Raw genomic sequence first — 60,030 nt, forward strand, 5'->3', positions numbered from 1 at the left:
AATTTTGGAAGATGACCAGCAATGCATCTACTATTTCAAGGGCCACTTCCTTAAGTACCCTAGGATGTAGATTATCAGGCCCTGGGGATTTATCGGCCTTCAATCCCGTCAATTTCCCTAACACCATTTCCCTACAAACACTGATTTCTTTCAGTTCCTCCCTTTCATTAGACCCTATGTTCCCCGACATCTCTGGGAGGTTATTTGTGTCCTCCTTTGTGAAGACAGAATCAAAGTATGTATTTAATTGGTCAGTCATTTCTTTGTTCCCCATTATAAATTCCCCTGATTCTGACTGCAAGGGTTACTCTTGACTTCACCAATCTTTTTCTCTTCACATATCAAAAAAGCTTTTACAGTCAGTTTTTATGTTCCCTGCAAGCTTACTCTCATACTCTATTTTCCCCCTCTTAATTAATCCCTTTGTCCTCCTTTGTTGAATCCTAAACTGCTCCCAATCCTCAGGTTTACTGCTTTTTCTGGCCAATTTATATGACATTTCCTTGGATCTTGTGCTATCCCTAATTTCCCTTGTTAGCCACGGTTGAATCACCTTTTTTGTTTTATTTTTATGCCAAACTGGGATGAACAAATTCTGTAGTTCATCCATGCGATCTTTGAATGTTTGCCATTGCCTATCCACCGTCAACCCTTTGAGTGACATTCCCCAAACAATCCTACCCAACTCGCGCCTCATACCATCGTAGTTTCCTTTATTTAAATTCAGGACCCTAGTCTCTGAGTCAACTACTTCACTCTCCATCTTAATGAAGAATTCTATCATACTATGATCGCTCGACCCAAGGGGCCTCGCACAACAAGATTGCTAATTAATCCTTTCTCATTACATAATACCCAGTCTCAGATGGCCTGATTTCTAGTTGGTTCCTTGACATATTGGTCCAGGAAACCATCCCATATACACTCCAGGAATTCCTCCTCCACAGTATTGTTACTAATTTGGTTAGCCCAATCTATATGTAGATTAAAGTCACCCATGATAACTGTTGTGCCCTTATTGCACGCTTCTCTAATATCCCTTTAAATGCCATCCCCAACCTCCGCATTACTGTTTGGTGGTCTATATACCATTCCCACTAACGTTTTCTGCCCCTTGGTATTTCTCAGTTCTACCCATACAGATTCCACATCATCAGAGCTAATATCCTTCCTTACAATTGTGTTAATCCCCTCTTTAACCAGCAATGCTACCCCACCTCCTTTTCGCCTATCTTTCCTTAATATTGAATACCCCTGGATGTTGAGTTCCCAGCCTTGGCCACCCTGGAGCCATGTTTCCGTAATCCCAATCATATCATATTCGTTTACCTCTATTTGCGCAGCTAATTCATCCACCTTATTACGAATGCTCCTCGCATTAAGACACAAAGGGCTAGAAATTCGGTTGGTAGCGCCACCGATTAGTGCCTAAAGAGGCCAAAAAGTGGGGCGCTAACCAATTTCCGGGCGGGCGCAGGGCGCCTAGTGCCTCGCCCCATATTGAGCATGCATTTAGCGCCGGCGCTAAATCTTAGCGCCCGCTCATGGGCGCAGGCAGATTATGATGTCATTTGAGTGTTCAATGCCTTTTGGGCGCCCCGGACCGGAAATCCAGTGGCGCCCCCCTCCGTAGCGCCTGGTGCTAATAGTGACAGCTTACCTGGAGCCTTACCAAGTCACTCTCGGGCTGGAGGAGCGTTATTTAAAGGGGACTGGTGTGGTTTAAAAGCGACAGCCATATTTGGAGCACAACTTCCTCGAGAGCTACAAAGAGTTGCTGAGCTGCACACTGAGAGCCATTTGACCACTGAGCCAGCGCAGGCAGATGAACTTCAGCCTTCTGACCATCACCTTGCTGTTGGTGAGCCTTAACAACGGGGAACCTTCCTGTGGGCACTTATTATGGGGGCTGCATTGGAGGGGAACATCCTGCTGCTGAATCATCTGGAAAGGGCACTGAGACGCTGGGAGAGGGGGGCGGGCCAACAGACGTCGCCACAGCAGACTTTACGCTGGCAGGGTTTTCCGACAGCAGCTTTCCGACATGAACATGTCGGAGGAGCAGTGTGTCAGAAGGCTGCGATTTAGAAAGGAGGTGGTGACTGAGCTGTGCCAGCTGCTTCAGCCAGATCTGCAGCCTCAGATAAGGTGCAGGACATCTCTGTCGGTGGCTGAGAAGATGCCTGCTGGCCTGAACTTCTACGCGAGCGGCTCTTCTCAGGCTGCGCGTCAGAGGCTGATCAGAAGTAGCTTCTGGGCCCCTCTCACGGAATGCTTGCTGCCATTCCAAGAACAGGAATGGAACCGGTCTGATACCCCCAAGCCTGTGAAGGGCAAGATGCATGTAAATAGCAGACATGGCCATTGTAAATGAAGAAAGTGTTTCATTACACAAAATGTGGTTCCTTCAAACATGAGAAAGCTATGGCAACAGAAAGCAAAACTAATACACTGACAAATAACTGCCTCTCACACCCGGGAGACTGTCCAAAACATAAATCACATTCCGACCATCTTCCTTGGCCTTGATTCCACTGCGCCAATCAAAGCATCCAATGCCCCATCAGTGAGGCGTTCCGCCCTCTGCCTCACCCTTTCCATGTCTTGCTAGGCTGGTGCGCCACAGGTAGGCTCCCACCGATTTGAAGGCCTACAAGGCAGTGAGTGTGTCTGGTGATGCCAATTGACCTGCCCCTTTAAGAGCTGGCCGGCGCCAGTGTGTCTCAGGGAAAGTGATTATTGACAGCACCTGTGCTGCGCCACGCCGCCGTGAAATTGGGTTGCGCCGCCGGGTTAGCGCCTTAGGAGTCCTGTGCAGCGCCTGATTTAGCGCTGCAATCACCTTCAGGGGCGCTGCAACCCAATATCGCGCCAGGTGGCGCTAAATTGCGCCTGGCGCTAAACTTTGCGCTTCGCCAGGACTAGCGCCCCGAACGGGGCGATACCGAATTTCTAGCCCAAAGCCTTCAGGCTTGTTTTTTTAACGCTCTTAGACCTTTTAGAATGTTTACTTACTGTGGCCATGTTTGATTTAAACCCTTGATTTCTCTGACTGCCACTTTTGTTTTTCTCCTTCCTGTCATTTGCTTTTGTCCTCGTTTCCCTTTCCTCTGTCTCCCTGCTCAGGTTCCCATCCCCCTGCCATTTTAGTTTAAACCCTCCCCCAGAGCACTAGCAAACACTCCCCCTAGGACATCGGTCCCGGCCCTGCCCAGGTGCAAACCATCCGGATTTTACTCATCCCACCTCCCCCAGAACCGGTTCCAATGTCCCAGGAACTTGAATCCCTCCCCCTTGCACCATTCCTCTAGCCACGTATGCATCTGAAATATCCTTCTATTTCTACTCTGACTAGCACGTGGCACTGGTAGCAATCCTGAGATTACTACCTTTGAGGTCCTATTTTTTAATTTACCTCCTAACTCCCTATATTCAGCTTTTAGGACCTCATCCCATTTTTTACCTATATCGTTGGTACCTATATGCACCACGACAACTGGCTGCTCACCCTCCCCTTCCAAAATGTTCTGCAGCCGCTGTGAGACATCCTCGACCCTTGCACCAGGGAGGCAACACACCATCCTGGAGTCTCATTTGCGGCCGCAGAAACGCCTATCTATTCCCCTTACAATAGAATCACCTATCACTATAGCTCTCCCACTCTTTTTCCTCCCGTCCTGTGCGGCAGAACCACCCCTGGTGCCAGGAAGTTGGCTGCTGCTGCTTTCCCCTGATAAGCCATCCCCCTCAACGGTATCCAAAGTGGTATATCTGTTTGAAAGGGGGATGGCCACAGGGGACTCCTGCTCTACCTGCCTGCGCCTACTACTCTGCCTGGCGGTCACCCATTCCCTTCCTGCCTGTGCTACCTTCACCTGCGGTGTGACCAACTCATTAAACGTGCTTGCCACAATGTCCTCAGCATTGCGAATGCTCCAGTATGTATCCAATCGCAGCTCCAGCGCCGCAATGTGGTCTGCCAGTAGCTGCAGCTGGATACACTTCCGGCATACATGGTCGTCAGGGACACAGTAAGTGTCCCTGATTTCCCACATATCGCAGGAGGAGCATACCATGGGGCCGGGCTCTCCTGCCATGACTTACCCTTTAATTAATTCAAATGAAATTAAATCAAATCAATCCGACCAATTACACTGCAGTTAAATGATATACTTAAGAGCCCTTGTTTAACAGCAGTCCCCGCTACACCACAGAGACCTTAGAAACGATAAACCACAGAAATTAAGTTTGGAAAAAAGGGAGAGAGAAATACTCACCAACCAATCACTTACCTGCTTTCTGGTGACATCACACTTCGATTACTTTTTAATTCTCTCTGTCCTGTTGAGATTGGTAAACCTACCGGCTCCTTGCCGCCTCTTAAACTCACCTCGCTCCACCCAGGTCCGCCACCGCTGTGGGACCTACCGGCTCCTCGCCGCCGCCTCACTCCACCCAGGTCCGCCACCGCTGTGGGACCCACCGGCTCCTGCCGCCTCTTAAACTCACCGCCTCACTCCACCCAGGTCCGCCGTCGCTGTGGGACCTACCGGCTCCTTGCCGCCTCTTAAACTCACCTCGCTCCACCCAGGTCCGCCACCGCTGTGGGACCTACTGGCTCCTCGCCGCCTCTTAAACTCACCGCTGCCTCACTCCACCCAGGTCCACCACCGCTGTGGGACCTACTGGCTCCTGCTGCCTATTAAACTCACCACCTCACTCCACCCAGGTCCGCCGTCGCTGTGGGACCTACCGGCTCCTCGCCACCTCTTAAACTCACCGCTGCTCCACCCAGGTCCGCCGCCGCGGTGGGGCCTACCTGCTGCTGCCGCCTCGGTTTTCTTAGCTCCGCCGCCTCACTCCACCCAGGTCCGCCACCGCTGTGGGGCCTACCTGCTGCCGCCTCGGTTTTCTTAGCACTGCCGCTCCTTCGGCAGCACCTCCCAAACCGGCGACCTCTCCCACCTAGCAGGACAAGGGTAGCAGGAGCATGGGAACACCACCACCTCCAAGTTACGCCCCCAGTCACACACCATCCTGACTTGGAAATACATCGGCCGATCCTTCATCGTCGCTGGGTCAAAATCCTGGATCTCCCTCCCTAACAGCGCTGTGGGAGCACCTTCACCACACGGGCTGCAGCGGTTCAAGAATGCAGCTCACAACCTTCTCAAGGGTAGTTAGGGATGGGCAATAAATGCCGGCGTCGCCAGCGACCCTCACATCCCATAAACCAAAACAAAATGTGCTTCTGCTGCAGTGGCACTCGGAGAGGGCCGCGCATGCGCCCTGACTACGCCCTGTCCAAGATGGCGGCGCGGGGGCAAGTCCCGCCTTCCTTCACCAAGATGGCGGCGCGGGGACGAGTCCCGCCTTCCTTCACCAAGATGGCGGCGCGGGGACGAGTCCCGCCGTCCTTCACCAAGATGGCGGCGCGGGGACGAGTCCCGCCGTCCTTCACCAAGATGGCGGCGCGGGGACGAGTCCCGCCGTCCTTCACCAAGATGGCGGCGCGGGGACGAGTCCCGCCGTCCTTCACCAAGATGGCGGCGCGGGGACGAGTCCCGCCTTCCTTCACCAAGATGGCGGCGCGGGGACGAGTCCCGCCGTCCTTCACCAAGATGGCGGCGCGGGGACGAGTCCCGCCTTCCTTCACCAAGATGGCGGCGCGGGGACGAGTCCCGTCTTCCTTCACCAAGATGGCACCGCAGTGGGGGGGGTCAAGCCCCGCATTCCTTCACCAAGATGGCGGCGTGGGGGGTAAGTCCCGCCTTCCTTCACTAAGATGGCGGCCGGTTGCTGGGGAAACCGGGGCCTGTCGCCGGGGAGAAATCCTTCAGCAAGATGGCGGACAGTCGCCCCGCTCACCCGGGCGGTCGAGCCGGGCCGGGCGCTGCGACGCAAACACGAGGCCCCGCGGGGTCTTATTCCCGCCCTTTGTCTTTGGGCCTTGGTTCAAAGGGCGCGCGCTCGGCCTCCCTGGGCGCGTGAGGTGGGCTGTCTCCTCACGCCGGCGCTCGCGCCCTGCTCAACCCTTGGCCGCAGCGCTCTGATTGGCCGCAGCGCCGCTCACGTGTCGCCCTTCTGTCGGCCCCGCCCCCGGGGGGAGGCGGGGCTATAAATAGAGGCGGCGTCGCCGGGCAACCGGCAGAAAGCGGGAGGCTGCAGGTGGTGGTGGCGGCTGCGCCAGCAAAGGAAAACCCAGGAGCTGGCAGGGCTACGTTTAGTCAGAAAGAGACTCAGGTCGTGTTAGTCTGAGGGAAAGTTAGAAGAAAAGACCGCTTCAGATATTAGTGCCACATAAACTAAACACTGCCGCTGACAGAAAAGTCTTTCACTCAGATTGGGCTTCATTTTAGCCCCGTGAGGGGACAGAAAAAAGGAAGAAATAATCGTCCCGGGGGCAAAACCATTGAAAAGACTGAGGGATCGAGAAGGGCACAAAAATCCGAGGGAAAAGTTGAGTAAATAAGGTGGCCAACCTCAGGAAGGGATGGGCAAAACTCAGAGTGACAGGGAAGATACTGAAGAGGGCAAGGCCATGTCTGAGAAGAGCAAATCGGAGGTGAGATGAGGGCAGATTTCAAATGGAAAGCAGAAAGAAAATGCTGGAGAAATGTGTTGTTTGCAACTTGAGATGGGGAAGATTCAGCTGCTCAGTCCCAAAAGATACCAATCACATTAATACTGTCAGTAGGGAGTGGCTGAGTTCCCCAGTGTTTAGATTGGATCACTAACATTAATATTGAGCAGTGAGACCATTTGGCCCATCGAACTTATCCTTCCAGTAGAAACTTAAGATTCCCTTATCACAATATCTAACTCTAATAATATTCATTTTAGTGTTTTTGCCTCTACTACCCTCCCCAGGTGACCATTTCAGGTACTGATAATTCCTGCTGTGACCTGAGTTCTCAACTTCTCTTTTACCAGGTTTATCTTAGTCTTGTCGTTACAATTTAACTGAAAGTACTGCTGTGAATTTGCCTTTTCTATTCCATTTAGTACCTTGGGTCTGATCAGAGACTGAGCAAACCTCCCAAAACATGAGGAGTGATCTGATCGAGGTGTTTAAAAAGAAGGTCCACCACCATCTTCTCAAGGCAACTGGGGATGGGCATTAAAGATGGCCTTGTTAGCACAGACCACATCCTGAGTAAAAATAAAAAAGGGAATTGTCAAGATAGCTGATTTCCAAGTGTCATTTTTCCAATTGTCAAATCTGTAATAAAGGGACATCTATTTAAAACTAAAACTAAGCTATTGAAAAGTTAATCCAGGAGAAAATTATTAATAGAAAATATTGTGGGAATGTGAAGTGCACGACAACAGGAGGCCATTGATGCAGAATTTATTCAGGTATTTAAAAGGGGATAGATACTTGGGTTGTATGGATATTAATTGAATGGAGAATTATGGGGAAAATGAGGTTAAAAGAGTAGATCTGCCATAGTTAACAACATGGCGAAGCTTGCTGAATGGTCTTTTGCTGTGTACCTTGAAGTTACCAGACTGATCTCGACTATGCTGTTCGGGTGAGTGTGGATAAAGTCACACTGAGGGGGAGGAATCTGAGGCATTCACTATGGGCGTCCTTGAACAACTGGCTCAAAAACAGCAGTACCAAAAAACCTGTTGTAAGGTTTTTGTCTACAATTGGCTCTGGAATGTTGCATGTGAGCATAAAGGTGAGGAAGAATAATTTAGAAAAGGGGATGGTGTGTGGGAGCAGTTTTTGCCATTTTGTTTTGCCTTTCCAGACATCCTCTGGAGCATGGTAGCACCAACACTGATTGTAGAAGGTCTTGAGACAACTTTCCTTCAAGACATTTCAACATCATGCTGCCACGATATTGATGGCTTCCAATAAAGGCTGGCTGTGCCGGCACATTCAAGTGGTGTGGAGGATATTCTTTTAAAGATTGGCAGATCTGACAGGGTAGCTAATCTTACAATTGTAATTTGTGAAGATTACAGATAAAATACCTAGATGTATCAGAAATTACATTCATTTTATGTCTCCAGATTCTAGAGAAGCTGAAAGACATTGCCGTTTATCTTTCCAAAGACGATTGGGCAGTGCTAAGTGAATGGGCCGACATCCGTTATAAGAAAGTGCAGCAGAACTATGAAACCATGCTTGCAATAGGTTTGTACAAGATAAATTATTATCTTGCTTTCAACATTTCTCTCTTCCTCTTGTAAGATTCGAAATTTTCCGTAATTTAATCGCGCAACAAAACAGGGTTAATAAGACAGTTTATTGACCAAGAGAAAGCTTGTACAGAAAACCCTTTGATAAAAAGGGGCATACAAAATGGCCGCCGGACCTCGTGATCAGTTTCTGGGACCATTTGATTTCTGTTACTGCAAGCCAGACAGGCTTATGGATTGAGGACAGTAAGCCCGCGAAAGCCAGTATCGGGAAACCGAAACTCAGGGAACTGAGCATACATATTAATTGGATTCTAAGTACAAGACAGTTTCAGGTAACAGGATGGGGCCCATCAAGATATGGGCAGACATTTGAATGAACACTTAAACCCATTTACTGTACAAAGGAAAGACCGTTTAACAGCCATCAAGGGCAATCTCCAGACCGATCAATATGCGAACCGAGTTACGGTGACAAAGTAAAAGACATTATCGGCCAGGAAGGCCAGTTAAGCTATCACCGGCTCCCGTTACAAGACAAAGCACCCCTGCAGAGAATTCTGCCCGCCAAAAATATTACAAAGACCGGACTACGATCTGGCGGGAGATAAGACTGTCCCAAAAGAGTATAACTATGGATTTGAAAAGTCCATCAGAAAATTGCGAATTTTCGTAAGGACACAGGCTGGACGCCATTTTCTGTAAGGGGTTTTCCTCGAGAGGTTTCCCTGAGGTTTCTCTCTCTAGAGGCCTCTCTCTCTTGCACAGTAAAACTTTGAGTGGTTCGACCCCTTAGATTCTATAATCTGTACTTAGGTGCAGGAACTGCAATGCAGAGAAGACTCTTGTAGACCAAGTTTGATGAATAAAAATGAAATTTTATTGCAAATGGAAAAATATCAAATCAAATGCAACAAAGACAAGAGTACGGTACATGGGAGGGAAAAACAAAAATCATAACGACATTATACTAACTAAGGCAAATATAGGCATCTTATACTCTACAAAGATCATCATGAAATAAAGAAACACATGGAACATCGAGGGACAACAACTCATGTTAATTGTACCCTTAAATCCACCCCCTTATTAAACCTAACTAGATCTGATTGTGAAGGGCCAGAAACATGCTCACCAATCCCACTAGGAAGTGCAAGGTTTTGAAAACGAGGCTTGGGGCTGCAACAACTGTCCGATTTTAAACTGTCCTTTTTCTCCGCTCTCTTTGTGACTGTCCGAGCTTGTTGATTCAAGCTTCCTCCAACGTCTTCTCCCAAGCTGTGTCTTCCTCCTCAAGCTGCGTTCCGGGGTGCTGCATCCTGGTCCTGTGTCTCAACTCGTCCAAGTTGTCCCTGGGGTCGTTGCCCCTGTCGAGTCGTGTCCCACTGCCGTGTCCTCCAAGCTGCTTGTTCAGCTTGCCTCGAGTGTCGCTTCCAACCCGGTGCTTCTGCTTGTCTCAACTGCTGAAAAGTCTCTTCAGTTATACCTTTCTTCCTGAGGCTTCACTTCCCGCCCAAAATCAGGTGAGTCTTTGTTTTAACTTTTGGTGGCTTTGAGCACAGCGGGGCAGTTATTATATTTTAAATCATTTTAAGCGGCTGGTAACAGGCCCATCTCTGGTTTGAAATGGCTTTCATTGTTTTTAATTTCGTGCGAATCCTGTTACCGAGCCCTTGGTGTTGTCCTCATGAATAAGTTATTGTCTCTTTCATCTGGGTCAACATTTAGATGGCCTCTGTCTCCAGCCAGATCTTGAGTGGATCTGCATCTAATCCATATGCATGCCTGTGGGTCTGGCTTTGTTCTCTCAGAAACAGCTTCCAGAACTTGCTATGGGTTCAATCCACATAGTTGTCTGAGGTTGTGCAGGAACCATTTTAAAGTGTCCCAATAAGCTGGTCACATGATACAGTGGCCATTTTGTATGCCCCTTTTTCTGGGCTTCTTTTAAAACAGTCTTTAAAATCATGGCCTCTTCTGCCCATTGATCCTTATTAATATGAAATCCAATTTTGCGAATCCTAGTGCAGTATCAAAGAAGGGAATCTGATGTGTGTGGCTTAGCACTACACTGGGGAGCAACTGCATTTCCCCAGTTGGGTAATTGGGAAGCTCTATTTATTAAATATCCTACAATAACTAATGGAGAGGAACAACAGACAACTGCTTTGACTTGTAATACAGGGAGTCCTGAGGCAGCTATTGTCTACTTTAGGTGCTGTGAGGTACATTTTCACTCTCACATTCTGCATTTCAGAACCAAAAAACCCCGTCACAGATTGTGTCCCATTTCGAAGTGGCTGAAGATGAAGTTTTCCGAGGCTTCACTGAGGAAACTGCTTCAGCTAAGGAAGAGACTGTTTCAGTTCAAAAGATCAGAATAGAAACGAGCACCTTGGTTTGTGAAAGTGAAGCTCGTAGTGAATCCAGTGAAGGTATGTGTCCTGGAATAAAGGATTTCAGTAAAGTATTTCTATTTTGAATAATTGAGGGTATTTTAATGAGCAAGAGATGTTCTATGTTAATAATGCCACCACAACAGTAGTCATTCAAATCAGATTAACGCAATATCTTGCTTATTTATATAAAGAAAGAAAGACTTGCATTTATATAGCGCCTTTCACGACCACTGGACGTCTCAAAGTGCTTCACAGCCAATGAAGTACTTTTTGAAGTGTAGTCACTGTTGTAATGTAGGAAACGTGGCAGCCAATTTGCGTACAGCAAGCTCCCACAAATAGCAATGTGATAATGACCTGATAGTCTGTTTTTTTTATGTTGATTAAGGGATAAATATTGGGCAGGGACACCGGGGATTTCTCCCCTGCTCTTCTTCGAAATAGTGCCATGGGATCTTTTATGTCCACCTGAGAGAGCAGACGAGGCCTCGAATTAACATCTCATCTGAAAGACGGCACCTCCGACAGTGCGGCACTGCCTCAGTACTGCACTGGAGTGTCTGCCTTGATTTTTGTGCTTAAGTCCCTGATGTGGTACTTGAACCCACAACCTTGTGACTCAGAGTGAGAGTACAACCCACGGAGCCACATATCTTCAGCATATCCTGTTCAACAAAAAACAAGCTTTACATGCAAGAATATTAATAATAATAATTCAATAATTCAACTTTATTGTCATTGCACAAGTACATGAACAACGAAATGTGATCTTGCAAGCTCCCATGACTGGGAGAAGCAAAGCCGCTGCGTCAGTGCGCACCGCCATTCCATTGGTTCAATTTTTGATCATGTTTTTCTGGATTTATTCCACAGTTGTCTATACTGGAAAGATCTTGGGGTCAGCAAATGAGGAAACCACCAAAGAGACTGAAAGCAGAAGATACTGTTTGAGAAACAGAGAGAGAAAAGTTTACACTGAAGAAAGGGAACTTTGTGATGATGATTACCTGTGTATGTGCAAAGTAACCTATCCATTTCCTCAGGGCAGGAATAATTATTGGGCATTTTGGTGTGATGACACAGGGGCCTTGGTAGGCCAGGGGATTGGTGGAGCAATACAGCATGTCAGAGTGGTGGGACAGGAGTGCAGGCCTGTGTTTGCCCACAAACAGGCACCGATTGTTCTTTATCATTGAGGAAAAACAATCACAAATATGATCCCCAAACTATTGATAATAATTCTGGAATTCTCTCATGAAATATTATATGAATTTCAATAACCATAAACTAATGGCCCCTGATTACAGGGAATAGCAGCCCTTTGTCTAAGATATTGAAGCATCCTATACCAGCCTACAGCAGGACCTGGACAACATCCAGGCTTGGGCTGATAAGCGGCAGCTAACATTCAAACTTATGAATGGCAAGCAGTGACCATCTCCAAAGAATTGATGATGCAGCCAGAATTAAGTTGGGTGTCAACATGGTTTGAAAAGAGGTGTGGGGCTAAGATGCTGGCATAACTGAAAGGGCAAATTTGAGAAGTGGCACTGTCCCCAAGCGTGATTTGCCTGATGGTTTAGAGGGACTTTTGTTACTGGATATGCAGGTTGAAACTCATTCAAAGAATGAGGAAGCTATAACCTATAGGAAGTAATTCAGCCTCCTTGTGCAAAATTCCCTTCCTGCCCACTCCTAATCTTATCTGGTGCGGCACAGCCTGGAGATACTGTTGACAGTTTTTGCATTGCTGTTGTGAATTGAGGTCAGTACTGCCTTCTTGGAGTAAAGAACCGAACATGTCGCCCAGAACAAGCCCTTGTATACAACAGTGGGGGAAGATCTGACTGGCACTGGGTGTAATTTTCATAGAGAGAAGATGCCCCAAGTGTTTTTCCCAGCTGATAGATCACAGAAATATCATACTTGTGTGTGCAGACTGAATAGCAATCAAACAATGAGGAAGATCAAATCTACGATAGGTAATCTATCCTTTCTCAGTACTATCCCCCTTCACCTTCATGAACACTGAATAATGAACTGAGATCCTGATCCATCTTTAATTTGTATTTTATGTTTTAGTTTGTGAAGACTGCGAGACATTTTTTATTGAAGAATGCCCTGTGCATGGTCCTCCAGTGTTCATAAAGGACACGGTGGTCGAATTCAGTCAGCCAGACAGAGCACGTTTAACCCTTCCGGAGGGTCTCAGCATAGCGACTTCAAAAATTCGAAAAGCTGGTCTTGGTGTATGGAATGAAGGGCAGGTTATTCCCAAAGGCGTTCACTTTGGACCCTATGAAGGAGTAGTATCAAATGAAGAAGCAGAGGCTGTCAGTGGGTATTCATGGGCGGTAAGTGACTACTGTCGTTATCAAGTTCCTTATTTTTAAATTTTTTTTAAATTCAGGACTTATTTGAATTTATTTTCTATAACTTATCTAAGGTTCCCATTCCTAGTTGCTACTCAGTGAGTCCTATTGGTAAGTGGACAGCGAGTGAAGACAGAATTAGTCTTTGCTGTGATCAAGAAGGCCAATGGAATGTTGGCTTTTATTGCCAGGGGGATAGAATATAAAAACAGGGAGGTATTGCTGCAGTTGTACAAGGTATTGGTGAGACCGCACCTGGAATACTGCGTACAGTTTTGGTGTCCATACTTAAGAAAAGACGTACTTGCTCTCGAGTCAGTACAAAGAAGGTTCACTCGGTTAATCCCGGGGATGAGGGGGTGGTCATATGAGGAGAGATTGAGTAGATTGGGACTCTACTCATTGGAGTTCAGAAGAATGAGAGGCGATCTTATTGAAACATATAAGATTGTGAAGGGGCTTGATCGGGTGGATGCGGGGAGGATGTTCCCAATGATGGGTGAAACTAGAACTAGGGGGCATAATCTTAGAATAAGGGGCTGCTCTTTCAAAACTGAGATGAGGAGAAACTTCTTCACTCAGAGGGTGGTAGGTTTGTGGAATTTGATGCCCCAGAAAGCTGTGGAAGCTACATCATTAAATAAATTTAAAACAGAACTAGATAGTTTCCTAGAAGTAAAGGGAATTAAGGGTTACGGGGAGCGGGCAGGAAATTGGACATGAGTCTAGGTTCGGAATGGTCATGGCCCTGTGGGTAGGGGAGCGGGCCCAGGGGCCGTGTAGCCTGGTTCTGCTCCTACTGTGTTCTAATTCTGTGTTAGATTTCAGGAGATGGTTTTATTCCTGTTCCTGGCTGGGGTGGAGATCGCCTTTACAGAAGGTAAGTACTGTAGAAAATATAGGGACAGAGTGATCTCCTGGATGAGTTTCGATCGCCTAGATGGGTCGGAGAGGAATTTCCCAGATTTGTTTCTCCCAAATTGGCCATTGGGTTTTTTATCTGGTTCTTCGCCTCTCCCGGGAGATCACATGGGTTCGGATGGATGGAGAGTGATAGAAGATTTGAGGTTAAGATCAGATCAGCCATGATCTTATTGAATGGTGGAGCAGGCTCGAGGGGCCGATTGGCCTACTCCTGCTCCTATTTCTTATGTTCTTATGAGGCCTCTTGTGTTCAACTAGCCTGTCAACACATGGAAATGTTCACAAATGAAGAATGGATTACTGGGTGTGTTTATTGTAGGGCTGGGAGCAGCCATGGAACTACCCGAACATGACTCACCACCATCAGGAAGTGAGAAAGCAAACATGCCTCTATCTGACTGAAACCCACCAAACACCACCACAGAGGAAACAGTTGTAATTCACCCCACTGAGACCAAAGGTGTATCAAAGTTCACAGCACCTTCCCCACAGCTGATAGTGTCAGTGCTGAGAGAAAAATCACTCTCTCCACACAGACAAAAATCCTCTCACGGCACTGAGGCAAAGTCAGACTCACAACTATTTATAAAACTCTGCCACCTGCCCCGCCTCCAGCTGAGGCAGCATTCTTACACTCGGAAACGAAATCCCTCGCTAGAATTCCTCCCCCCCGCCGCCCGCCAGCTGAGGCAATTATTGAATTCCGTGGCCGCGAATTTTGAAGTTTTAGTGCTCGCCGTTCAGGCCGGTTTTGCTTAAAAATGGTGGCCGCCTTGCTTTTGGCGGGTCGTGCGATGGCCGCCATTTTGGGAGGTCGGAAGTGCTGCCGATGCCTGCGCGCGCCCCAGGTAGTTAGATGAGGCAGATCATGATGTCAATGAGTGTGGAATGCTGGTTGGACGCAATATCTGCCATTTTCGACATTGCTGCTCCATTTTGCATCCTCTCCCAATCGCGACCAGCTGACCATACATTCAGCAGCAGGAAGGACCTCCCAGCACCACTATTTAAAGGGATCATCAACAACATACAGCTGACTTGCTTTTTGATCTGTCCTGGCTCTGTCACAGTTTGTGCGACTGTTTGGAGCTTTCTACAGTTATTTAATGTTGCTGAGGTGACAGAAAGCCTTGCTACTCATTTAAAGGCTTCTGCTCACACCACTTGCTCCCAGTCATGGAGTCTCTACTTGCAGTTCCCCTCGCACTCAAGTATGACGGAGATGGAGTGGAGGCAGCGAAGAAGAAGACAAGGTGCTCGCAGAGGGAGGACGAGGAGGGACAGGAGATCTTGCCCACCCAGGGTCTTCCAAGAGCACTTCTACCTGCGCTTAAGCCAGGAGCAGTGTATTAGGAGGCTCCGATTCACCAAGGAGGCAGTCATAGAACTCTGCCACCTCCTGCAGCCAAACATGCAGCCTCAGAGCAGAGTGGCTCTCCCAGTGGCCCTGAAGTCACCGTGGCCCTGAATTTTTTCGCCAGTCTAGACCGGGAGATATAGCTAACATCTCCCAGTTTGCTGGGTCATTGACATAAGAACATAAGAAAATAAGAAATAGGAGCAGGAGTAGGCCAATCGGGCCCTCGAGCCTGCTCCGCCATTCAATAAGATCATGGCTGATCTAATCCTAACCGCCAATCCACTATCACAGAACCATCTCCTGAATCTAACAGAATTAGACACACGAAATAGGAGCAGGATCAGGCTACACGGCCCCTGGGCCCGCTCCGCTACCCACAGGGCCATGACCGATCCGAACCTAGACTCATGTCCAAATTCCTGCCCGCTCCCCGTAACCCTTAATTCCCTTTACTTCTAGGAAACTGTCTATTTCTGTTTTAAATTTATGTATTGATGTAGCTTCTACAGCTTTTTGGGGCAGCATATTCCATGGACCTACCACCCTCTGAGTGAAGTAGTTCCTCCTCATCTCAGTTTTGAACGAGCAGCCCCTTATTCTAAGACTATGCCCCCTAGTTCTAGTTTCACCCATCATCGGGAACATCTTCCCCGCATCCACCCGATCCAACCCCTTCACAATCTTATATGTTTCAATAAGATCGCCTCTCATTCTTCTGAACTCCAATGAGTAGAGTCCCAATCTACTCAACCTCTCCTCATATGTCCATCCCCTCATCCCCGGGATTAACCGAGTGAACCTTCTTTGTACTGACTCGAGAGCAAGTATGTCCTTTCTTAAGTATGGACACCAAAACTGTACGCAGTATTCCAGGTGCGGTCTCACCAATACCTTGTACAACTGAAGCAATACCTCCCTATTTTTATATTCTATCCCCCTAGCAATGAAAGCCAACATTCCATTGGCCTTCTTAATCACTTGCTGCACCTGCATACTAACCTTTTGAGTTTCGTGCACCAGGACCCCCAGATCCCTTTGTACTTCAGTACTTTCCAGTTTCTTGCCATTAAGATAATAACTTGCTCCACGATTTTTCCTGCCAAAGTGCATAACCTCACACTTTCCAGTATTGTATTCCATCTGCCAAATCTCTGCCCACTTACTTAGCCTGTCGATGTCCCCTTGCTGGTTTTTTATGTCCTCCTCACTCACTACTTTCCCTCCCATCTTAGTATCATCTGCAAACTTTGATATATTACACTCGGTCCCCTCCTCCAAATCGTTAATATAGATTGTAAAGAGTTGGGGACCCAGCACTGACCCCTGCAGAACACCACTAGTTACTGATTGCCAGTCTGAGAATGAACCATTTATCCCAACTCTCTGCCTCCTGTTAGATAGCCAATCCTCTATCCATGCCAGAATATTACCCCCAATCCTGTGATTTTTTATCTTAAGCAATAATCTTTTGTGTGGCACCTTGTCAAATGCCTTTTGGAAGTCTAAATACACTACGTCCACTGGTTCCCCTTTATCCACCCTATACGTTACTTCCTCAAAGAACTCCAGCAAATTTGTCAAACATGACTTCCCCTTCATAAAACCATGCTGACTTTGTCCTATTAAATTATGATTATCCAAATGTCCTGTTACTGTCTCCTTAATAATGGACTCCAAAATTTTACCTACCACAACTGTTAGGCTAACCGGTCTATAGTTTCCAGCCTTCTGTCTACTGCCCTTTTTAAATAAGGGTGTTACATTAGCAGTTTTCCAGTCTACCGGGACCTTTGCCGAGTCCAGAGAGTTTTGGAAAATTATTACCAATGCATCCACAATCCCTACCGCCACTTCCCTCAAGACCCTAGGATGTAAGCCATCAGGTCCAGGTGATTTATCCGCCTTGAGTCCCATTATTTTACCGAGTACCATTTCCTTAGTGATTTTGATCGTGTTTAGCTCCTCCCCCCCCCTTCAGCCCCCTGTTTGTCCAGTGTTGGGATATTCTTAGTGTCTTCTACTGTAAAGACTGATGTAAAATATTCATTCAGTGTTTTTGCCATCTCCATATTTCCCACCATTAATTTCCCGGTCTCATCCTCTAAGGGACCAACATTTACTTTAGCCACCCTTTTTCTTTTTATATAACTATAAAAACTCTTACTATCTGTTTTTATATTTTTTGCTAATTTACTTTCATAATCTATCTTCCCTTTCTTAATCAATCTTTTTGTTATTTTTTGCTGTCTTTTAAAGTTTTCCCAATCCTCTATCCTCCCACTAGATTTGGCTACCTTATATGCCCTTGTTTTTAGTCAAATACTATCCTTAATTTCTTTACTTAGCCACGGATGGCTGTCTTTTCTTTTACAACCTTTTCTTCTCAGTGGAATATATTTTTTTTGGAAGTTGTAAAATAACTCCTTAAATGTACACCACTGATCATGTATCGTCTTACCCTTTAATCTATTTTCCCAATCCACTCTACTCAATTCCGCTCTCATACCTTCATAGTCTCCTTTATTCAAGCTTAGCACGCTTGTTTGAGATCCAACCTTCTCACCCTCTAATTGAATATGGAATTCAACCATGTTATGGTCACTCATTCCAAGGGGATCCTTTACTAGGACATTTTTAATTAATCCCATCTCGTTACACAGGACCAGATCTAAGGTTGCTTGCCCCCTGGTCGGTTCAGTTACATACTGCTCAAGAAACCCATCCCTAATACACTCAATGAACTCATCCTCAAGGCTGCCCTGCCCAATTTGATTTGTCCAATTAATATGATAGTTAAAATCCCCCATAATTATAGATGTTCCCTTATTACAAGCCTCAACTATTTCCTGATTGATACTCCGTCCAACAGAGTTGCCACTGTTCGGAGGCCTATAGATTACGCCCACTAGTGTTTTTTTCCCCTTATTATTCCTTACCTCCACCCAAACTGTTTCATTATCCTGATCTTTTGACCCAATATCATTTCTCTGTATTACAGTGATTCCTTCCTTTATTAATATAGCCACCCCACCTCCCCTTCCTTCCTGCCTGTCCTTCCTGATCGTTAAATAACCTGGTATGTTTAATTCCCAGGCATTGTCACCCTGCAGCCATGTTTCTGTAATGGCCACAAGATCATACCCATATGTAGTTATTTGTGCCATTAACTCGTCTATTTTGTTACGAATGCTACGTGCATTCAGATAGAGAACTTTCAAAGATGTTTTGTGACACTTAGTTCCTGCTTTTGCCCTTTTTATTACTTTACCTTTTACTCCATACCTTCTGCCCCTTCCTGACACGCTCTGGTTTTTAATTTCCCCGCTGCTACCTAAGTCTATGACCTTCTCTGTTGTCATTTTTATTATTAGCTCTCTAGGAACCTCCCCCCCACTAGTTAGTTTAAAGCCCTCTCTACAGCCCTAGTTATATGATCCGCCAGGACTCTAGTCCCAGCACTGGCCAAGTGAAGCCCGTCCCAACGGAACAACTCCCTTCTGCCCCAGTACTGGTGCCAGTGTCCCAGGAAGCAAAACCCATTTCTCCCACACCAGTCTTTGAGCCACGCATTTAACTCTCTAATTTTATTTGTCCCAGCCAAATTCGCTCGTGGCTCAGGTAATAATCCAGACCCTTGTGGTTCTGCTTTTTAATTTGGCCCCTAGCTGCTCAAACTCCCTCAGCAGAACCTCCTTCCTTGTCCTATCTATGTTGTTGGTACCAACATGGACCACGACAACTGGATCCTCCCCCTCCCACTCCAAGTTTCTCTCCAGTCCAGAGGAGATGTCCTTAACCCTGGCACCGGGCAGGCAACACAGCCTTCGGGACTCTCGCTCTCGGCTGCAAAGAACTCTATCTATCCCCCTAACGATACTATCCCCTACCACTACAACATTTCTTTCAACTCCCCCCAGTTGAATGGCCCCCTGCTCCACGGTGCTGTGGCCAGGTTGCTCATCCTCCCTGCAGTCCCTGCTCTTGTCCCCACAGGGAGTAAGAGCCTCGAACCTGTTGGACAAGTGCAAGGGCTGCGGCTCCTCCAACACTACCTCCTGGATCCCCGTACCTGCCTCACTTCTAGTCACACCATCCTGACCCTGGCCACGGACTACATCTGAATTAATTAATCTAATTGGTGTGACTACCTCGTGATACACAGAGTCCAGGTAACTCTCCCCCTCCCTGATGTGTCTCAGTGTTTGAAGCTCGGACGCCAGCTCTTCAACACGGAGCCGGAGTTCCTCGAGCAGCCAACACTTACTGCAAATGTGATCACCGTGAGCATCAATGGTGTTCACCAGCTCCCACATATTGCAGCAGCAACACATCACCTGATCTCCCATTCTATGTAATTAATTCAATTTATTAATATTATTCTTAAATATCCTCTGCCCCGATTCTAGATGGTGAATATCACACCTTAGAACTATAAACCAAAGAGATTTAAGCTTAAAAGGGAGAAATACTCACCAACCAATCACTTACCCGCTTTCTGGTGACGTCACACTTGGATTACTTTTTACCTCTCTCCTTCCAGACTGGAGACTGGTACGCCTTACCTGGTCTCTGGGGACTTTTATACCCCGCTCTGCCGCTCAGGTTTCCCACCGACGCTGTGAGGCCTTACCTGGGTCTCTGGGGACTTTTATACCCCGCACTGCCGCTCAGGTTTCCCGCCGACGCTGTGAGGCCTTACCTGCTCTCAGGGGACTTTTATACCCCGCTCTGCCGCTCAGGTTTCCCGCCAACGTTTGACCTGAAACGTTAACTCTGTTTCTCTACAGATGCTGCTTGACCTGCTGAGATATGAGACTCCCAAAACAAGCGCTCTACTCGGAGCTCCGACACAGCAAGAGAGCCCCAGGTGGGCAGCGGAAACACTTCAAGGACACCCTCAAAGCCTCCTTGAATAAGTGCAACAACCCCACCAACACATGGGAAATCCTGGCCCAAGACCGCACAAAATGGAGGAGAAGCATCCGGGAAGGCGCCGAACACCTGGAGCAAGCAGAAGCCAAGTGCAAGGAGCGCACGTCAACCCAAGCACACCACCCACCCACCCCTTCAACCACCGTCTGCCCCACCTGTGACAGAGACTGTAGGTCCCGCATTGGACTCATCAGTTACCTGAGAACTCATATATAATGTGGAAGCAAATCATCCTCGATTCCTAGGGACTGCCTAAGAAGAAGAAGAATTTCCAGCATTTTCTGTTTTTATCCCAGTTTGCTGCCCATCACTGCAACCAGGAAGTCACAGAGGCTCCCTATTCCAGGAGAAGGGACTTCATTGTCTTCTCTCTGAACAGAGAGAAGTAGGAGGAGCACGCATGTGGCTAGAGGGCTTCCTCATGGTGCAGTGTGCCATCGACTGCACACGTGGCTTTGCGGGCACCGCATACCAATCCTGAGATGTTCTGTAACTGCACAGGCTACCACTCACTTAATGTGCACTTCTTGTGCGACCACGCCCGGTGCATCATGATGGTGAATGCCCGGTATCCTGGCAGCAGTCATGATGCCTTCAACCTGCACCAGTCCGGTGTGCCAGCAGTCTTTGAACCACCACGTCAAACCCGAGGGTGGCTGCTTGGAAACGAGGGCTGTCCACTCTGCCCCTGGCTGATGAGTTCCCTCCACAATCACACCACTCATGGCAAGCACTCATATAACGACAGCCATGCTGCCATGAGGAGTCTCATCGAGCAGACCATTGAGGTTCTCAAGCAAAAGTTCCACTGCCTTGACCGCTCAGGAGGAGCCCTCCAGTATAGGCCGGAGCGGGTTTCCCATTTCGTGGTGGTGTGCTGCACGTTCCACAACTTGGCCACATGAGGGCACAGCCCATGCCACCATGGGTCCATCAAGCCTGTCCCAAAACAATTGTGATACCTTGTGTATCAGAATATACACACTCCACCCCACCCAAAACCATAAAATACCAAGGCCAATTTGGGAAAGAAAAATCTGGGAAATTCCTTTCTGACCTAATTAGGCGATCGAAACTACTCCAGGAGATCACTCTGGTCCTGAATTCCCTGCAGTATCTACCTTCTGTAAGAGGTGATCTCTGCCCCAGCCAGAAACAGGTCCAGCTCTCGCTTGAAAGAATTCAGCGAGTCCGTGTCCACCACACGAGACGGCAGCCTGTTCCCGAGATCCACTATTCTATGGGAAAAGAACCTCGTCCTGACAGCTAACCTAGATCTAGACTTGTACAACTTAAATTTGTGACCCCTAGTCCTTCCTAACCTATTTAATTGAAACAAACTATCAGCTGGAACACAATCATTCCCTTCACCCCTTCATTATCTTCTGAACCTCAATCAAATCCCCCTTAAGTCTACGCCTCCCTAAAGTGTAGAGTCCCAACTCTTTTAGCCTATCTTGATAACAAAGATGCTATCCTGATAAATAAGAGAGGAGGAGGAGGAAGTGAGCAGGCAGGCAGCACATCCCCGATCCAGATGGGCTGTCCATGAGCGCCTCAACAGACTCTGGTTGCAGTGAGTGAAACCCCAGATCCCCGTTGCCCACCACTTCCCCATCTTACCATCCCTCTGTCACAGAACATCACAGCGTCCTCCTGGGCACAAAGCTGAAATGAGAGCCACCACAAAACACATTTCAAACATAATTTATAAATTTATCAAATTCAAATCAAAAGAACAAAGTCAGCTAATCACCCTTGTGCATTCCCATAGTGTCTGTCTTAAGTGTGCCTTTTCCTACTCTAGTGCTCCTACGAAGTGCTCCCCCAGTGGCTGCAGCATAGCTGGTGGAAAGCTGCTGACTTTCAGTGGGGAGACTATAGATGGGCCTGCAGGATGACCTCGAGCAGCTCTGGCCCTAGAAAGCCCGGCTGTAGACTGCGCCACCTTGGTATGTGCGGCAGAAGTCTGGGCTGGCTGGTGCAAGTGCACTGGCAGAGTGGCAGTGGTGGGAGTACGAATGCTGTCTTCTTGAGAGAGGACAGCAGGTTCTTGCTCCACGGGGCCACTGCCACTCCCTCGGGATGGGGCCTCAGCACTATTAGCCACCTGTTGGAGCACAGATTGCTGGACTGCTGTGAAAACCAGCAAGCATTTTTCCACACTCGTAAACCCAGCCACAATGGCATCAGTCTGAGCTTGCGGGGCAACAAGTTGAGATTGCAGGAGAGCAGTCTGCGCTTCCACTGCAGCAGTGAGACATTAGGTCGCTTCCGTTGTGTTGCAATGGAAATGCGAGTTTGCCCATCACACCCAGCATCATGGTTGGGTCCACCAGTTCTCTAATGGAGTTGCCCATTATTTCCACCCTGGAAATCATGGGCTCCAAGCCCAGCGCAAAACCCCATAATATTGGAGCCAGACTCCTCCATGCTGCTTGACACTGACCAGAGGCTCTCTGGCAGGCTTGCCATTACACCAAGCATTTCTGTGTGCATGCCCATCACCCTTCTTCTGAAGGCTACCCCATCGAGAACAACATCTGAGTCCTGTGCAGCAGAACTCGTGCGTAATCTCGCCCTGCGGTGAGCTGGCACCCGAGCTACACTTTCCCCCTGGCTTGGCTGCAGCTCACTCATGCCTGGTGATTCACCACGTGCAGATCCTGCCTCTATACTACCCTCTAAAGTACGGGCAGTGCCATTTGCTGAGCTGGTGTCTGCGAGTGTCAGTTCCAGTGCCGCTGTGTCTTCTTCTCCTCTATCACTGTCCCCCTCCAGAACTTCAGAGACAGGCTGGGCTGCTGGCAGTGCTTGGGTATCTGAAAGGAGAAATGCACAAGTGTCGGGTTGTGTTGAGGTAGGAGGGAAAGCCAGATATCCATGCATACACCATCAACAGCGTGCAAGTGAAAAGGGATTGTGGGATGAGGGATAGTGGGCTATGAGAAGAAGGATTAGGTATAAGCATACCGTCAACATCAGCAATGTTTTTCACTTCCCCGCTCACCACGGACTCTGTCACTGCCCCAACAATTATTGCGAGCACTATTTCCTTCAAGTCCATGAGGTTCTCAATTCTGACTTACCCTTCTTCTTACTTCTTAGGCAGTCCCTCGGAACCGAGGATGACTTGCTTCTACATTAAACATGAGTTCTCAGGTGACTGATGATTCCAATGCAGGACCTACAGTCTCTGTCACAGGTTGGGTAGACGGTGCTTGCAGGGGCGGGTGGGTGGGGCGCTTGGGTTGACGTGCGCTCCTTGTGCTGTTTGCGCTTAGCTTCTGCTTGCTCCCGGCGAAGAGACTATGTGTTCAGTGCCTTACCGGATGCTTCTCCTCCATTTTGTGTGGGCTTGGGCCAGGGATACCCAGGTGTCGGTGGGGATGTTGCACTTTTTCAAGGAGGCTTTGAGGGTGTCCTTGAAACATTTCCTCTGCCCACCTGGGGCTCTCTTGCCATGTCGGAGCTCCGAATAGAGTGCATGTTTTGGGTGTCTTGTATCGGGCATTTGGACGATGTGACCTGTCCATCGGAGCTAATCGAGCGTGGTCAAAGCTTCGATGCTGGGGATGTTGGCCTGAGCGAGAACACTGATGCTGGTGCGCCTATCCTGCCAATGGATTTGCAGGATCTTGCGGAGGCAGCGTTGGTGGTACCTCTCCAGTGCTTTGAGGTGCCTGCTGTAAATGGTCCACGTCTCTGAGGCATACAGGAGGGCGGGTATCACTACTGCTCTGTAGACCATGAGCTTGGTGCCGGGTTTGAGGTCCTGGTCTTCAAACACTCTCTTCCTGAGGCGACCGAAGGCTGCAGTGGACACTGAAGGCGGTGCTGGACTTCGTCATCGCCGTTTGCCCTTGTTGACAGTACTGCCACCCGATGACCCTTCACTCATCTGCTGGTGCTCCCGGAGGTTGTGCAACAACTTGGCCTGCAAGAGAAAGGGAAGTGTCAGTGAGTGTGGTACAATATGTTTGGGTGATGTGCCTGCCATGGTTGAATAGCTGGCAATTTGTGCAAGGTGTGAGATGTGGGTGTACGTCTTGCAGCAGTGGTAAGTGTGAGGTATGCGTGGTGCTGGCTGGAGATTGTTGGTAGGTGACTGATGGGGTGTGGTGCATTGAACAGTGTTTGCGATTCATGGCACAGATAGTGGGATATGGTATTTGAAGATGCATTTACTCACCGTGACCAGTCGTGTGAGGTCACTAAACATTTTGCAGCACTGGATCCAGGTTCTGCGGACAACACTCATCGTACTGACGGCTTCAGCAGTCTCCACCCACAGCCTTCTTGTGTCCGCGGGCCTCCTGCCCCCTGTTGGTAGAGGACCTGAGGATGTCATAGAACCTCCAGGATCAAGGCCTCCAGTGCCACATCAGAAAATCTCCTTGCCCTTTTTCTTGGCTATTGGGCCATGGTTTTCTCCACAATGACAATGAGGTGTTTGTGCAAAAAAGCACTTCCCCTGTATTAGAGCCTTGAACAAACTTTATTGGCCACTAGACTCCACCCAATATTGGCCCCCCGAATCAGCACTAAGACAATCAGCAGCACATTTCAGCGCTACAATCATTATAATGAGCAGGCAGCATGAATTTTATGTGCTGCCTGCACTACTTTGAACGGGTGTGGGCACATCGTGCTGCCCGCGCCTGTTTTTGGGACTTATCCAATTTCTAGGCCTCTGTCTATTGCATTCTTAGCTTGATTCCCCACTCCTGTGTTTGAGGAATAGAGCCTGTTGGTATTGGATGGCCTTGTAGCTGTTATCATTTTAATCCAATGGCTTTGTGCTGAGCCAAGGTCAACTGAGAATGAGCCTACATTCCAGTCCCTTGTACTTTGTTCATCTTCTGATTAATTTAGTGCTGCTGCTCTAATTCAGGTATTATCCTATTAAAGCAGTTCCAGGAGATTCCCAGAGCCTGCTGTCATTGTATTTATGAACAAAGGTGAGTCAGGCATCACCTCAACCAACTCTCATCATTCCTAGTTTCAGAATGCATTGAACAGCAGTTGCCAAATCCTGGGCGCTCTGACAATACAGTAATTCAGGGACCTTTCCTGACTTTACAAAGCTTCCTGAAACTGTTCAGCACCATTATACTATTTTTCGAGCTCCTATGCTACATCATTTCAGTCCCAGCCATCGTGTTGAACTGGGCACTTGGATGAAAATGTATAATCACAGAACACAGGTAAGAGGAAGGTCAATTTTTACTCAAAGACGTGAGAGGCGATGTAATAGAATCTTGCAATACGTGTTAAGCCTTATGACAGTATAATATAAAGATAAAGTTGCTTTTAACATTTTTATTAATCTATTATCAAAATACCTTTCTGCAGATCAGCAAATCCAACAAGGATTTTGAATACATTGATGTGAAGGATGAATCTACATCAAATTGGATGAGGTGAGGGAAGACTGATACCATATTGTGAGGATCACAAGATAGTAATGGATGAAGAAGATCATTTGTCCCATTTCATTTGATCCATCCAGTACAATATCCCACCCAACAGCCAGTCAGCCTTTCATTCTGGGTGGCTGTGGCTGGAAAAACGAGCCAATTTTTTTAATCAGCTCTCGGCATTAAATTCAGCAGGAACTCCGGGAAACCTGTATTTCTGGATCGCTGCACCTCTCCCACCCCCCGTCAGACACTCCCTCCTTAGAAATATTGGGGCCATTATCTTTCGTATCTACACTGAAGTGATTGGTCCCCACTGAGTGTCCTCTCCTGACAGTATGTTTGAAATTGAAATTTGTCCATGGCTGGGGGCATGTTCTCTCATTCTAACTCGCGAAACATTCTGTATTCATTTAACAATATTAACTTATTTTTGGACACTTAAATATTTGTATGTTATGTTCCAGGTTTGTTAACTGTGCCAGAAAGGAGGAGGAGCAGAACCTGGTAGCCTTTCAGCACTGTGGCAAAATTTATTACAGGACCTGCAAGCCTGTTCCTCCTCGGTGCGAGCTGCTGGTCTGGTATGGTGATGAATATGCCAAGGAACTCGGTATCAAATGGACCACAATGTCGGTGTCAAAACAAGAACCAAAATGTAAGGATTCTGACCAAAATTGGGACTGTAGCCAAAGTATCATTTGTTTTCTGTTAGTCTCAAAGGTGTTTGATAAAGTGTGACGCAATAAACTTGTTAGCAAAATTGAAGCCCATGGGATCAAAGGGGGAATGTTAGCGTTGATTCAAAAATGGCCATGAGACAGAAATCAAAGATTAGTGCTGAATGGTTGTTTATGAGACTGGAGGGAAGTATACAGTGGTATCCCCCAGGGGTCAGTATTAGGACACCTGCTCTTTCTGATCCATATTTATGATCTGGACTTTGACTATTGATGGCATAATTTCAATGTTTGCAGATGACATAAAGCTTGGAAACGTAGTAAACAGTGAAAGGGATAGTAGAAGTTTTCAGGAAGATGTAGATAGACTAAAGAAATGGGAAGTCACATGGCAGATGAAATTTAAGCAGAACAGTGTGAAGTGATGCATTTTGGAAGGAAAACTGAGGAGAGGCAACATAAATTAAATGATAACATTTTAAAGTGGGTGCAGGAACAGACACCTTGGTATTAACATACTCAAATCTTTGAAGGTGGCAGGGCACATTGTTAAGGCTATTAATAAATCATTTGGGACCCTAGGCTTTATCAATAGCGGCATGGAGTACCAACGCAAGGAAATTATGGTAAACCTTTATAAATCACTGTTTAGGCCTCAGTTAGAGTATTTTGTCCAAATCTGTGCACTACATTTTAGAAGGAATGTCAAAGCCTTAGAGAAGTTGCAAAGGAGATTTACCAGAATCATACCAGGGATGGGAGACTTCAGTTATCTCATAGTAAAGGATCCTCTGGGAAAGAGTGATCATAATGTGATAGAATATCACATTGGGCTTGAGAGTGCAATACTTATGTCTGAACTAGAGCCTTAAACTTAAATAAAGCCAATTACACAGATATGAGTGGTGTGTTGGCTATGGTAGATTGGGAAATTAGATTAGAAGATCGGATGGTAGATAAGCAGTGGCAAACATTTAAAAACATATTCCATTATTCTCAGTGAAAATACATTCCTTTGAGAATTGAAAACTCCTGTTGAAAACTGATCCATCCTTGGCTAACTGAAGAAGTTAAGGATAGTATTGGATTAAAAGAGGCTTATAATGTTGCAAAGAATAGGAATAAGCTTTAGAGACCATCAAAGAATGACCAAAACATTGATAAAAAGGGACAAAATAGAATAGGAGAGTAAAGTAGCAAGAAATATAAGAACAGATTGTAAGAGTATCTACAAGTATGTAGAACGGAAGAAAGTAGCAAAAGTAAGCATTGATCCCTTAGGAGCTGAGACAGGAGAAATTATAATGGGGAATAAGGAAATGGCAGAGACCTTAAACAAATATTTTGCATCTGTTTTCACAGTAGAAGACACAAAAAACATACCAAAAATAGTGGGGCACCAAGGGGCAAATGAAAGGAAGGGAAATGATTAAGAACAGTAGAGAAAAAAGGTACTTGAGAAAATAATGGGACTGAAAGCCAACTCATCCCCTGGACCCCTACATCCTCGGGTTCTACAAGAGATAACTGCAGAGATAGTGGGTGCATTGGTTGTGATTTTCCACAATTCCCTAGATTCTAGAACAGTCCCAGCGGATTGGAAGGTAGCAAATGTAACACCGCTATTCAAGAAAGGAGGGAGAGAGAAAACATCGAACTACCGTCCAATTAGCTTGACATCAATTGTCGAGAAAATGCTGGAATCCATTATTAAGGAAGTGGTAACAGGGCATTTAGAAAATCGTAATATCATTAGGCAGAGTCAACATGGTTTTATGAAGGAGAAATCGTGTTTAACAAATTTATTAGAGTTTTTTGAGGATGTAACTCGCAGGGTAGATTGTAAATTTGGATTTCCAAAAGGCATTCGATAAGGTGCCACATAAAAGGTTGTTATGCAAGATAAGGGCTCATGCGGTTGAGGGTAATTTATCAGCATGGATAGAGGATTGTTTGACGGACAGAAAACAGAGAGTAGGGATAAACGCATCATTTTCGGGTTGGCAGGCTGTAACTAGTGGGGTGCCGCAAGGATCAGTACTTGGGCCTCAGTTATTCACAATTTATATTAATAACTTAGATGAAGGGACCGAGTGAAATGTATCCAGGTTTGCTGACGTTACAAAACTAGGTGGGAAAGTAAGCTGTGAGGAGGGCACAAAGAGCCTGCAAAGGGGTATAGACAGGTTAAGTGAGTGGGCAATAAGGTGGCAGATGGAGTATAATGTGAGGAAATCTGAGGTTATTCAGTTTGGTAGGAAGAATAGAAAAACAGAATATTTTTTAAATGGTGAGAAACTATTAAATGTTGGTGTTCAGAAAGATTTAGGTGTCCTCATACCGGAAGCACAGAGTTAGCAAGCAGGTACAGCAAGCCATTAGGATGGCAAATGGCAAGACGGTCTTTATTGTAAGGGGGCTGTAGGACAAGATTAAGGAAGTCTCTCTACAATTGTGCAGGGCTTTGGTGAGACCACACCTGGAGTACTGTGCACAGTTTTGGTCACCTTATCTGAGGAAGGATATACTTGCCTTAGAGGCGGTGCAACAAAGGTTCACTGGATTGATTCCTGGGATGAGCGGGTTATCCTATGAGGAGAGATTGAGTAGATTGAGCCAAACACTGGAGTTTAGAAGAATGAGGGGTGATCTCATTGAAACATATAAGATTCTGAGGGCGATTGTAGGGTAGACTGAGAGGCTGCTTCCCCTGGCTGGTCAGTCGAGAACTAGGGGGCATAGTCTCAGGATAAGGGGTCGGCCATTTAAGACTGAGATGAGGAGGAATTTCTTCACTCAGGGGAGTTGTGAATCTTTAGAATTCTCTGCCCCAAAGGGCTATGGATGCTGAGTCATTGAGTATATTCAAGTATTTATCCAATTCTCTTTTGAAAGTTACTATTGAATCTGCTTCCACCGCCCTTTCAGGCAGCGCATTCCAGATCACAACAACTCGCTGCGTAAAAAAATAATCTCATCTCCCCTCTGGTTCTTTTGCCAATTATCTTAACTCTGTGTCCTCTGGTTACCGACCCTCCTGTCAGTGGAAACAGTTTCTCCTCATTTACTCGATCAAAATCCCTCATGATTTTGAACGCCGCTCTTTACCAGAATGGTTCCAGGGATGAGTGACTTCAGTTATGTGGAGAGACTGGAGGAGCTGGGATTGTTCTCCTTAGAGCAGAGAAGGTTAAGGGGAAGATTGTGTTCAAAATCATAAATGGTTTTGAGAGTAAATGAGGAGAAACTGTTTCCAGTGGTAGAAGGGTCGGTAACCAGAGGACACAGATTGAAGGTGATTGGTTAAAGAACCAGAGGGGAGGTGAGGAGATTATTTTTACACAGCGAGTTGTTGTGATCTGGAATGCGCTGCCCGAAAGGCCGGTGGAAGCAGATTCAATAATAACTTTCAAAAGGGAATTGGATAAATACTTGAAAAGGAAACATTTTCCGGGCTCTGGGAAAGGGCAGGGGAGTGGGTCCAAAGAGCCAGCACAGGCACGGTGGGCCGAATGACCTCCTCCTGCGCTGTATCATTCTATGATTCTGTTAAATCTGCCCTAAACCTTCTCTGCTCGAAGAACAATCCCAGCTTCTCCAATCCTCCGCGTGACTGAAGCCATAGGGAGGAGGTTGAGGCCGAGACCATGGCCTCTGTGAAAGGGGGAATTTGGGATCAATATTTGTCGATGGAGAGAGTGGGGCAGTGGGATGGGTTTGGGGATTGCTCGCGTACAGAAGGAGGGCAGGCTGGAGGGGCCGACTGGCCTCTGTCTGTGCTGGGAAGGAGCCTGCGGGTTTGACTGATCGGCCCTTGCTTTCCAGCTGGCGGATTACGCCAAGCGAGGGGACACGGACGAGAAAGCCATGAAGATGGCCGACTTCTGGCTGACGGTCAGTATCTCTGGGGCGTGGGGGGGGGGCCGCGGGGTCTTCGGGGTCGGCCTGTGTCGCGAACGTCACTCCGCCACGCCCGCGATCTTGCCGCGCTGGCCATCGCAAAGGGCCTTGGCTACTTGCATTTCTATAGCGCCTTTCACTACCTCAGGACGTCCCACAGCACCTTACAGCCAATGAAGTACTTTTTTTTTGAAGTGTAGTCACTGTTGTAATGTAGGAAATCCGGCAGCCAATTTGTGCAGAGCAAGCTCCCACATACAAGTGTGATCATCACCAGATGTTGGTTGAGGGATAAATATTGGTCACAGGACAGCGGGGAGAACTCCCCTGCTCCTCTTCAAAATAGTGGCTGTGGGATCTTTTGCATTCACTTGAGAGGGCAGACGGAGCCTCATGTTTAACCTCTCATCTGAAAGGTGACACCTCTGACAGTGAATCGCTCTGACAGTGTGGCACTCCCTCAGTACTGCCCCTCCGACAGTGTGGCGCTCCCTCAGTACTGCCCCTCCGACAGTGCGGCGCTCCCTCAGTACTGCCCCTCCGACAGTGCGGCACTCACTCAGCACTACCCCTCCGACAGTGCGGCACTCCCTCAGTACTGCCCCTCCGACAATGCGGCGCTCCCTCAGTACGGCCCCTCCGACAGTGCGGCGCTCCCTCAGCACTGCCCCTCCGACAGTGCGGCGCTCCCTCAGTGCTGCCCCTCTGACAGTGTAGCGCTCCCTCAGCACTGCCCCTCCGACAGTGCGGCGCTCCCTCAGCACTCCCCACCCGACAATGCGGCGCTCCCTCAGTACGGCCCCTCCGATAGTGCGGCGCTCCCTCAGCACTGCCCCTCCGACAGTGCAGCGCTCCCTCAGTGCTGCCCCTCTGACAGTGTAGCGCTCCCTCAGCACTGCCCCTCCGACAGTGCGGCGCTCCCTCAGCACTGCTCCTCCGACAGTGCGGCACTCCCTCAGTACTGCCCCTCCGACAATGCGGCGCTCCCTCAGTACGGCCCCTCCGACAGTGCAGCGCTCCCTCAGTGCTGCCCCTCTGACAGTGTGGCGCTCCCTCAGCACTGCCCCTCCGACAGTGCGGCGCTCCCTCAGCACTACTCCTCCGACAGTGCGGCACTCCCTCAGTACTGCCCCTCCGACAATGCGGCGCTCCCTCAGTACGGCCCCTCCGACAGTGCGGCGCTCCCTCAGCACTGCCCCTCCGACAGTGTGATGCTCCCTCAGTATTGCCCCGCCGACAGTGCGGCGCTCCCTCAGCACAGCCTCTCCGACAGTGCGGTGCTCCCTCAGTACTGCCCCTCCGACAGTGCGGCGCTCCCTCAGTACTGCCCTTCCGACAGTGCGATGCTCCCTCTGCACTGCCCCTCTGACAGTGCAGCACTCCCTCAGTACTGCCCCTCTGACAGTGCGATGCTTCCTCAGCACTGCCCCTCCGGCAGTGCAATGCTCCCTCAGCACTCCCCATCCGACAATGCGGCGCTCCCTCAGTACGGCCCCTCCGATAGTGCGGCGCTCCCTCAGCACTGCCCCTCCGACAGTGCAGCGCTCCCTCAGTGCTGCCCCTCTGACAGTGTAGCGCTCCCTCAGCACTGCCCCTCCGACAGTGCGGCGCTCCCTCAGCACTGCTCCTCCGACAGTGCGGCACTCCCTCAGTACTGCCCCTCCGACAATGCGGCGCTCCCTCAGTACGGCCCCTCCGACAGTGCGGCGCTCCCTCAGCACTGCCCCTCCGACAGTGCGATGCTCCCTCAGTATTGCCCCGCCGACAGTGCGGTGCTCCCTCAGTACTGCCCCTCCGACAGTGCGGCGCTCCCTCAGTACTGCCCTTCCGACAGTGCGATGCTCCCTCTGCACTGCCCCTCTGACAGTGCAGCACTCCCTCAGTACTGCCCCTCTGACAGTGCGATGCTTCCTCAGCACTGCCCCTCCGGCAGTACAATGCTCCCTCAGCACTCCCCATCCGACAATGCGGCGCTCCCTCAGTACGGCCCCTCCGATAGTGCGGCGCTCCCTCAGTACTGCCCCTCCGACAGTGCGATGCTCCCTCAGTACTGCCCCTCCGACAGTGCGGCGCTCCCTCAGTACTGCCCCTCCGACAGAGCAATGCTCCCTCAGTACAGCCCCTCCGACAGTACGGCGCTCCCTCAGTACAGTCACTCCGACAGTGCGGCGCTCCCTCAGTACTGCACTGGGAGTGTCGGCCTGGTTTATGGGCTCAAGTCTCTGGAGTGGGGCTCGAACCCATGACCATCTGACTAGGAGGCGAGAGTGAGCCGTAACTGAGAAGGGAGAGTTCTTATTGGGCCCGGTTGAGGGGAGGGCAGAGTGGAATATTTCTGGGAATAAACCTCTTGTTCTGTTTCTGTCAGGAGAAAGATCTCATCCCGAAGCTCTTCAAGGACCTGGCTCCGCGATTCCAGGACCACTGGGGGAGTTCCGTGTGGATGATGCAGATTCCCACCCGGGAGAACTTCGACCAGGCCAAGATGGCGGTCATCGAGTACCGGTGCAACCCGCTGCCGCCCCTTCTCGCGCGGCGGCAAGGGGCCAACGAGAAGACCCTGCTCAACCAGCTGCTGAAGGGGTACAGGGAGGAGGGGGCCTGGGGCAGGGCCTGGGGCTCAGGCGAGTCCCAGGCTTCGAGTGCGGCCTAGCTGGGAGCTTGACCGGCGGAGAGCAAGGAAGCGACATGTGATCCATCACCCGCCCCTCACCCTCCCACCCCCGGGGGACGACCTTCTGCTATTGGCCCGCCTGGGAACAAATCTGGGGGCGGATTCCCGGAGTCACACTGGAATGACGGCCTCCTGGGAATCGCCGACAGCCTCGGGCCTGAATCTGCGCAGCCTGACATCTTTTCCATCAACATATTATCCATCCAATTACATAGGTTATAAGCATTAATGTTATTAGTACTATACATCCGTTAAGCAGGTCTTTCTCCCAAGCCTTCGCTCGTTCGTAGTAATAGTCTGTCTGCTCGATGGGAATCTGCCCAGGAGGTTTCTGTAACAATTACCACTGAACAGCATACATTACTACTTTATCAAGGTCATGTACATTTCTTCCATTTCCTTTTTTGTTTTCTACAGGCGGCACATGCTGCTATTCCCATTCCTATCGCCAAAACCAATTGTACTATAACTAGTATGTGAGACGTAATGCTGTCCCATGGGTGGATGTTGACATTCATCCCCCAATCCCACAGCTTCTTATACCATGGCTTCTTTTAACTGGTTTATGGTCATTCACCTGGCCAGCAGCCTTTGCCTCTGAGCTCTGACCAATTCCAACCTTTTACCTGGTTTACGGTAATTCACCTGGTCAGCAGCCTTTTGCTGCTGCACTCTAAACCAATTTACAAACAGCGGTTTCGATTCGCTACCCCTCCTTCAGTTCTGAGTGGAGGAACTTATAATTAATGATTTAAAACAGACAAGTGGTTTGGATGAGAGAAAAATCAAGTTTTATTACCTAAATAAACTACAATCAAAAGAATAAACGATACCACACGAACACAGTAATTACAGTAAAACTATATAACCGGGGGTTGCAGACGGCGAAAACGAGGGATACAAGGGCTACAATGCTATTTAAACAATCTTAGCAATTCCCTTAAATCACCACCCCTAACTCCTGCTAGGTTGCCTTGTTGAGGAGTCAGAACACCCTGCTCACCTGTGGTCCAGCGAAGTAAAGAGAGTGATAGCTTCTCAGCAGCTATCTTTTATACCTGGTGAGGTCCTGCCGTTCTGCCCTGCAAGGGCTGTGTGCAAAATTCCCCACCCAAAGGGTCCAATACACAAGAGAAAGCTGTGATTGGCTAACTCAAAGTGGTTGGACTGGGTTAGAGTCTGCACTGTGGGGCCGAAATGATCTCGCCCACATCCGGAGTTCACCTGGGCTAAAACAAAAGAGAATGCAACAGCCCTATTGTCCAGTGCTGGGTGATTTAAAAACCCATTCAGTTCTTAAACGGTTCCCATTCAAGATACAAAAGTCTCTTCTGCCGTTTAGATGTATCCACTCGATATACAAACAAATGCTAATAGCATTCAATTGCTTTGTAAACAAAGCATTGTCCGTTGTCTTCGGCCATGTGGTGACAGCCATTTTTATCCCTGGAAATTTAAAAGCACAACGCCCAGGGATTCTTTAATCAAAAAAATTAATCTTCAGAACTGTAAATTATTGCGAATTCTTACAGTCCGCCCTTGGATACTTCCAGCTTGCTTGTAGTATCCTCTTGAAGAAATGAGCAAGAATTTCTGACCCCTCACAAACAACCATCCCCTGTATTTACCTAATAGCTATCTGCCACTGATCCCCGTCCCGTCTATTCCCCTTAAATTCAAGAAAAAAATCCATGGTACGGTAGGCATCTTACAGATACTTCAGTTTTCAATAAGGGGTCTCATACCCCTACACGCTTGTAAAATTATACAATGTAAACCAAATTTACAATCACCTTTTTTACATCATAACTTATTACAAAATGTTGCAATCTTAGTTACACAATGTAATCAAAATGATCCCAAGCACGGAGAGGGTCCTACGCCTCTGCTCAACTTGGAGTTGTCACAAAATGGTCCCAAGCACGGAGAGGATCCTACGCCTCTGCTCAACTTGGGGCTGCAACACAAAATACAAAAAATCATTAAACATTTGAAACAACATGCTTAAATAAACCCCGATCATCACGTGCCGATGATGGGTCGCGAAATTCGAGTGGTATTGCTCCTCCCACTCGGGCAGTAAAAGTACCTTCCACCCCCCTTTAATCGTCTTAAACTTTAAAACAGGCAGAATGGATTTACAGACCAGCCTGCTCCACCAGCCCCGAGCCGTTCCCTTGTCCTATTGTGGAGGCGGGGTACCCCTCGTTTAAAATATATCTTAGCACAGACTGAGACCGGGGAGCATGGGATCTCGACTCCCAGTCTTTCCCCCTCCCGTCTACCCTCGACTGGCTGTAGAAAATGATGGGTGCCTGTGTGGCGGCTCTCCCTGGCCCCACACTCATCCGGCCACCCACTCATCCTTCCCAGCCACACTTATCCTCTTTGCCCGTGGGTCCCCGGGTGAGTTCCTCCCTCCCCCGACCGCACCCACGCGACTCTTGGGTCTCCCCCTCCCTATACAATCTTTCCCGGGCCATCACCACCCACCCCCGGGGAACGCGTCCCTATCACAAGGCGCCCGCACTTCCCCATCATGACTCCTCAACAGCGAGGTCTCCGCAAGTGAACTTCGGTCAGGATAGCGCTGCGTTGGGGGCTGTGCCCCACCCAGCTGGGGCCATCTCCTCCCCGTAGGAGAAGTAGGCAAGTTCCTCCGGACCCTGTCTGGTTTTTCCCGAAGATCGCTGCGGGGTCTCCTGGATTCGTCCAGTGGCGAGGTGATCCCCAACATTCTGTCTCCATATCTTCATTCGATGCCCAGCTCGGGCTGGGCGAACATGGCTGCTTCATTTTCCAATCTCCTGCAAAAACCTAAAAGGACATGCAGCCAGGTCTCACTGACCTGCTGCCTTAGGTGGAGACATGGTCGGGTCCCTTGACCTCGGACCAAAATACAAACATTCGGCACACATGTAAACTTAAACTCTTTAAACTTAATCTTAAGACTAGTTATATGAAACTAAAATTTACACCTTAAAGCAAGCTATATACACACACATAGCTATAATACAAATGCCGCCCGTCTCCGGGCGGCCAGGCTAATCTCTGGCCCCGTCGCAGATTGCTGCTGGCTGCAGCGAAGCTGGACTGCCTCCTGTCTCTGGTCCCTCGCAGCTTATGGCTGTTGAGTGGCGGCCTCTGTTCTCTGGCTTCTCCCTGGCTCGGGAGACCGCCCTACTCCACTGTAAAGTGGGTAACCATGCTTTCTTAGGCTGGGGCACCCGCTGAGACCTTCTGAGGGGTATCTCTATGGGGGAAACTTTGACTGGTGGACCCTGAGCTTGGGTCACAGCCCCAGCTGGCTGGGAACCTTCTCCCCCATGTCCAAATAGCCCGCACTGTATAATGTACCTGGCAGCCTGCTGGTGCAAATCTCTCTCTGGGTTTGTCTGCTCTTCCCTGCCCACTCCTGTGCTGGGGGCAGGTATACTCTCACCACCCGCTGCTGGTGGCTGGAAATTTTCCTCCCCAGGTTTAAAACCTGGTGTCAGCTCCCTCCCTATGTCTCCTGCAAGAGGGATTGCTATCCCTGCCCCCCCAGGGTCCCACATCATGGGGGGGACCACTCTGGAAGCGGGCTGGGAAGCTGGTCCCTTTAAACAGGCCACTGCACCTACATGAATCTGCTGTTCGGAAGACTGGGGGATTCCTGTCTCCAGACCAGCGCCTGCGCAGGCAGTTTCAGTGAATGAATGGGCAGCAGCCTGCTGATTTCTAATGCCAGGCTGCTGTTTCTTTGTTTCTGAGCCACCTAACTTGCTCAAATTTAAACTTTGGTTCGAATTTAAGCTTTTGCCAAAATTTAGGTCCCACTGGGGTGGGGAAGTGTTCCAATTTGTGGGCAGGCCAACCTGTCCCTGGAAGCAAGCCACATTGCCTGTCTTTGTAGGCTGTGAACTTGAACTTGCATGGACAGCAAACTCATGTTCCCTCACCCAGGTGGCTTTAAATGGGGAATTTTGGACCTGCCTTTCGTCTGGGACCAAAACTATCCCCTGTGTGCCTCCCTTGTCCCGGATTTCTGCTACTGGACCTGCTCTACAGGGGTCCCAGAACTCTCCTTCCCTGTTCCCTGGCTTAAACAGCTTACTCTGAACATGAATGGCTCCTCCCCCCACACAAGCCACAGTGCTTTCCTGTGAACTCGAACTTGCTGTGGGCTGAGGATTCCTATTCTCAGGCTCACTCCTCACGGGTAGACCGTACCTCCATTGTTGGAGGGGGTACACTGGTCCTCGCCTGCCTAGCGGGACCTGCTGGTGTTCTCCTACCACCCCATTGTCCACCCCTCCTCGCTGCCAGAGCTCCTCAAGACTCGGAGCTGTGGGCTGCGGTCTTGGGGTCTCTAATTCCCAATCCAGCACCGTTCTGGGTGCTGCCTGTGGGATGGTTCTACTTGGGCTGCCAGTAAAGTCCAGCTGACCTGCCTTCGGGCTGATCAGACAAATCATCCCCTTTGATGCATTTAAAGCCATGTTAAGGCTTTCAATCTCTGCCCTACAGGGGCCATGATCTGCTTCCTCAAACCTTAGGGCGCAGGCCAGCTTATAAGCTGCCTTTACTTCCCTAAACTTCTCCTCCTGCTCTTTTACTTCTGAGCTGAGGTGGGCATTCTCTTCCCGCAGTCTCATCTCACTTTTCCTGGTCTCAGTGACTTCCTGCACCAGGCGCTCCACAAATGCCTGGCATTTTTCAAACTGGGACTCCCAATTCTTGGCCGCATTAACCGCCTCCTGCCCCCTCATCTCATCCTTCCTAAACCAGCCACCTATACCCTGATAGGTCAGCCTACACACTGCCGCTAACATCCGCAGGGCTACCCACATACTGAAAACGAGAGAAACAAGAGCTGATGCTTTCTCCAGATCCAGACCACTTATTAAATCAAAAACTGCCTCCACTCCAACCTGGCTCGCCATTTGTAAGGGGGGGCTTCTTTTAACTGGTTTATGGTAATTCACCTGGCCAGCAGCCTTTGCCTCTGAGCTCTGACCAATTCCAACCTTTTACCTGGTTTACGGTAATTCACTTGGTCAGCAGCCTTTGCTGCTGCACTCTAAACCAATTTACAAACAGCGGTTTCGAATCGCTACCCCTCCTTCAGTTCTGAGTGGAGGAACTTATAATTAATGATTTAAAACGGACAAGTGGTTTGGATGAGAGAAAAATCAAGTTTTATTACCTAAATAAACTACAATCAAAAGATTAAACGATACCACACAAACACAGTAATTACAGTAAAACTATATAACCGGGGGTTGCAGACGGCGAAAACGAGGGATACAATGGCTACAATGTTATTTAAACAATCTTAGCAATTACCCTCAAATCACCACCCCAAACTCCTGCTAGGTTGCCTTGTTGAGGAATCAACACCCTGCTCACTTGTGGTCCAGTGAAGTAAAAGAGAGAGTGATAGCTTCTCAGCTGCTATCTTTTTATACCTGGTGAGGTCCTGCCGTTCTGCCCTGCAAGGGCTGTGTGCAAAATTCCCCACCCAAAGGGTCCAATACACAAGAGAGAGCTGTGATTGGCTAACTCAAAGTGGTTGGACTGGGTTAGAGTCTGCACTGTGGGGCCGAAATGATCTCGCCCACATCCGGAGTTCACCTGGGCTAAAACAAAAGAGAATGCAACAGCCCTATTGTCCAGTGCTGGGTGATTTAAAAACCCATTCAGTTCTTAAACGGTTCCCATTCAAGATACAAAAGTCTCTTCTGCAGTTTAGATGTATCCACTCGATATACAAACAAATGCTAATAGCATTCAATTGCTTTGTAAACAAAGCATTGTCCTTTGTCTTCGGCCATGTGGTGATAGCCATTTTTATCCCTGGAAATTTAAAAGCACAACGCCCAGGGATTCTTTAATCAAAAAAATTAATCTTCAGAACTGTAAATTATTGCGAATTCTTACAATGGGACCTCCTGTAGTTCTACTTCTATGTCCCTTTCTAGTTCCCCAAGGTTCCTTTGCAACATTACGTATTGTTTCACCATTTTACTTAAGCCCTTTTTTATCTCTTGCAGATCCTCTTGCAGGCGGGGTATCGGAGCCCCCACCGGATCTTCATAATTGACCAATTCGTCCCTTAAACTATCTGTCTCATTTAGTTTCATTTCCTCCCTTGAGTATACATACACCAATCTGGTGTGTCCAATTGTCACAGGGATCTTTGGTGTAAAGCAGAAGTTAGGCATTGTGATTACACATACAAGGTTACTATATTGGTACTCAGTCTCTGTGGTGGCTATACAATACTCCCCTCTGTCTCTATATCCCGAGCGGGTGTGATGGTAATTGACGTGATAATTCCAACATGCACCCCTCTGTCTTATTATAGCCACACTCATCCTTAGTGCCTTCTCCTACCGGATGTGGGCATATCTTAAGCGTACCTTTCCCATGGCATCCGTTTAGGGAGACTCCTCTTATAGTATCATTCTTCCTGATGGCATAGGTACCAATTGGATAGTTTTGGAGGTATGTCTCACCCCTCACTATGCCTATGTTTGTTACCTGGTACTATGGGTATGGAGTCGTGTTTAGTCTCACCACTGGTATCATGAGTACCATGCCTATCATTGCTGTCACTTCTGCTTTGCATTTTTGTATCACTGGATATACTCTGGTCATCCCCTTGAGGGTACAAGCACTCAGAGGGCCTGGATTCTGGCTCAGGGCATAGAGCTGTGTGCTGTTAATCCAGTCTGGTACCTCACCTCGTTGTATCTGTGCCAGATTGTGTTTTAACTATCCGGTGGTCCATTGGCCATAGGTATGTCACAAGTTTCTCCCTACCCCATCTTTTGCCTGTTCCTCATCTCTATGGTTTAGTTTGTGGATAGTGCTAGCATGGTCTTCTATAACTTTGATTCCCTCGAGTAATTTCCTTATCGTATGTTCTCCCAACTCTGACTCTTGTTGAACCAAACCAATTTCTTTCTCTAAAATCTGTTGTATTACCCTTTGTAATTGTTCCACACTACTCTGGACTCCTTTGTATATCTAGGGCATTAATGAATGACGTCCCTGTTATGTTCATTAATAACTAGTCGTTTTTATTAAGAACAGCTGGCTTTTGCTAGACACTTTATTGAGCACATGTGGACTAGGTACAGTATCTGTAGAGGCCTCCATCTTGACTGCTGCCTTGTGGGTAGCCTAGTGCATCATGGGTAGCCCACTCTTATATACATACAGCACCACCTAGTGTACCATTCCAGAATGACAGGTTACTGATCATTACATCCCCCTTTCTTTGAGGTTAAACAAAATCAGTATCAATCAATAACAACATAAACATCTTCAACAGTCAATACATTTTCAATGTAGTTTTCTTTGTACTCAAAGATTAATTCTATCAGGCTTTTTTACTTCACGTGTGGATCTTCTCAGCACAGGTAAGTCTGATGTGTTTTCATGAGAGCCTGTATGTGTATTTGTGTTAGATCGTTCTGGTGGTGAGTGACAAGATTCAGTTGCGGCATTGTCATCGATTTGCTCTTCGATAGTCTCTTGTGTTTTTAGGAGGGAACGGCGGTTCCTCCTGAGAATCTGTCCTTCCTCAGTTCTAACAGTGTATGACCTTGGTCCTACTTCCTCAAGAACTGTAGCTTTCCTGTTCCATGCATCTGGATCCTCAATCCTGACAACATCATCCCTTGTCAATGGTTTCAGAGTTTTGGATGACTTGTCATAGTATGATTTCTGTTTCAGCTTTAACAGTTGAAGTCTCTGGCCTAGAAATTGGGTTTTGGCGCAGCAACGGCTTTAGCGCCGGAAGTTAGTGCCGGAGCTAAGTCGCGCTGGTCGGGCCAAAAATTCACTACTTCTGCGCCCAAACGGCTGCCGGCGCTGCTGAAAGCTGTTAGCGCCTGAAAACTGGCGCTATGCGCTGAATTTCGGCGCTATTCCGGCGCTGCGGTGCCCGCTGCGGTGCGGCAGGTTCGGGAAGTGCAGGCCTCCTCCTTCCCTTAAGGAGGACCTGCCTGCACCCGGCCGTGGCCCGCGATAATCTTATTAAAAATGAGCCCGGCACCTCGGACAAGTGCCGGGCTTGCTTCTGTTCCGGGGGGGGGGGGGGGAAGTCCGGGGAGGGAGCTGCGGCCAGGCGGGCGGCGGGAAAGCGGCCGGCCGCCACGGGGCCTTTAATGCGCCGGCGCAAACTTGTGCAAGGCACCTCTGCCAGAACGTTGCTTGCGGCTGCCACGGGCGAGGCGGCCGCAAGTCAATTTCCCAGTTCGGGCGGGTTACCATGGCAACCGGGACGCTGCGCACACCGATGACGTCATCGGTGCCGGCGCAGCGCTACCGGTCTACCGCGGCGGAAGGGCCCCAGGCAATTTAGGCGCCGGCGCCAATTGCAGCGCTAGGCCCTCTAGCGCCGCAAAATCGGCGCTAAGGGCACTGAATTTCTAGGCCTCTGTCTCAGTTCCTTACTGTGCTTTTCTTTTGCACAGCAGGGTAGCCTGGTATGCAACTTGCGACCCATTAGGAGTTCAGCAGGTGAAGAACCAGAGTCTAAAGGTGAGGCTCGGTAGCTCAGCAGGGCGAGATAAGGATCAGACTTGCTTTCTGTCGCTTTCTTCAGTAGCTGCTTGAGAACTTGAACACCTTTCTCTGCCTTACCATTTGACTGAGCATACAAAGGACTGGATGTGATGTGTTGAAAGTCATAATGTGCTGCAAACTGTTGCCACTCCTTACAGTTGAAGCACGGACCATTGTCACTAACGGCAATCCTGGGAATTCCATGTCTGGCGAAGATGGATTTCACATGCTTTATGACACTGCTTGCTGTGGTGCTTGAGAGCAGCACCATCTCAGGATAGTTAGAATAGTAGTCAATCACTATTAGGTAGTCTTTACCATTTAAATGAAAAAGGTCCATACCAACCTTTTGCCATGGTGCTGTTGGTATGTCAGCTACTATCATTGGTTCCTTTGCTTGTTTGTTTTGGTGTTTCTGACATGTCTCACATTTGCCTATCATGTTCTCAATGTCCTTATTTATGCCAGGCCAATAAACAGTGTCTCTTGCTCTCCTTTTGCATTTTTCAATTCCGAGGTGTCCCTCATGAGTCCTTTGAGCATGTCTTGACGTAGAGCCTGTGGAATGACTATTCTGTTCTGTTTTAGTAATAGTCCACGTGCGACACTCAATTCTGACCTTATGTGAAAATATTTTGGACAGGAACCTTTTGGCCAACCATGATGAATGTTCTCTATTACTGTTTGTAATACTGTATCTTTTACTGTTTCTTCTGCTATTTGCTTTGATTTTATGTCTGACACGGGCAGCGCAGCAGTGACCATACTCACATGAACATCCACGTCTTCTTCAGTAGAGCTCACATGACTCATTGTGGGTGCTCGGGATAGTGCATCTGCTAACACTATGTATTTGCCTGGTGTGTAGATCAGTTCAAAGTCATATCTTTGCAGCTTCATCATGAGTCGTTGAATCCTTGGAGACATCTCATTCAGGTTCTTTTTTATGATGGCAACCAGTGGGCTGTGGTCTGTCTCAACTGTGAAGGTGGGAAGTCCATATATGTAGCCATGAAACTTTTCTAGTCCAACTACCAAGCCTAGACATCCCTTTTCAATCTGGGCGTATCGACACTCAGTATCAGTCATAGACCTGGAGGCATAGGCAACAGGCTTCCAATCTTCACCCTCTGCTTGTAGCAAGACCGCACCTAGGCCATCTTTTGATGCATCCGTTGACACTTTGATTCTTTTTGTTGGGTCAAAGAAGGTGAGTACAGGTGTGGTTGTCAGCACTGTTTTGAGGTTTATCCACTCTTGTTCATGTCTTTCTGTCCATGCGAACTCATTTGTTTTACGTAGCAGGTCTCGCAGACAGGTTGTCTTGGCTGACAAGTTAGGAATGAACTTTCCAATGAAGTTTATCATCCCCATGATGCGTAGCACTCCTTTTTTGTCAGTGGGTTGGGGCATTTTGAGGATGGCGTTTACTTTTTCCATATCTGGCTCTATTCCTTTACCAGATAGATTATCTCCTAGGAAAGTGACTTCCTGGACGCCAAACTGACACTTGGCTTTGTTGAGCTTCAGTCCATTCCGGCGTATGCTCTGTAGCACTTTAGTCAGTCTCTCATTGTGTTCTTTCAGTGTGGAGCCCCAGATGATGATGTCATCAACATAGACCCGAACTCCTTCCAGAGCTTGAATTATGTGTTCCATCGCTCTGAAAGATTTCAGATGCAGATATTATCCCGAAAGGCATTCTGAGGAAACAATACCTGCCAAATGGTGTGTTGAAGGTACAGTATTTGGTGCTCTCTTCATCCAGTTTTAGTTGCCAAAATCCTTGTGAGGCATCGAGCTTTGTGAAGTATCTGGCACCTGACATTTCACTGGTGATTTCTTCTCGCTTGGGAATCTGGTAGTGTTCACGTTTTATGTTTGCATTTAAGTCCTTTGGATCCATGCATATTTTTAGATCATTGTTCTTTTTCTTTACACATACCATGGAGTTAACCCAGTCTGTTGGCTCTTCGACTTTCCTGATGACTCCTAGTGTGGTCATTCTGTCCAGTTCATTCTTGAGCCGGTCACGCAGGGGTGCTGGAACTCTTCGTGGAGCATGTACCACTGGCTGAGCATCCTCCTTTAGCTGGATCTTGTAAGTGAATGGTGGAACTCCAAATCCTTTGAACACATCCTGGAAATTATTTACTACAGAATCCACTGAGTCATCTGGTCTACTTATGGCACAGTTTATACGGTAGACTCTCTTGACCAATTCTAAGTCCTCACAAGCTTTGTCACCCAGTAGTGAATCAAGTCCTTCAGCCACAACAGAAAACATGAGATGATGCACTTTGTCTTTGACTGTCACTTTAAGTCTGCATACACCTAAGCTATCTATTTTCTGTCCATTATAGTCCTTCAGTAGTACTGACTTTTTCTGTATTTTGGGCTTTTCTTTCATATTTTTAATGTCACTCATACTGATTAAGTTTGCTTTTGCCCCAGTGTCTAGTTTCAATGTAACTAATGCTCCATTCACCTGCAGTGGGATCATCCATTTGTCCTCTTTTACTGCATTAATTTTATGTTCAGCATTGTCCATATCTGAGGGCTGCACATTTTCTGTATCATTTTTGACATTGTCACATGACACCATTCGTACAAAAAATGTCTCACTTAAATCAGTGTCCTCAACCACATTAACTTGTTGCCTTTTCTTTGTTTTTACTTTTGAAAAGCATTGTTTGGCAAAGTGATTCTTTCCATTACACTTTGTGCACATTTTTCCAAACGCTGGGCATTGTCTTAACTGGTGTTTGTAACCACAGCGTTTACAATTAAAAATTTCATCCTCCGATTGCTTTTCATTTCTGTTCTGCCCACGTTTCTTCCCCTTGTAGGACACAGCACCGACAGCAGCATTATCACTCATTACAATCGCATCATTATTGATTTCACTGAAAGTCTTCGCGGGCTTTCGAGCTAGCTTGCTGGCTTGGCATATTTTCACAGCAATTTCCAATGTTAGTTCGGGTTCTCTCAACAGACGTTCCCTGACTTTTTTATCATGAATACCAAACACAATCTGGTCACGAATCATGGATGCTTTCAGCTCAGAGAAATTACATGTCTGTGCTTTCAGTTTCAGATCCGTTATAAAGCTATCAAAAGTCTCATTTTGCTGCTGTGTCCGAGAACAGAAGATGTACCTCTCATAGGTTTCATTCTTTTTGGGAGAACAATGTGTATCAAACTTCTTTAGCACATCGTCTAATTTTCCTCTGTTCTCGTCTGGATTAAATACAAATGTATTAAATACCTCTATCGCCTGTAGGCCTGCAACTGTGAGCAGCAATGTTATTTTCCTTGCGTCTGGCTTCGTACCGTACCCGATGGCAGCAATGTAGAGTTCGAATTGTTGTTTAAAAGTCTGCCAATTGTAGTCGATATTTCCTGTGAGTTTCAAACGCTCTGGTGGCTTCAAATTCTCCATGTTGCATTGCACAATATTCAGCAGATCTTACCAATCCTGGTACCATGTTATGTTCATTAATAACTAGTCGTTTTTATTAAGAACAGCTAGCTTTTGCTAGACACTTTATTGAGCACATGTGGACTAGGTACAGTATCTGTAGAGGCCTCCATCTTGACTGCTGCCTTGTGGGTAGCCTAGTGCGTCGTGGGTAGCCCACTCTTATATACATACAGCACCACCTAGTGTACCATTCCAGAATGACAAGTTACTGATCATTACAGTCCCCGTATTTATTCCCGTGAGTACATCGTTTCCTAAGCCCCTCTTAATTCTTTGGTGGAATGCAGCATGTCCCCTGAAACTAGTAGCCCCTGTTGCATCAGCAGCTTGGTTAATTACATTCCTTATCATATATGCATACAACGCTCTAGTTTTAGTAAATCTTTCACAATATCCTGGCCATTGTAGCATGGTTAAGTTCATTAGTACCGGTACAATTTCATGTCTCACATTATCATACAATTGTTCTCCCTCGGTAAATAACACCAGTCCATTTTCGGGCCCAGGCGTCCATTTCGGACACCTTCGTTCTTCAGGTATCGTTGTGATTGGGGGGTGTTGTTGGTTCTAGGGTTACTCCTTGTGGTGTGATCCTTGTTGGTTGAGGTGTTGTAATGCCATGTACAATAGTCCATCTTATGATATTGTCCTTGCAGCTCAGGATATATCCTCCCCCTACTTGACCCAACACCTGCCAGTGTCTATTACATCTTACCATATTGCTGGTATCTGTCATTCTACAGGGTCCGCATGGTCATTGATCCAAGTTCACCCAGATATCGTTACACCTGTAACATCCTTTTCCTGTATTTCACACTCGTAACTGTGTGATATAATGAAGTTCCTCGTGGAGTCTCCACTAGGGGATCTTAACTTGCAGTCCATTTCTTTCAGCCCGGTTTTGGGCTTATAAGTGTTGTCATCAGAGTAGTTATAATAATCCATCTCACTGGATCCATGTTTATCAGTAATTTAAACAGAGGTCTGGTCGTCTTCTGAGCTCTTTCCCCTAGAGGAGAGGGTAGAATGGGGGTCTTTAGTGTTAAATGGTTTCACCTGGGTCCAGTGCTTCCATCACATACCCGTCGGTTCCTGTAGACAAACACATGTATCACTGGTCATTAATTCAGTATATGGCCCCATCCAACGGGGTTCCATTCCCTTTCTTCCGATAACTTGCGTCATTACTTGTTGACCTATTCTGGGCAACTCGTCTGGTTTAAGTCCAGCATTCTGCCTTTCTAGATCTTTAATCTGTTGTTGGTTCCTTCTTTATTTAGCGCTTGTACCTCCTGATTTAGTTGTACTTAATCTATCTTGTACTGGTCCTGGTTCTCTCACCCCTCCAGCCAAATCCTCTGGTAGTCTCATAGCTCGTCCTGTCATTAGTTCATAGGGGGTCAGTCCGGTCTTTCGTCCTGGGGTGGCTCGCAGCCTCATTAGTATGCTGGGTAATAATTCCGACCATTCCTTCCCTGTTTCTTGGATGGCTTTTGTCAGTGCATTTTTCAGTGTCCTATTCATTCTTTCTACCATCCCCGAGCTCTGGGGGTGATATGGTATGTGATATTTTTGTGTTACGTGTAACAGCTTACAAGTTTCTCTCATTATTTTACCGGTGAAATGAGTGCCGTTGTCTGAGTCAATTTGCAGAGGCACTCCTCAACGGGGTATAACCTCGGTAGCCAATATTAGTGCAACCATTTTTGCAGAGCAATCTCGGGTGGCAAAAGCTTCCACCCACCTGGTAAATTGGTCAATTATTACCAGGCAATATTTTTTCCCCCGGTCCTGCTGGTAAAGTCAATTTGTAAGTTTTCCCAGGGTCCTTGGGGCCTGGGTTGGTTTGCTACTCTAACTCTACATCTCTGTCCTACATTATTCTTAGCGCATATTATACAGCGGTGACAATATTCCGCTACTTCCCGACCCATCTTTGGCCCCCACCAGTACTGTGTCAGTAGGTGCAACATGTTACTTCTGCCAGTATGTGTTACACCATGGTATAGCGCCATCAGTTGTTGTCTGCAACATTCTGGTGCCACCACCTGGTTACGGGGGCCCCATTTCCAGATTCCATCCTGTAGTCGAGCACCCGCTTGTCTCGATCTCTCTTTTTCCTCTTTACTAGTATTTTCTTGGACCTCCATTATATTCACTTCCTGTACCCCACTGACTCATGACCATATTTATTTCGTTTTTGAACGCGTCCTCTGGTTGCATTTCTTCCGCAGCTAATTTGGCGGCTAGATCTGCATACCTATTCCCTATAGGGGCCTGGTCCTGGGGTACCTGTGAGTCCATATCCTCTATCTTTGTGTGGGCTTTTATTTTAATTACCGCTGCCTCTAAAGGTGCCTGTGCAGCCTTAACTAACCTTTCTATTAGTATTCCATGTTTTACTACCTCTGCCGTAGAGGTCATGTACCCTCTTCTGGCCCATAGTGTCATATAATCACGCACCACTCCGAAGGCATATCGGCTGTCGGTATAAACCTTTATCCGTTTGTTTTTTGCTATTTCCAACGCTTTATTAAAGGCACTAGTTCCGCTACCTGTGCTGACTTATCCCCATAAAGGGCTCCTTTTAACAGGGTCTTTCCTTCTTGATTTACTACTGCCCACCCGCTTCTGGGTTCTCCGTTGATATATTTTCAGGATCCATTGACATAGATTATCATATCGGGATTTTCTAGTGGGTCTTCCTTTACTCCACTACCTATTTCTTCCTCCATTTTCATCTGACAAGTGTGCTCTTCTCCTTCCGTTAATATGCCCGTGGCTGGATTAACCCCGGTATGTTTTTGTATTATCACAGTTCCATCCCTGGGGAGTAATATAGTTTCCCATTTAGCTTTCCTGCTATCCGATATCGTCCACAATTTTCCTGTGTTGAGTAGTTCCACTAATGTATGTTGAGTATGCAAAATTACCTTTCCCATCATCACTATTGGTTCGCTTACTCGCACCGCCCAGGTGGCGCAATCTATTGCAGCCACACATCGTGGCATCGCCTTCACTACTGGGTCTTTTTTTGCAGAGTAATACGCAATGGGTCTCTGTTTCCCTCCGTGATCTTGCATTACCACAGCTGAATCACTCTCATGATCTAAATCACAATATAGGTGGAAGGGTCGAGTGGGATCTGATAATCCTAGGGCAGGGGCTGTTATTAATTCCTGTTTAAGGGCCCTATATGTTTCCTCCTGCTCCGGCTCCCATTCTGTCTTATCGGTGGCGGGTCTCCCCCTTTAACTAACCGTTGAATCGGCTCTGCTTTCCCTGCAAAGTCTGATCTAAAATTCCTGCAGTAATTAAATAGTCCCAACACTTTCCTCACTCCCCGGACGGTCATTGGCCTTGGCATGTCTTTTATGGCTGCCTTTTGTTCCTGCGGGAGTGCCTTATACCCCTGGCTAATTTCGTGTCCTAGATACTTTACTTTGGACAGTCCAACCTGTGCCTTTTGGGCTCAATGTAAAGCCAGCTTTGTTAAATGTCTGGAGGGTGGCTAGTAATGCTCCCATGTGTCCTTTGGCATCCTCTGATGCAATCATTATATCATCGACATATTGGAGTAGGGCGCTCTGGTACTTTGATAGGTCTAACTCATCTGAGGCTTGACTCAGTACACGGTGGAATATATTTGGACTATTGTGGAACCCCTGTGGGACCCTGGTCCATGTATATTGCCTATCCCTGATGGTAAAGGCGAATTTCCCTTGCGATTCCTCTGCCAATGGTATGGACCAGAACCTGTTCGCTATATCCAAGACTGTAAATATTTTAAGGGCTGGTTTCAGACCATTAAATATCTTATTCAGTACGGTTTACACAAATTTACACCAACCAGAATTTCACCGTGGCCACAATGAAAGCCTGGTTTTAATAGGTTAATTAACCTCATAACTCCAATTCAATCCAGATCAATTTTTTTTAAACTAACCAGTATCACTTGGAAAAGAAAGAAACCATAGTCACATTAACAAGGAAACAATTACCCACGCCTTGTAAACATTCAAATTCATTTTCTTCCAGGCAAATTGGCAACTGTAACTTCAAGACTGAAGCTTCTCTTTTGTAAAACAGTTAACAAACTTAAAACAACACACGCTTGTCCATCCTTCAAGACAAGTCTTCAACGGGTTAAACAGCTTTTAGCTCTCTGTACCAAAGAGTGGGTGGAGTTAAAACACACAACAGACATTTTTTTAAAGACAGGCTTTCAGACAAACGGAACACTGTAACTTCTTAAACATCCATAGTCAGGAAAACTTTCACACACTTTCACACAAACTGAGATCCCAGTATTTTTTAAGGTTCCTTTCACTCAGCAATCTTGTGTTTTATTTGTTTCAGCACAGACGTTAATAACTTCCGTGTTGGTAAAACTTTAGGTTTCTCTTTCTAAATCCTCCCAATCAATCTCCTATCATCCCTTCCACTATGCACTGACCTTGTCTTCATTACAGCGGCACACTTGGTGCCTACCTTTTTAAACTGTTCCACTAACTCCTCTTTTTCCCTCTCCCGTGTGGCCCCAATCTTACACATTTTTCAGGTGGCCCTGACAAAGAACCACTACAGTTTTCTCCTCCTTATTCTTGCTCTCCTTACTCCACCATTCTTTCTGTCGGTCGGGAACCCATTCAGGATCCCACCTTCCTTTCCCATTCTTTTTATTACCTTGTCATCATATCCCTTTTTTTTTACCATCTTTTCCTTAACTTTCTCATACTTATCGTGCACAAATTCATACGGCAAGTTACGTTACGCCGTTCTGTTTGTCCGTCGATTTCTTTCCCAGCCATTTTCTAGCCGCTCGGGAATTTCCGTGAGGTTTTCTCACTTCCCCGGGGTCTTTTTACCCTACCCATATCAGAATTTCCGTTATCCGATACTATCGCGTACAAATTCATACGGCAAGTTACCTTATGCTCTACTGTTGTCCGTCGATACCTATCGCATACAAATTCATACGGGAGTTTAGATCTTTTGGCGTCCTTTTTGTTCGCCATCCTTTTAGGGTGGATTTGCTAGTTTCCCCCCTCGTTTCCTACCTCCGGGACTCCCCCGGACCTTCAGGGACCTTTCCCTGCTTACGCGGTTTTAACGCCGCCTAGATTGGATTGTCCCTATATCCAATCCTATATAACCCGAGCTCCTCAACTTATTCAGACATTATCATTTCTATAATGTCCTAGCATGCACCCAAGTTGCTTTACTCATGTATCCTGACTCCGCCTCTGATTTGTTGGATCTCCGGCCCTGAGCTTCGATGCGAGGAGACAATGTCTCTACTCAGCCCATCCGGTAGATCCTGCCGACTACGCCAAGTTGTAAGGGTAAACCGGGAGAGCTTCTTCTCCCCTAGACGGACGGACCCTGTGATATAAAGGGTCGATGTCCACCTTATTCCTAATCAGTCACTCGGAGTCCGGAAGTGCATTCAGTAAAACAACTTTATTAACAAGTCGACAGGGAAGACACCCATCCTGGGATGAATGTTCCCGATCGTTAAAAATCTCCTGCCTTATATACAGGTTTTGTTCTGAGTCGTGGCTACTGTTTGCAATTAGGTGCATTACACGTATACATTTCTTTCATCATACAGTTGGCTTCGGGTGCAAATTCTTGTGACCTGTGTGCATTGGTCTTGTGACCCCATACGTTATCTCTCAATACATTCCTCAGTTAGTGATTCACGGTTTGTGCACTTTGGCCACGACTACACCAGACTTTCCTTCTGGACATTGTTCATACCAATTCCTTATATGGTTGGAGATATGCTCTGTTCCTTAATCCCCTCATCTTAGCCCTTTTTTAACCCTTTCATAGCCTCTCTCCTGTGTGGATCCGTTGGTGTGTATGGAGGATCCCTGACACTGTGTGAAACTCTCTCCACATGCAGTACATTTATACGGCCTCTCTCCTGTGTGGATCCACTGGTGTGTATGGAGGTTCCCTGCCTGTGTGAAACTCTCTCCACATTCAGTACATTTATACGGCCTCTCTCCTGTGTGGATCCGCTGGTGTCTCTGGAGGTTCCCTGCCTCTGTGAAACTCTCTCCACATTCAGTATATTTATACAGCCTCTCTCCAGTGTGGATCCGCTGGCGTAGGTGAAGATCACCTGATTTTATAAATTCTCTCCTCTGGACAGAGAGTGTGAATGATCCCTGCCCACTTTCGCGTTGTAAGAGATATTTTGTGCTGGGAGGCGAAGATTGTCCTGCTGAAATTTGTCCACAGGATTCAGGATGTCTTCTGATGTGCTTCTGAAGAAACTCTGCAGTGGTAAAAGCAACATTGCAATGAGGGCAAGGATGAGACTCATCTTGGTGCACTTGGTGAGCTGCTGGAGAAGGAAGAAAGAAAAATTGTCAGTGTAATGAAAGATCTGGAAGTTTCTTTTGGAAGTACAATTCGTGGTTATATCAATGTTAACGCAGGGGTCTTGGGGCGCTACCGGTGAATTTCGGCCGCGGGGCGCGACTCAATTTTCCCCCTTGGACTTTGCTTCCTCTCGGTGAAAGCTTCCTCATTCTTTGAATGAAGGTCAATCAGCCAATCCAGTTAGAAAAGTCCCTCTAAACCATCAGGCAAATCACTCTCGGGGACACTGCCACTTCTCAACTTTGCCCTTTCAGTTATGTCATCATCTTCTCCACACAACCCTTCCCAAACCATGCTGATTCCCAACTTAATTCTGTCTGCACCGTCAATTCTTTGGAGATGGTCACTGCTTGCCATTCATAAGTTTGAATGTTAGCTGCCGCTTGTCAGCCCAAGCCTGGATGTTGTCCAGGTCCTGCTGTAGGCTGGTATAGGATGCTTCAATATCTTAGACAAGGGGCTGCTATTCCCTGTAATTAGGGGCCATTAGTTGATGATTATTGAAAGTCCTATAATATTTCATTACAAGATTCCAGAATTATTATCAATAGTTTGGGGATCATATTTGTGATTGTTTTTCCTCAATGATAAAGAACAATCAGTGCCTGTTTGTGGGCAAACACAGGCCTGCACTCCTGTCCCACCATTCTGACATGCTGCATTGCTGCACCAATCCCCTGGCCTACCAAGGCCCCTGTGTCATCACACCAAAACGCCCAATAAATTATTCCTGCCCTGAGGAAGTGGATAGGTTACTTTGCACATACACAGGTAATCACCGTCACAAAGTTCCCTTTCTTCAGTGTAAACTTTTCTCTCTCTCTTTCTCAAACTGTATCTTCTGCTTTCAGTCTCTTTGGTTGTTTTTTCATTTGCTGACCCCAAGATCTTTCCAGTACAGACAACTGTGGAATAAATCAAAAAGATTATGAACAAAAATTGAACCAATTAATTGTAATATTCTTGCATGTAAGGTTTGTTTCTGGTTGAACAGGAGATGCTGAAGACATTTACATAATAATGCAAGACATTGTGTTAATCTGATTTCAATGACTACGGTAGTGGTCATATTATCAACATAGAGCATCACTTGCTCATTAAAACACCCTCAATTATTCAAAATAGAAATACTTTACTGAAAACCCTTTATTCCAGGACAAATACCTTTATTGAATTCACTACGAGCTTCACTTTCACAAACCAAGGTACTCGTTTCTCTGTTGATGTTTTCAACTGAAACTTTCTCTTCCATCGCTGAGGCAGTGTCTTCGGTGAAGCCCCTGAAAACTTCATCTTTATCCTCTTCTGAATGGGACGCCATCTGTGATGGGGCTTTTTGGTTCTGAAATGCAGAATGTGACAGTAAAACTGTACCTCACCGCTCCTGAACTAAAGAATAGCTGCCTCAAGACTGCCTGTAATACTAAAGAGATTGTGTACAAGTCAAAGTATTTGTCTATTTTTCCTCTCCATTAGTTGTTGTAGCATATTTAATAAACAAACCTACCCAACTACACGTTGGATAAATGCTGTCGCTCCCCAGTGTAGTCCTGAGCCACACAGGTCAGAACGTTCCCATGTTTGATTCTGTACTCCTGTGTTCAGTTTGGTGTTCTCAGCAAATGCGGTAAAATTAATACAATTAACCTCAGCACCCTTTTGCAAGGGAATAAAATTAACCAGGATTTCCACTGATTGCTACCTAATCATCACTTCTGGAAAGGGTATGTGCGTGTATACGAAACCAGATTCGACTTTCTCCGACAATGAAGAGCCGAACACATGAAGAACAGCCATTTAGCAATTGCCAAAAGGGCTGCAAAATAAGTCAGCACAGACTAGGAAACATATCTACTCATAAATCATGCCTTCAGGAAAATGGGACAGGAGCAGATTTGACGCATAGTTTTACTACTTCACCTTTGGTCTTCCCAAACTACGCGCGATCGCTAAAAGAGAGGTAATTTTTGTCAATGCCTAAAAACTAACATTATATTCCACCTGATGTACACAAGCAACTGGTATCAAATACCTTCATTCTGTGGAACATGGAGTTTATGGTATCCATTATTAAGGAAGTGGTACAGGGCAATTAGAAAATCACAATATGATTGAGCAGAGTCAACATGGTTTTATGAAAGGGAAATAGTGTTTCACAAATCCGAGTTTGTTGAGGATGTAACTAACAGGGTAGATAAAGGGGAACCAGCGGATGTAGTATATTAGGATTTTCAAAAGGCTTTCGATAAGGTGCCACATGTAAGCTTGTTCTAGAAGATAAGGGCTCATGGGGTTCGGGGTAAGGGTACTCTTTTATTTGGACCCCAAAAAAACCCCAATTGGACTGTAAATAAACAAAAGTTCAACTAAAACTTAACAATCAAATTAAAATTTGGTTTTCCGGGTTGATAATGCACTCCAGTCCCCGCGACGCCCACCGGTCGTCGGGGTAAGGGTAAGGTTGGACAGAGGATTGGTTTAAAGGACAGAAAACAGTGAGTAGGAATAAAGGGGTAAGTTTCAAGTTGGCAGGCTGTTACTAATGGGGTGCCACAAGGATCAGTGCTGGGGCCTCTGCTATTTCCAATCTATATTAATGACTTAGATTAAGGGACCGAGTGTAATGTATCCAGGTTTGCTGACGATACAAAGCTAGGTGAGAAAGTAAGTTGTGAGGATGACATGGCGGCCGGAATATTGCTTACCTCGGTGGGTCCGGGGTGGGCGATGTCAGTGGCTAGCTCCATCCCGCTCTGGAAAATGAATTTACATTGATGGGGCTTGTTAAGCCCACCCAGCGTGTTTCCCGGGCCAATTAGAGGAAGCGGGTCTAGTGACATCATTCATGATGTGTCATCAGCCGGTTTCCTTAAAGGGACCATGGCCAACTTTCTTTTGACATTTGTGCTGTCAGTGTTCTGCAGCATTGAAGTGCTGCAAACACTGACAATCACTGCACAGAGGGGCAGGGCTGCACCCAGGCTCTCCCATGTCTCCCTCCATATACTTATGGAGTCAGAGCATGCAGGGAGGTCCTCTTCCCTTCGGATGGGCGGAAGACACCTCCCCAGGAGAACAAAACAGCCTGGTTGCACATTGCACAGGAGGGCAGAAGCAGGGATGTGGTCAGGAGGACCTGGGTGCTGTGGCGCAAACATTTCAATGATCTCATTAGATCATGAAACGTTAGTACAAAACCACTCTCAACTTCATCCCGCTGTACCTCTCAACACATCCCCATCACTCTGCCTTCCCTACCCTACTCCTGCACATCCTTACTCACACCAATTTACCTTGCACCTCCACCCATCCCTCTCTATCTACATTATCACTTCCCCATCTCACTAGCCACCCCTCACACTCACCCTCATCCTAGTGCAATCATACCAACTAACAACACACAAGGGTAGCCACTTGGGTGTTGTATCCAATGTTCATGTAAAGTTCCTGTTAATGTGCTGTCAAACATTGAAACATTTATTTTCAACACTTTCCGTTCTTGGACAGATTTGTGTGCATCTTTGGAAGTGTCTGAGTGAGTTCCAGTGAATAGTGGGACATAACGGTCACCAAAATGAAGTTGGATCTTTCTGCAGCCCTGCGTCACCGGATATGTTGCCCCTCAAATTTAGTTCCCAACATGAGAAATGCAACTCTTGACTATAACCGCAGGAAAAACTAGGAACCTTCAGATGTTAGTACAGCAGCAGTGACCAAGGGGTTTTGCCTTCATGGACCAGCTAGATCCATATTATGGAGCCTCATGAGCAACATATAAAATTTATGAAATAACAACAGAAAATGCTGGAAAAACTCAGCAGGCCAGGCAACATCCGTGGAGAGAAATTAGAGTCGACGTTTCGGGTCTAACCCTTTTTCAAAACTGGAAAGGAAATGAAATCGATCAAAAGGCAGGGCTGGGAGAGAACAAAAGAAGTGAAGAGACATTGGGCCAGTAATTCCGGTCCCAACGCGTGAGTACGGACGGGGTACTCACGCGTGGACCTGTTGGAAGTGCCGGATTTCAGCATGCACAGCGCATGCGCGGGAAACCGGCATTTCCTCCAAGGGGTTCAGAGGTCCAACGCGCACGCGTTGAACTTCCTTTTTGACAGGTTTGCCCATGTGCAAGGGCCTGAACTTTTTAGACATATAAAAAGGAGGCGTAAGGACTTGATTCTTGAAGGTAAGTGGTCTATTATTTAAAATTATTACATTTTTTCCACAGCTTCATTGTTTTTAAGGGCTTTACAGTAAGGTAAGTTTATTTTTAGACCCGATATCTTAAAAAATTATTATTTTCAAAAATTTGATTAATTGTTTAAAATAGTTTTTTAAAGTTATTTATAGTTTATTTAATTATTGGGATGTTTTTTAAATTTTATTTAAAGTTAAACTAGTCTTTTGGGCACCCGTACTTTTCATGAGTTTGACAGTTCTTACTATCAAACTCATGAATGAAGTTTCCCCTCCCCTGATTGGCTGCACAGTGCTCACGTGATCCCAGCCGGCACATCGCACTAACTACGCCGCTGGATCAGGCAAGCACATCGCGCCGACATCGGAACCGGGCCAGTGACAGGAAATGCAAGCAGGCCCGGGCTTCAGATGTCGGCGCGCCGGCTGAGTGCACATCGGGGGCTTGCATGCGCGGCAAGCCCCCGATCCTAATTTCTGGCCCGTTAAGAGGTATTCAAAACCTCCCAGCCCTGCCTTTCGATCTATTTCATTTCCTTTCCAGTTTTGAAAAAGGGTTAGCCCCGAAACGTCGACTCTAATTTCTCTCCACGGATGTTGCCTGGCCTGCTGAGTTTTTCCAGCATTTTCTGTTGTTACTTCGGATTTCCAGCATCTGCAGTATTTTGCTATAATATAAAATTTATGCCCATGTTTCGATTAATTTGCAGATATTTCAAGCTGCTGATATTCACAGCTTTTGGGATGCTGGTGGAGGATTTATCCACCAACAGCGCTAAAAGGCCTTTCCAAATCTCCTGGCCATGAATTTCAAGGACAAGTAAGCAACCTGGAGAACTGTGCACAGTTTGGGTCTCCTTATCTGAGGAAGGACATTCTTGCCTTAGAGGCGGTGCAACGAAGGTTCACTAGATTGATCCCTGGGATGAGAGGGTTGTCCTGTGAGGAGAGATTGAGGAGATTGGGCTGATACTCTGGAGTTTAGAAGAATGAGAGGTGATCTCATTGAAACATATAAGATTCTGATGGGGATTGACAGGGTAAGTGCTGAGAGATTGTTTCCCATGGCTGGAGAGTCTAGAACTAGGGAGCATAGTCTCAGTATAAGCGGTCAGCCATTTAAGACTGAGATGAGGAGGAATTTCTTCACTAAGATGTTTGTGAATCTTTGGAATTCTCTACCCCAAAGGGCTGTGGATGCTCAGTCGTTGAGTATATTCAAGGCTGAGCTAGATAGACTTTTGGACTCATGGGGAACCAAGGGATATGGGGCCCGGGCGGGAGAGTGGAGATGTGTCAAAGATCAGCCATGATCTTATTGAATGGCGGAGCAGGCTCGAAGGGCCATATGGCCGACTCCTGCTCCTAATTCTTATCTTCTTATGTAAGAAATATAAATACAAATAGAACCAAATTGCCAGGGACCATGGGATGCAAATTGGGAAGTCATGTAGCAAAATTAAAAAGAAAAATTGATTTCTACAAATCTGAGATAAAGACAGAAAATGCTGGAAGTGTGTAGCAGCTCAATTCGTGTTTGAAGGAGAAAGACTGGTTAATGTTTGGGTGGGAACTTGTATCGGTATATCCTTCAGATGCTGACAGGCCTGCTGTGAATATCTAGCAGTTTGTTTCCATTTCGATTTATTAGTTTGATATGAATTTCTGTTCACTTTGAATTACCTTTCTGGTATTCTCTTTCTTAGTCTTCTTGGTATCTTCATTCTTAAAGAGAGGCTTAAAGAATCTCACCTCTTGGAAAGAAAGTAAGACATCAGTGCAGATTGAGATAATCTCAGAATTCAGTTTGTTTATGTTAACAGCATGACGATTCTAAAAATATCTAGTTTATTTAGGTTCTGAAAAAAATCAATACATTATGCAGATAAAAAGTAGAAAAGGAAACTTACACAAGTATAAGGGAAAATGTGATCAGACAATTTACTTATCTCTCCAGCTCTCCAAAACTTCAAAGTAACTGCCTGCTGACAAAAAATATGTACTAGCTGCTGGACAAACTGGTTATAATCAATATTTATCCCTCAATCAACATAAAAAACCAGATTATCAGGTCATTATCACATTGCTATTTGTGGGAGCTTGATGTACACAAGTTGGCTGCCGTGTTTCCTACATTACAACAGCGATTACACTTCAAAAAGTACTTCATTGGCTGTAAAGCACTTTGAGACGTCTGGTGGTCGTGAAAGATGCTATATAAATGCAAGTCTTTCTTTCTTTACATAAATAAGCAAGATATTGCGTTAATCTGATTTGAATGACTACTGTTGTGGTGGCATTATCAACATAGTGCATCTCTTGCTCATTAAAATACCCTCAATTATTCAAAATAGAAATACTTTACTGAAACCCTTTATTCCAGGACACATACCTCTACTGGATTCACTACGAGCTTCACTTTCACAAACCAAGGTGCTCGTTTCTATTCTGATCTTTTGAACTGAAACTGTCTCTTCCTTAGCTGAAGCAGTTTCCTCAGTGAAGCCTCGGAAAACTTTATCTTCAGCCACTCCGAAATGGGACACAATCTGTGATGGGGTTTTTTGGTTCTGAAATGCAGAATGTGAGAGTGAAAATGTACCTCACAGTACCTGAAGTAGACAATAGCTGCCTCAGGACTCCCTGCATTTCAAGTCAAAGCAGTTGTCTGTTGTTCCTCTCCATTAGTTATTGTAGGATATTTAATAAACAGAGCTACCCAATTACCCAACTGGGGAAATACAGTTGCTCCCCAGTGTAGTGCTAAGCCACACACATTAGATTCCCTTCTTTGATACTGCACTGTACTGATCTCAGCAAATATGGTAAACCTATTACATAAACCTCAGCACCCTTTTGCAAGGGAGGGAATAAAATTAGCCAGGATTCAAAATTGAATTTGTCTGGGCTTGTCGTACCACACATGGAGAAAAGTACTTTAGATTCAAACCACTTTACACACAGAACATTCTTCTTGAAGTAAAAGCTAATTGCTCGTTCATGAAGCATCGTAGCTACAGACGGTTAGTCAGAGACAAGAGCCCGCGAGAGGAAATCAATGGAGGATCTAGAAGCAGATACAATTTCATTTAAAGTATCTGCCATGCTTGTCACCAAAATTAAGGCCGGATGTTTCTTCAGCCCTGTGTCACTGGACATTGTGTTTCTCATATCTAGTTCCCAACATGAGAATTGCAATTCTTGATTACAACAACAGGAAGAGAAACCTTGAGATGTTAGTACAGCAGCAGTGACCAAGGAGTTTTGTCTTCATGAACCAGCTAGATCCATATTATGGAGCCTCATGGGCAACATATCAAATTCATACCATTAATTTGCAGATATTTCAAGCTGCTGATTTTCACAGATTTTGGGATGCTGGTGGAGGATTTATCCACCAACAGCGCTAAGAGACCTTTCCAACTCTCCGGGCCATGAATTTCAAGGACAAGTAACCAAGAATGAAATAGAAATAGAAATAGGACCAAGTTGCCGGGCACCATGGACTGTAAATGGGCTCTCGTGCAGCAGAATGAAAAAGAAAAATTGTTTGCTAGAAATCTGAGATAAAGACAGAAAATGCTGGAAGTGTGTAGCAGCTCAATTCATGTCTGAAGGAGAAAGACTGGTTAATGTTTGGGTGGGAACTTGTATCGATATATCCTTCAGATGCTGACAGGCCTGCCGTGATTATCTAGCAGATTATTTTCATCTTGAACTATTAGTCTGTAAGAATTTCTGTTCACTTTGAATTACCTTTCTGGTATTCTCATTCTTAGTCTTCTTGGTATCTTCATTCTTAAGGAGAGGCTTAAAGAATCTCAACTCTTAAAAAAAGAAAGACATCAGTGTGATTGAGATAATCTCAGCTCTCAGTTTATTTATATTAACAGCATGAAGATTCTAAAAATATCTTGTTTATTCAGGCCCAAAAAAGAATCAACATATTATGCAGATAAAAAGTAAAGAAAACTTACACAAGTATAAGGGAAAATGTGATCAGACAATTTACTTATATTTCCAGCTCTCCAAAACTTCAAAGTAACTGCCTGCTGACAAAAAATATGTACTAGCTGCTGGACAAACTGGTTATATTCAGGGTGTTAAAAAAGCACATTTAATACTTTAACAAAGAAAACACATCCAATTTACTTGGTGGGTTTTTCACAAGAAGTTTAGGCGTCCACTCCTCATCCGAGTCACTAGAAACATACACACGGGGTTGGTGCCCACTGCTAGGTCTTGACATGAACGCTGGATCTGGTACATTCAATCCTGTGAAAATTAAAATATTCCAATCATCTACAGTTGATAATTGCCTGTATTTAATTTGCCTTAACTTACTAACGTAAGGCATCTGTTGAGTCGAACCATTTTAGAATAGTTTCAGGTAAGAGCAGCACAGAGGCTTTCCTTTCATCAATGGCATCTGGATTTAAATCCAGCCCAGACTGATCAGAGGAAAAGGAGCTTTTATGTTATGTTGGGGAGCTGGGAGCACAGCACTCAGGCCCATGCCCTCTAAGAGCCTTGTTCTCCCAGATTTTTATGCCACTGATCCCTATTGGACCCATTGGAG

General features: G+C 46.7%; 1 protein-coding gene across 1 annotated transcript; it reads left to right on the forward strand.

The window, feature by feature from the left end:
• The first annotated feature begins 6,493 nt into the window (after window positions 1–6,493).
• On the forward strand, window positions 6,494–32,794 carry LOC147109801 (histone-lysine N-methyltransferase PRDM9-like). The gene is made up of 10 exons (XM_086002381.1): window positions 6,494–6,565; window positions 8,026–8,149; window positions 10,452–10,589; window positions 11,427–11,564; window positions 12,636–12,890; window positions 25,036–25,102; window positions 26,029–26,219; window positions 26,824–26,867; window positions 30,067–30,135; window positions 32,510–32,794. Exons 1-10 carry the CDS (start codon window positions 6,494–6,496, stop codon window positions 32,792–32,794), a joined length of 1,383 nt encoding a protein of 460 aa, XP_085858507.1.
• Window positions 32,795–60,030: the final 27,236 nt, after the last annotated feature.

This window comes from Somniosus microcephalus, chromosome 12 (assembly GCF_052327205.1).
Source record: "Somniosus microcephalus isolate GS21.2 chromosome 12, FLI_Smic_1.0, whole genome shotgun sequence".
Taxonomy (NCBI): Eukaryota; Metazoa; Chordata; class Chondrichthyes; order Squaliformes; family Somniosidae; genus Somniosus; species Somniosus microcephalus.

Coding starts and splice junctions, on each gene's coding strand:
- LOC147109801 (XM_086002381.1), top strand. CDS start 6,494: ATGGGCAAAACTCAGAGTGACAGGGAAGATACTGAAGAGGGCAAGGCC. Junction 25,103..26,028: donor CATTGTATTTATGAACAAAG/GTGAGTCAGGCA, acceptor GTTATGTTCCAG/GTTTGTTAACTGTGCCAGAA. Junction 26,868..30,066: donor ACCAACGCAAGGAAATTATG/GTAAACCTTTAT, acceptor CTTGCTTTCCAG/CTGGCGGATTACGCCAAGCG.